Below are 72,089 nucleotides of genomic sequence, written 5' to 3'. Positions count from 1 at the left end.
TCAATGGCAAGTGGAAAGTGGTAGGTAATAGGTTGGTTGTAGAAATTTTGTGTTAGAGGATGTATCAATTAAGGATCCTGTGTGCAATTGAGAGAAACATACTTTGACTATTTTAAACATAAAATGATTTGCTTAAAGGATACTGAGTAGCTCACTGAATCTCCAGGAGAACCCAAGAATAAAGGTAGCAAGTGATGCACCCAAAAACGACACTGAAAATCATTCTAAATCCTTGATGAAGACATCTCTGCTGCCTCCTCTGGGCTGCTTCACTGCCCTTTGCTTCACAGATAATGAAAGCAACCACTGCAGCCACTGTAAATTCAGTATTTATGCTACAGAGACAGTCACTCTCATCAGGATACAGTCTGTGTGGTCTCAGCTTCATTTTAACACTAGTTCTATGTCAAAGTTGGAAATGAGTGCGTGTAATAGGTGGTACCTATGTAACTTGCTCCATCCCATCTACAAGGGAGATTAGAAAGTGTCTAAGTACCACATCTTCTTTATCCATTCATCTGTCAATGGACATTTAGGTTGCTTCCCTGTCCTGGCTATTGTAAATAGTGCTGCAATGAATACTGTGGTGCATGTGTCTGTTTGACTTATGGTTTTCTCAAAGTATATGAGTGGGATTGCTGGGTTATATGGTAGTTCTATTTTTAGTTTTTTAAGGAACCTCCATACCGTTCTCCATAGTGGCCAGCGGGAACTGGCTGTATAGCCCAGGGAACTCAGCTCAGTGCTCTGTGGTGACCTTGATGGGTGGAATGGGGGGTGGGGGGGAGGGAGATCCAAGAGGGAGGGGATATAGGTATACATATAGCTGATTCACTTCGTTGTATAGCAGAAACTAACACAACATTGTAAAGCAACTATTCCCCAATTTAAAAAAAAAGAAAAGAAAGAAAGAAAGTATCTAGCATTTTTAGCGTATACAATGGGAGGTGGGCTCTTTCTCAATGAGGGATGAAGTCCTGAAACTTAGGAAGGAGATTTCTGTACTGTTGACAAAAATGAGAACAAATGTCCACAGCAGTGATGTATCACTCAGGACTTATGAGGGAACAGCTCCATCATGGTGCCCTAGAGACCTAGCATGCATCCACAGAGGCAAAGGCTTGAACCACAGCTTATCTGAGTCTTGGCAGAAGAACATGTGATTCCCCAGGTACACGAGGGGATGAAAGGTCTCTAAGAAACAGCTACTAGGCCATCGACCATTTGCCTTCCCATCTCCCTCCATGCCTCCTGGGTTCCTAATGAAGTGTAGGACTTCTGCTCCACCCTCCTCAGAACTGAGATGCAGAATAGAAAACTCATTAGCTGTCACCTAGAACTGGCTCTTCAGCAACAGTGTATTTCACAATGCGAGTTTCTTTCATCTGCTCCTTTTGTTTTGATGTCATCCTTTTTGGTGTGTGGGACAAAGACCTGGGGAGCTGACACCTTTGGCTTACTCTTTTGATTGTTCTCTGTGTAACTAATAAACTGTCTAAATCTAAAAGTGGTTTACTCTATATTTACGTGTCATATCAGTTAGTCACCATCCTTGGCTTTCCCTTGTGTTATATGTGTGCCCAACCCAAACCTACTCAAAGAAGAGGAAATGAATTGACCCTTTTAACTGAAAACTGGATCCAAGTGTTCAAATTAAATTATGATGCATTCTCTCTCCTCATTACAGACTGTTTACCTCTGTTTGTTATTGCTTTTACACTAACTAGTGCCACAAGATGGTCCCAGGAACATCCAGGTTCACCAAATCTTTAGAGGTAATAATCCAGTGGAAACAGAATTTCTCTTTCCCAAACATTCCAATAGGGGCCACGAGATTGAACCTCACAGGACTGATTTGAATTGTGAATGAAATATGAAGATAGGCTAAGCCTCTGCCATGTTCTTACCCTTGTAGGCAAGAATGGTATTATCCCTGCCCAAGCTACATGGACTGAGATTGGGGAAGTATAGCTCATTAAAGGAAATGTAATTGCCTATTACCAGAGGGGAAAAGGGATGCTAAAGGGATCTAGGTGGCAAGCAGCACTATTTACAATAGACAAGATATGGAAACAACCTAAATGTCCATTGACAGCGGAATGGATAAAGAAGATGTGGTATATATATATATATATATATATATATATATATACAATGGAATATTACTCAGCCATAAAAAAGAATGAAATAATGCCATTTGCAGCAACATGGATGGACCTAGAGATTATCATACTAAGCGAAGTAAATCAGAAAGAGAAAGACAAATGCCATATGATATCCCTTATATGTGGAATCTGAAATACAAGGCAAATCAACATGTCTATGAAACAAAAACATACTCACAGTTATAGAGAACAGACTTGTAGTTGCCAAGGGGTGGGGGGGCAAGGGGAGGGAAGGATTGGGAGTTTGGGATTAGCAGAGGCAAGCTATTATATATAGGATGGATAAACAACAAGGTCCTACTGTATAGCACAGGGAACTATATTCAATATTCTGTGAAAAACAATAATGGAAAAGAATTTGAAGAAGAGTATGTGTGTATATATGTATAAATGAGTCACTTTGCTGTACAGAAGTTAACACAACACTGTAAATCAACTATACTTCAATAAAATTTTTTAAAAAAGTATCTAGGTGGGAGAAAATTATGATGGTCTAGTCATAGCTTCACTGATGATGGAAATCCAATTCTGCTTTTTGTTGCTGGTTTTGGTCTCTATGCCAGGGAGCGCATATCTGATTGGGCAATCGTGGATCACATGGTCATTCCTTAGCCAAGGAACATTAACCTTTGTATCAATGAGAGAAAGGCAGTTCCTGAAAAGCAAAATTAGGCTGCTGGTACCAGGAGGAGGGACAAAGGATGCTGAATGGTCCTGCAAAGACCTAGGTAGTAAGGTGCTCAGGTAGAATCTGTCTCTGCCACAGCTGTCTGGGATCCCCATACCTAGGGTGATGTATATAAAACAGTGCTGCACAACCTCTTCACAGCCTATTTTCAAACACTTCTGTTTGCATTGAAAGGATTAAAAGGCACAAACCAAGGTTAAAGTGTCCAGCAATCATTACAGCGCAAACACTACGACAGGATCAGAGGTACCACACACTTTCCTGGCCTGTCCCTCCGACCCCGGCCCCCATCTAGGTGAGACTGCTTACTTCCCCGAGAGAGTGCCCTTTTATTCTCACAAGATAAAGTTGACTTTTGTCCCAGTACAGAAACTTTCTGTGGGTTTAATCCTATGCTACACCTCCTCCCTCTTACTCACAGCTCTTCATCAAATCCCACGACCCTCTCAACCCAAGGTTCCATTTGGCAGAATTGCTAAGACAACAACATTAGGGAATGATTCCTTGTATTCTTTGTGTGTATTATGTGTAGGTGCCGCTCTAAGACTTCACGTGTATTATCTCATTTACTGCACAATGTGGGATTTTGTGCTGGTCAATTTTAGCTAAGCTGGAACTTCATTTCCTAGAGTCCTCTACTTATATAGTTCCAGGTCAAGACTGGCCACAAGAAAGATTTGGGTGAGATTTGGTGAGGTCCAAGTGAAGCGGCAGCCACTGTGCTCTGTCATCGTTGATTAGAGGTGAGGAAGGGCAGAGGCAGAGGTGCTGGTGGATTCCAGTCTATGCTTGATTTTTCCTCTTCCATGCCAGCTCTCCATCCCAACTGCTGGCCCTGCTGACCAAAAGAGACCACAGGCTAGGGTTGCCAGATTTAGCAGATAAAAATACAGGGAGGTTGAGCTAAATTTGGATTTCATATAAGCAGCAATTTTTTAAAAGGTTTAAGTATTGATATGTCTCATACAATATTGGGGACATACTTATACCAAAAAATTATTTGTTGCTTATCTGAAATTCAAATTTAACTGGGCATCCTGCAGTTTATCTGGTAAACTGTCACAGGCCTACCTCAAGGGTCATTCCTAGAACTCACAGAGGCTGCAGCCGCAAAGAGCCAGCAACCTCCCATAGGCTTTTACCAGCTGGAGCTGCCCAGTTTCTGGAAAACTCCTCCTCATTCACCCAGGCGAGGGAAGCTGGTTAACAACTTTTTTCTGATCTTTTCTGACCTTTATTCCCCTGATTCTTCCCACGGTGTGTAAGAGTTCCTACAATGCAGTCTTTACTCCATAGCACTCACTGGTATCTACTCCCTGATTAAACGCTAACACTCATTCTGACATTAGGAGGAAGGTGCTATTATCGTTCCTTTTCAACAGGAAGAGAAACTGTGACATGACATGACACAAAGAGGTAAAGGTACTTGCCCAAAGTCACACACCTGCTAAGCGGTGGAACTGGGATTTAAACCCAGGCGTTTTGATTGAATAGCTGCCTTAATTACCATCATTTATTGTCATAGCAGAATTTATATATAGAGAGAAGTATTATATAATTTCCTTAAAGGTATATATATAGACAGATACAATTTATATTATGAACATTTAGTATATATAATATATACATACAAAATATAGAATATATAGCCTATATGACAGATAGCATGCATTTCAAATATTATATTTCACATGCATACGAACTATGTAACTAATTAGATATAGATATAGATATTCAGCTTATATGTAGAATTTAGCACCAAAACTTCACAGAAACTGATTTTTCAACTCTTCTCACTGGTGGATATCAAAATGCCACCTGTGTGTAATTGAAAACATACACACACACGTACATACCGTCAACTGTATACATTTGGTATTTTGACATCCATTAGTAACAACAGTTGAAAAACCAGTTTCTATAAAATTGTAGAGCTACACTGTCATTTAAACAAAAAGGAATGAGTGAAACTGCTTTTTTGGGTAATACTGGTGACTACTGGTGACTCCAAAAAAGAAAGAAAAAGACTGAGCTCATTAATGTTCACATGAGGATGCACTGGAATTGAGGTTAATAAGTACTTGGCGTGGGAGGATCCCTGAGACAGTTTAAGGCTGTGAAACAAATTCAGTGTTTAGAAGAAAATGATAGATAATTCTACTTAATGAGTACACAGTAGACTAATTATTGTAACGAAATATGTTTAATTAAAAAGAAGTCTGCTTTCTAATAATTATACTGACTGTACATCTGTTTGGAAAGCCACAAAGATTGGTAAAGACAATACACATAAAGGTTGCAGGGAAAGTTTACACAAGGAGGGTAAATAAGTGTGTTTATAACTGTCGTTTAAAGTTAGCATTCTATATAGCACTCCCAGGCTCTTTTAATATATTTTAAGGCAATGCTCAGTTGAACAGAGAAAAGAGTACTTGGAAATAAAAGAAAGTTGTACAAATATCATTTTAATACACTTTAATATGACTTTGGAGAAAATACATTTTCATACACATTTGTAGAAAAGTGTGAAATTCTAAGACGTTTCATTCAGGATATCGGTGCTAAAATCCATTCATGGAATCGAAAGATCAATCAAGCCCTTATAGCTCCAATTTGTGGTGGGACTTAGGAATAAGGTATAAAGCACATTTTCATGCCTACTTCAGTCCCAGCACTACTGATGGCTCAGTGGACAGAGTGCACTTACCTAAAGCAGCTGGAGGAGAGTAGAACTGGGAGTTTTGATCCAGGGCTACAAAAATGTGACCCCTTCCGCCTCTGATTCCTATGAGTATATAATAGTGTGCATGTGAGTGTTGGAGTATGGGTAGTGTTATCAGACATAGCTTCAAGAAAATTTTAATCTGGAGGATAATCCATCATGATTCGTTTCCTGGGCATTTTCTGCCCTTGAACTACCCACTTCTCTTGCCTCTTCCTGAATGATGGGATAGAAGCAGTATTGTTCTGGAAGCAGTGGTGTGCTGGGGCCAGCCTATACCTGCTCATCAGAGCTGACTGCCAATTTTTAAAGAAACTTGCAGGCTGCTTATTACATATAGCCATAATTAAAATTTAACTTATATAAACTTACAGGTAGATAAATTATACTAGAAATACAGATAACAAATACTCAACAATTCCTAATTATTTTGCTATTTTTTATTATCTATGCTCTTGAGGTTACCTCCACCTATCATACCTGTACAGTGAATGTACAATCTGCTGCTGCACACCTCTTTATAACTCCACTTTCAGTGATTTCACACTAGTAATTTGAAATTGACCCCTGCAGAAATATTTGCACCATGGAAATCAGCATGTGCTACAAATCAGAGCTCCCCTCTGCCCTGGATGGTTGTTAAACACTTACCAGCACACTGGCTAGAGGCCATTCTGGGAACTAAGTCATGCTGAAAAAAGCCTGCGTTTGGAGGGTGGCACTTGAGCTCCGGTTGCTGTGTGGAGCAGAAGAAAGTGGTACCAGGTGAGTTTGCAGAAGAAACCAGATGTGATCTAAATAGGTTGTCATTCTGCGGAAGCTAGGCAGAGAGAAATCGGAATCCTGGCTAGGAGCTGTTGAGAAGAGAACTTAGAAAAGCAAAAAAAGCAAGAAGGTCTAAAGAACTGGGTGGGTGGTGAAACCACAGAAAAATGATTGAACTAAGTAGATTAGCAGGTTTTATAAGGTGGATCCTAGGCACAGACAGGGAAGAAGCATTAAAAGGCAGGGCACAGTATCTCCACATTTACCCTACATCATTTCGAACAAAACCCTATTTTTCTGAAATTCTCTCTTCTTTCTCTATTCAAAGCTCTTAAACCTTCGGTGTTTGATCTCACATTAAAAAAGAAAGAAGCCAGATTAAAACAATTTACATGAAGGTATAATTAACATCCTTTAATACTAGAGCAGATGTTACACACACACACTCATGCATACACACCTCTGTACTCACACACACCCCACATACAGGTCAGCTAGAAAGGATTCACTGGGAAAAACTATTGGATATAGAATTAGTGGCATATATGTAAGTTCCCAGTTGTTTATTCATTGCAACAAGCCCAGGTATGACTCAGACGACCCTAAACCTTGAGCCGTGAACTTGTAAGCTGCATGAATAGCACTGGCTTTTATACATTTTTAACTTTTAAGCACTGATTCTTCCCTGGTATGTTTCCCCGCTGCAATGGTGCAGAAACTTAGCTTCAACTGTATCCTGCCTGTTTAGTATTTATGGGGGGTGGGGAACAGTCTCTGCTGTTATAGGATACACCAAACTAGCAGTAGGAGTTTCAACATCAGGTTTATGCCTGGGAAAGCATCAGTCAGTCCTTCAACCAAAGGCTGAAGCCCAAGCCTTGCATTTGACTAGGATTGCTCACCCTAAGAACTGAGGTGTCACCAGCTAGTATGGAGTTTGCAGGGGGCCAGCTCCTTTCCTGGGAGGCAAGTCTGCAGAGTACTGTTCTTAGACTCATTTATCCTTATTTCTCATTGACATGTAGCCTGGAATGTAAGAGATTCTGGGGATGTAAAAGATGAGTTCATCAACACATTAATTAGTCTCTATTATATGGAAATTCAAGGATTTTTTTTTAAAGAAGAAAGGTCTTCTGCTGCCTATTTCTTAGTCATTTTAGAATATCTCATCCTCCTACCAGAACAATTATTAGCAAATTCATACCCTTTTATGAACACCTAGAACAAGAATAAAAGATTTTTTTCCCCAAGTGCCAACTTCTGATTTATCACTGATGTCTGTCATGGGTACTAGGTAGTAGGTAGTATAACACATGCCAAATATTTGTCATGTTACCTAACTTTTCTGTCAATTGTTTTTCCTCACTTCAAAAAAATGTATTTTTGTAGGCATCTGTTTGTCTCCTTAAAAACTGCAAGCTACAGATTTCTACTATGATCTTTCAAAGGGCTATGCTTTCATATGTGCAATAATTAGAGGAAAATTAACTTAACAGGCTATATCTACCCTCGGATAAGTTTTTAGTGAGGTCAGATCTGATTATGTCTAAGATTTGAAGAACATTGATGGTACAAATTCCCTGGGGAAAAATTTCTTTCCTACTTCAGGTGTGCTGAGGTGCTCAATGCAAAACTGGCCGTTCAAAATGGTTTTATTGGGTTTTTTTTCTCTAAAATATTGGCAACCCTGCTCTCTCTTGTCTTTGTAAACATTAACCCATTTCTCTACTTTATGGACTGTAAAGTCATTTTCTATTGGAGAAATTTAAACAATTACCAAAATGAAGAACCAGCATTATATATATACATATATTTCGGGAATAATTTCTATGATGCATACATTATTACTAATGATGTTTAGTACTTATTAGCGGCTTACTATGTGTCAAGTACTACAGTAAATGCTCTACGTATATCAGTCAATCTGCAGAATAATACTGCCTCCCTATAGAAGTGTAGTTAAAAACATAGAGACCAGGGACTAATGATAATAAATGACATTCTGTAAAATGTAAAATTAGAATATTTTCCCATAAGTTTAATAAATTTGTATACCCTCCACCATGCTTAGCAAAGTAATTGAGTGCTCACTAAATATTTATTGGAACATCATATTTGTGAGCATTCTACAATTAGAAATCATATCTTCTATTTCATTTTACCTCACAATAACCTCAAAAGTAGATAAATACAGGAAAATAACCCACATTTTATGGATGAGGAATGAGCCTCAGGAAAGTTAATTGATTTGTCCAAGATAAGCAAGTTTTTTCACTCCAAAGTTTTCTAATTTTACTTCCCCACCCCACTGCTTTCCCATTTATTGTTGGATGGTTTCAACATTTGAGTGTCAATTTACTCTTCACCTAGAACCCTGAGTTATTTCTTTAAAGCTTGTGCTTCATAAGTTTAGTCCTGTGCTCTAACCTTGCACTGTCCTTGTAGAGTTATTAGGATAAAGTTCATAGACTTAAGCATGGCCTAGAAGGCCCTGGAAAGAAACCAGACCTTTCCCTAACTCCCTGGCTTCATCTCAAAGTCTGTGGATTTCACTCAGTTTCTGAACCCCCAACTCCTTCTTGAAGGAGGGTCTTCACATATGCTCTTCCCTTTGTTTCTAACAACATTTTCCTCCTCCACCCTTAGGTCAAGCCAGCTTTTATTCATCTTTCAGGTTTATGATTAAGTCACTTACTCATCAAAGATTTCCCCAACTTCCCACATTAGAAGACTCTCTGTAATTTACTTGCATACACTCAACATATAAAGAAAACATTTGTCAAGGTCTTTTGGGCTGTGCTGTAGATGAACCAATGCCCTATTTGGTCAATTTCCTGAAGTATGAGTTATAGTGAGAGAGAGAACCCACCTCCCATGATGGAACCCTCACGATCTTAGATTTCCTTTCAGCTAGAGGGCAGATGAATGGACTAGCTTTAGCAAATTATATACACCTGCTTCCAGGTTCAGACGAGAAGCTAGTAACTCAAAGAAGCATAAACAAAAGAGGATTTATTCCAAAGTGGCGAGGGTCGCTATGCTGACATCCAGTTTTGAGGGATCACAGAGGCATCAATAGCATTGGTGCTGATGGTAGAATCCTTGATCCAGTTCTGCCAATGTAAGGCGTGCCAAGTCATGGATTCCAGCGATTAATGGAGTCGCAAGTAGTGCCCTCACTCGACTAGGTCTGTAGCTTAATTTGGGGCATGGCTTTGGCTATGCATCCACCTTTATTCCCATCCACTTTCTGAGCGTGGTTTCCCAAACTTCCTGCCAGATCTATAAACTATCACATCTTTTCAATAAATTATATTTCTGTTTAAGTCAGCCAGGTTCATTTTCTGCTGCTTGCAACTTAGGACCCTGAAGAAACATTCTTGTTCTTTATAGCCCTAAGATTTAAAATAAATACTTATTTCAGTGATGTCTGCCTCCTCCACTGAACTCTAAGTTTGAAGAAGACTTGTATTCCATCTATTGTATGTGCCACTGTATCTCTAGTGCCTAGCATGGGTTGGTCACATAGTAAATAGAAAATAAATTTGCTGAATGAAAGAGTGAATTAACATGTGCAAAGCACTGTGTCTAAATGATAGAGAGGGTAGGAGACAATAGGGCATACAAAGGAAAATGACAAACATGATCCTCAATAGGAAAGATGTATTTATAATGAATTAATGTGTGTGCATACACAGACATCTATCTATGAATGTGCATGTGTGCATATGTATATGTATATGAACTAATGAATGACGATTACATAAGATAGAACATGAAAGATGTTGGAAAGATAGGTCAAAAGGAGAACTGAAGACATTGTGAAAGAGCTGACTTTCAGGAAGAAGCTTGAAGCATAGATTCAAAGGTTGTAAGAGGAATTATTTAAGAGACCGGACAATCGGAGGTGTGAACAAAGGCACAGAGGTTGGAATATACAGAGTTATAAGCAATTTGCCATTTACCTAGAATTTGCATCACTTATTTTTAAAACTTTGTTATACAGTGCACAAATATTTAGGAGTTTTAAGTCCTCATGATAAATTGACCCTTCTATCATGATGAAATAACCCTCTTTAGTTCTGATAACTTTTTTGGCATTGAAATCTATTTAATCTGATATTAATATAGCCCCTCAGGTTTTCTTCTGATTACTCTTACTATGGTGTGCTTATTATACAATATTATTGAAAGGCATTTTTACTGCAAATAGAATTTTAGGTTGACAGTGTTGTTTTTTTTTTCTCCCTATCTCTTTTTTTTTCTTTTAGTAGCTTACGGGTGGTGTTCTACTCTCTTCTTGCTTGCATTGCTTCCAATGAGAAGTCTGTTTCCGTTCTTTGTTTCTCTGTACATCATGTGTCTTTTATGCTGGTTACTTTGAAGATTTTCTCTTTTTTAAAAAAATTTATTTATTTTTATTTCATTTATTTTTGGCTGCGTTGGGTCTTCGTTGTTGTGCTTGGGCTTTCTCTAGTTGCGGCAAACAGGGCTACTCTTCGTTGCAGTGCACGGGCTTCTTATTGCGGTGGCTTCTCTTGTTGCGGAGCACGGGCTCTAGGCACGCAAGCTTCAGTAGTTGTGACACGCGGGCTCAGTAGCTGTGGCTCTCGGGCTCTAGAGCGCAGGCTCAGTAGTTGTGGTGCATGGGCTTAGTTGCTCCGTGGCATGTGGGATCTTTCCAGACCAGGGCTCGAACCCGTGTCCCCTGCATTGGTAGGTGGATTCTTAACCACTGAGCCACTAGGGAAGCCCTGAAGATTTTCTCTTTATTATTGCTTTTAAGAAATTTGATTATTATTTTTTTTGTAGATTTTTTCATGTTTCTAATTCCTGGGGTTCACTGAATTTATTAGATTGAATTTATTAGATCTGAAACTAATTACGAATATATTAAAAAATTTGAGAATATCCCACTGCTCACTATGCTGTTCATTTTTTAGTCTTTTTTTTACTCAGTGTGTTTCATTTTATTTTCTATTTCTATGTCTTCATATTAACTGATGTTCCCTTCTGTGTCTAAACTGCTGCTAATCCTCTGCAAAGTATTTTTCATCTCAGATGAAACATCTGAGAACATCATTGTAGTTACCATATCTAGAAGTTCAGTTTGGGTCCTTTTTACATGACATGCTCAATCTCACTCTATTTTTTAAAATATGGAATACATTTATAATAACTGTTGTAATGTTCTTTCTACTAATGTAATCATCTGTATCATTTCTTGGTCTGTTTATCATGGTTGATTCTTATCCTTATTATGATTCATATTTCCTGCTTCTTTGCATGCCTGGTAATTTTTAATTGGATAATTGGATAAAAATTTTAACTGGATAAAAATTTTTAATTTTTAATTTTGAACCTTATCTTATTGGGTACTGGACATTTTGTATTCCTTAATATTCTTGATTGGGCTGTGATTCAGTTGAGTTAACTGGAAATGGTTTGAGCATTTTGAGGCATGTTTTTAAAGCTTTGTAAGGCAGGACCAAAGAAACCTCTGTCTAAGGGTGACTTTGCCCCAGTACTGAGGCAATACCTTTCTGAATACTCTATCCAGCACTCCATTAATTAGGTGATTTTACACTCTGGATTGTGTAAACATGAACTATTTCTGTTCCTGTGTGAATTCCGGGGATTATTCCTCTGCTCCTTTGGAATGTTTCTTCCCTCAGATAAATTACTTTCGTCTGCTGATAAAACACTTATCTGAAGATTTAAGGGCAATTTTGCTGACCTCCTAAGCTTTCTCTGCGTGCAACTCTTTCCTCTTTAGTACTCTGTGAACTCTAGTTCCCTTCGCCCCACTCAAATTCCCAGCTTTACCACCTCAACTCATAGAGATAGCTGCTCTTCACCAGGGTCTCCCTTCCTCCCTTGCTATTTTTGATGGTAAGGGAACTTGGATATGTTCATAGAGGGGGAAAGATCGAGTATAAATTGGAAATGGAAAATCAAAGAAAGAGAAGGGAAAATTAATGGATTAATTTCCTAAAGGAAGTACAAAGGGGAAATAATGAAAAGCTGAGATGGGGCTCAACTTTGGATAGAAATAGAAACACTGCTTATGAAACAGGAAGGTAAGAGGAGAGCAATGGTGATGAAGCAGAGAAATTTAGATGCAGAGTTCATTTGGTCAGCTGATATTACTTGAGCTCCTACTATGTAACGTGAATCAATCTCATCTACTTCCTGCGTTGTGGGAGAGGTGATGGAGGAGGGAGAGAGCAAAGTGTGATTCCCAGCCCGGCTCCCCCAAATCACTCTCTTTCCAAATCCTCATTCCTGAGCTTTCCGTATTCTTGATAGAAGTGAGCGGTGGGTGCCTCAACACTTGGTGTCTCCACTGAACTTTTCAATTTCGTACCCTGTTACACAACACTAGCTAAGGGATATGAGATAAGTGAAAGTATAATATCAATTTAGTGAAGCAAGTGTTCTACATGGAGTGAGCACATCAGGTTAGGGAAACACGTTGGGTGGGAGGGGACCCTACATAATCTTCAGTAGCCAGAGAAATGCTGGCATAATGAATTTGCCTTTAGGACCCAAAGGAATTATCCAGAAAACAGATATGGGGTAGGGCGGTAAGAAGAAAGCATGTTCCATTAGGGGGAAGACAATGTGTAAAGGTCTGGAGGCAGGAGAGTTATTGGAACTGTAGGTGGATTAATAGGTCTGGTGGAGGTCAGAGAGTGCATTAGAAGCTATACGCCAGAAATACCTTGAATGCATTCCAGGGTGTTTGAAATGGATCCTGAGACAGTAGGGAATCGTAGAGGAGTTTTAAGTAGAAGTGTGACTGCAATCAACTTTGTGTTTAGAAATCATTCTGATAGCAGTGTGGAAAATACAAGAGAGGGAAACAAGACTGCTAAAGTATTCATCATGAGAAGGAATAGCATCCTGAGATAGAGTGAGAACATGGGAATGGAGAGATCCCAATGGATATATCCTGGAGAATAAGATGGTAGGACTGCCAGACCTTACAACTGGTTAAATATGTGACTATCAAGGGAAACACCCAGACGTTTGTGTTGGATAACTGGATCGATGGTCCTGTTTTCAATGAAACAGGATTACTGTTAGATATCCTAAAACTCCTTGTAAAGTAAGAGAAAGTAGGGAAGGTTGGAATGGCTTAGATTTGTTTTCATACATTGAACATATTGTCTACTTGTGCCAAGCACAAAGACGGGCACAGTGAAAGAAGGTATGGGTTAATAAGTGAGAAAAATAGCGGGGAGGGGTGGTGGAGGAAATTGATACCTCAGAATCCCTAAGTCAAGATTAGATAACATGAATTAATAATGCAAACAAAAGTCTTCATTATGACATTTTTTCAGCACCCCTGGGCAGTGTGAGAGTAGAATCAAAGAGCAGATGCAGATGATGGATTGAATCCATGCTGCAGAATATGGGACATTGTGGATAAATTTATAGTAAAGTATAAAATGGGAGGCAATATCTGGGACTATTACAAGCATCTCTAAAATGCATTCTCATAAGCACAGGAATGGATAGAAACCAGAAAAGCCAGAATGGGGTCAGTGAGAGAATTAGGAGGGAATGAAAGGCTGGAGGCCAATGGACTGAGAAAGGAAGAAGAGTTAGATGGACAGAAGATGTCAGCATTCAAGGGAATAGTGCTGGTGAAGTTCCAAGCAATAAGGTGGGTCCAGATGTGATTTCAGCTCATTGAAGGTAGCAAGTGGTTGTAAGGCAAAATTGTTGAAAGTGTCGTGAATAGGAATGATGACATTCCAAAAAATGGGGTCCAAAGGGAAGTCTGTGAGCAAGGTAAAGGTCATGTTGAAAGTCAGTAAACCATGGAAACAGGATGGGGAAAGAGCAGAAAAGTGAAACTGTGAAGAGGAAGAGAGAGATATGGGATGAGTGCTTTTCTTTCTTTGATTCCAGAGCTGTTGCCCTCCATTAGAAGGAAATTGGTATCATCAAGAGTAAACAGGTTTTGGTAGTGGTCATGAGAGTGGAAAATCATTCTAGAGGAATACATTTTTATCATTGTAACATTTTTAAATAATATGTTACAATAATAGGAGAGGCCTCAGCGATATTTTTTTATTCCACTGGTCATCGTGGAAGCAGGTAGAAAGCAGGTAGAGTCGGGGATGGTGGGGGATGCACGATGCAGCAAGGAGGGTGCCGGAAGAGACACAGTGAAGTTTTCCCCTTGGTGGTAATTTTCAAGAACCAATTTTTCTGAGTCACTGAGCACTTCTGGGGACTTCAAAGTCATTGTAGGCTTATTCATTGAAATTCTGGGGGTCCATCACTATAGCTGCGCATCTTCAGGGTAAAGAACTTGAAGAGGTCTTCCTTTTGGATGTACTTTGTTTATTGAGAGCTGTTGGGCAGGAAATAAAATAAAATAAAACAATCACGAAAGATCATTCCCTGACAATCTGGATCTAAACACAGAGAGGGTTCATTGATCAACAAATGAAATTTCCTATTAAATAAATACCACACATAAAATGTCAAGAAGTAATGATTTTTAGAGGTGGGGAAGATCAGAGATTTACACAAAACGTTTCACTCACACCCTGTTTTGTGGTATCTACCCTGATGCTGCTACCACACCTATGAGTTTCGCTTATTAAAATAATAAAGAGGTAGAATGACTAAAATCTGATGACCAATGCATACAGCTAAACACAGTTCCTCAAAGGTTAAACCTGACAGACAAGATTAGTATTCAGTTTGGAGAATGTCTGGTGATGTTGCCTAATATTTTTTCCAACCTGCTCTACATGTGTATGCTGCTGTGTGTAGTTTTGCTTATTTTCAGCTGATCTTTGAGAAAATTAATCTCATCTCCTTTATTTCCCTTATTAAATGTTGACGTTAAAACCAAATATAAAAATGGGGATAAACTGGGGCAGGGAATCCAAACCATACACAGAATCCTTAAAAAAAAAAATCTGCTTTTTAAGCGTTTAAAAGACAACAGCAATTCATAGGTTTCAGACAGGTGAAATCAATAAGTAAAGTTTTATGTGGAAAATATAACCTATGCAACATCACGTGTACACAACAGTGTGATGTGTGCATGTGTAAAAATTAGAAAAATAGTAGTCATCATATCAGCTGCCATTTGAAGAGCACTTACTATGAGTTTACTCTTTTTATGTTATGTCATGTAATTCGGATAGCCATACGGAGTAGATAACCTCAGCCCCATTTCACAGATGAGCACACCCATGGCGCGCACAGCATTTGGCTACCCGCCCGGCATACACGGCCACTAGATGTTTGAGCTGACCCATCTGACTTCAGTAGGCGACACTGTTCTAGTGGTGTTTTTAAAATCCCACAAGAGTCCCATTTTAAGCTGATCCACTCCACTTTTTGGGTGTGACTGATGACCTTGATTTCACCTTCTGAGTCACAGCTCCAAGACCAGCCTTGCAGTTAAATTGAGGGCAGTGGGGTAGGGGAGCTGTGAGAGTTGGGGGTAGGACAGGTGGAAGAGAATAGGTGGAAACCAGGGGAGGGAAAGAAGGAACAAATAAAGAGCGGAGCGGTGGAGCCGGGCGTCGAGACGCTCCAGGAGCGCTGGCCGCTGGCCGGCAAAGGGGACCAGAAGAGCAGAACAGGAAGGACCGGGCCAGGTGGCCGCCGCACCTGTGCACGTGACCCGCGCGGGCGCCGGGGCGGAGGCGCGCTCACCTGGGCCCACGTGACGGGGCGGGGCCCCGCCTGGCCGAAGACAGCGCTGCCACGCCCCCCTCCCGGGCGGCGCTCCCGGAGCCCGCGGACCCGAGCAGCAGCGGAGGCGGCGGCGGCGGCGGGAGCCCGGGAGGCGGAGGCAGGCGGAGGCGGGCGGAGGGAGGTGGCGGCGGCGCGCGGAGACGCAGTAGTGACAGCGGCAGCATGTCGGCCGGCGGAGCGCCAGTCCCGCCGCCCCCGAATCCCGCCGTGTCCTTCCCGGCGCCACGGGTCACCCTGCCCGTCGGCACCGACATCCTGCGGACCTACTCGGGCGCCTTCGTCTGCCTGGAGATTGTAAGTGGGGCAGCCTGGGCGAGGGTCGCGCCCCGGGTGGCGAGAACTGGCAGCGGCATCCTGCCCCCGGGCTGTCTCCTGCTGCGCGGCCCCCAGCTCCCGTCCCCCCGGCGTGGCCTTCTCCTGCGCGCCCCCCCCGGGTCCTCCCGACGCCCAGCGCAGCCCGCACCTGGGCGACGGCGCCACCGCCACCGCCCTGGCCCTCTCGCCTGGCACCTGTTACGCTGGCACCTGCTCCTCCGCTGGCGACAGAAATGGTCCCGGGAGAGCGAGCAGGAGGCCCCGCGGGGCCGAGGACTGGGGACTTGGAGAGGAGAAGGCTCTTTGGAGTTGGGGTACTGTCAGAGACCCCCGGCGGTTTGGCCAGGGGCCGCGCTGGGCTGGAGCGGGAGCCGGCGCTCTCGGCCTCGCCTGATGCTACCTGCCATTTTGTTGGGTGGTGCAAGGTGGAGCCAACGACCGGGTGACCAGGAGGCCGCCAGGATGTGGAAAGAGGGGGCAGGAGGTACCAGGAAGAGGAGAAGGAGGGCTAAAAGACCTGGGCTGTTTGTTTTTTTTTTCCTTTTGCCATTATGAGCGCCCTTTGGATTGGGGAGAGGAGCAGGGCTCAGGAGGCAGGGCAGGGAAAAGGTGAAGCCCATACGGTGCCCTGGGCAGTGTCTAATCAAGTGGGCTGAGAATGGTAGGGTAAAAGTACAAACGTGGCTGTCAAGCTCCTCGCTGCCTGAGTTTGCGCCTTCTCCCTTCCTAGTCTACCTTTGCAACTCCAAACCCTCTCAGCGCACTTTGTTGGGCCTAGGTGACCGTCGGGTCACCCGGCCTGTCGTGCAGCCTTCTTGGGCTGCAGACTTGAACTTTTTAAAAGGCACTTTAATGGAGTTGGGAGGTTTTGAAGCTCGCTGGGGAAAATGTGCAAATATAAATTGGGCAACCTGAGGTTGCATCATGCCCTGAGAATGGCAAATACAGAGTGAAACGTTTGCCAGTCAGTGCCTTTCCTGCAGGCTGGCTTTGCTTGCTCGGTTTGGGGTTTTCATATCGTCCCCCTCACCCACACCTTTGAGTTTGCATAACCTGGATTTGGGTCGCTTCGGTTTCACTTTTGTGCTTGTGGGGCTGGAACGCCTTGTGAGCATTGGTTTTCCGCCCCATTATGCTAAGGCACCCTAAGTTAAGTTTAGCTCAGATTTGAATCTGAAAAAGGAGACAAGTGAGTTACAGGCTATGACATCAGTAATTGGATCGTGACTGCGAGGCTAGAAGAAACTGGTTTGAGTCTGAGCCCAGTTCGGAAGCATCTGAATGCTTGGGATGAGGTGGGGGCACCCAGGTGAGAAGAGCGGGGAGAGGGTGGCCTTGGGTGGGCAGCCCTACTGTGGGGAGGGAGACAGCCTGAGACCAGTGAAGCCTGGGAAGAAAGATTTTATAGGTTCTGGGCTACTTTACTTCCGTGTTCCTCAGACTCCAGTTGTTTGCATACCTCTGTTAGAAGTTTTTGCCGTATTCACCTGTTCTAGAATTTACAGATGGTGCACTTTAAATGCATTCACTTTCTGAGCTTCAGTACCTTACCTTAGCCTCAGCCTAAGCAATAAAAACATGAATTCTCAAATTTGATATGCTGATCATATTTTTCTAATATTTATTCAAATAGGTAGTTATATGTTTACATATGTATGTATATATGTAAAAAATGTGACATACATATATGTATATATATATGCAAAGAAGGCCTAGCCATGTGCTATCAAATCAAATGCCATCTCAAGAACCACCCGTGATCATGTGACACTTTTGGAAACTCCACCTAATTCTGAGGAAAAAAGTGGAAAGTGGTTTATTCTATTTCCTCCCTCCCACCCCCATATCTCTTTATTTATCTAGCCCATTGGTTAGTTCTCAACTCCTGCTATACTTAATTGCTTGGGCAGCTTTTTAAAATACTGTCGCTAGGCCAGACTAATTAAATCAGACTCTCTGGGGCAGCATCCGAGTTCATTAGGTTTTTTAAAAAGCTCCCGCGAGGTTCTAATGTACAGTCATGTCTGGGAACCACCAAGGGAGGCCTTTTCGGGGCTCTGTGGACGAGACAGCTCTCTCCTGCGAATGTGAACCCTCTCCCTCTGCTAGAACTTCTGCCACGCCCCATCCCAGGGGAAATCCCAGGCTCACAGAAGTATCCAGTCCCTTCCTCTTGTCTCTTCATTTCCTCTGGCTTCTTAGCCCCCACACACTTCTAGGATCCTTATCTAGATAGAACAGCATCACTTCTGAAAGCCATTTCCGTTTAATTTTCACTTTTTTTGGCCAAATATCTTGATAGGTTTCAATCATAGGCCTCCATTACCTTTTACTTGATATCAACCTCCTTCCTCCCCAACCCAACCTGCAAAAAATAAAAGGACCAGACTATTCCAGTGAAACTGGTGACCTTAGAGAAACAAGAGACCACACTAGAGCCAAACTATAGCTCCTTCTTGGCCCTCATCCTTCTGTGCCACTTAGAGCTGTTGGATCGTGTGCTTTAAGAGAGCAGAGGTGGAGGCCACCTTGGTCCCCTCTCTCTACCTAGAACATCCACACGGAGGAGATGCACAGATATAAGCAAAGTAGACACTTTTGAAGCACTTTGGTCCCGGATTTCTTAATATCCCTCTAATTTTCTGATCCCTTGAAATTGTTCAGTCTCCCATGGCTCCTCTTCAGAAATTTCTCTCTGTAAATTAAACGTGAGAATTCACCAGAAGCAGTTCTAAGCTCTGGGTGATGTGCTTTCTGGGGACCCCTTATTTTAGCCTCTGCCATTGTTTCTGAATATGCCCAAACTCCTTAATTTTGGCTTTCTATCGAATCCATTTGTCCTTGCAATTTCTTTATGTCCCATTGCTGTCTAAAACTGAACACCTGAAAACTGCATCTGACAAAGATGCTGGGCTATCTATAGTTGACTAAGCTAATGAAACCATGATCTTGGAGTTCACTTCTCGCACTAACCAGTAACTTTGCTCAATCATTTAATTTCAATTTGCCTTGTTGTACCACATTGACAATCTCTCAAGTGTCAGGCATTTGTTGGGGAGATGATTCAAAAGATACAGATATTGCCAGCCTCCAAACACCAGGTAAAGTAGTTTATAGCACTGGCTTTATAGGTGGAGATATTGCAACTTCACATGCATGGTGTGGTTTTCTTGAGATAGGTATGTTGTACTGCTAGACACCTAAGTTGTCTACCTGTGGGTTTTTGCCCTCAGCTATACTTATCAATGTGTGCTTGCTATGAAGAGTTTAATACTAAGTTAGTTTTGCAAAGTGAAGCCTTTTAGTTTAAGATGGAAAACGTTGCCTTCAAAAGTTATCATTTTCAAAATCTAATGTTTTGATTAAGTGTTTCCTGAATTAGTGTTTTGTAAATCATTCATCAGGTGTTTATTGAATACCTGTTGTGCGCCAGACACTATTCTGGGAACAAAGATATTTAAACTCTGCCTCACTTGAAAGAGCTTATAACCTAGTTGAGAGGATATGCCCCCCAAATAACTACCATTCAGGGAATAAAGACACAACAATGGAAAGTGAACTATAGCTAAAGCACTTTCCAGGCAGGTGTATTATAAGAAAATGACACTGGAACATCTGTACTATTGGGCTAAACAAGCTATCTCTGGTCCTTGTCCTCAATGAGTATTATGCACAAGAAGATTGGAAGTAACAGTATTAAACATGGAAAAGAATAAAGGTCATTATTGAATTCAGTGTGTTTCACAGTTTCAGTATTTAGGAAACTGTCTACATTCCCCATGATATTCCTGAACATTTCTCTTTATGGGAGATGGTCTAGGTCTCTTATTCACAGGCTTCTAACTGCAGTGTTTTGGATGCGACAGTAATTTTCATTTTTTCAACAAATAATTAATAACCTGGTATGCATCAGGCCTTATCTTATGCCCTGGAAATAGGATAATTAACATAACTCCTGCCCTTAAAAGAAAGTCCTATACGGTAAAGTATAAAGCCAAGAAAGAATTACAGTGCTGCATTTGAAGTGATAAAATTGGTTTACGAAAAGTACTATTGAAAAACAGGGTGGAGTACATCTGGCCACTGGGACGGCCAGGACAGGGCAGCTTTAATGGGATGGTGACATTTGAGTTTAGCCTGAAATGATGAGTAGGGGTTCAGTAGACAAAAGTGGGAAAGAGAATTCCAGGTAGAAACAAGGGCATGTGCAAACCCCAGAGACAAGAAAGACCATGGCATGAAGTTCTGGCAATGGTTGGTGTTTTTCTACATGACTTATGGGAAGGTGGCAGGAGGAGGAAAAAGAGCAGGTAGGGGTCAAGGTGTGGTTTGCTGAGAAATGATAGGCCAAGGCATAGCATTTGTTTTCGTCTGTGATGGGGAGCTGCTGAAGGACAGGGATAACTTGATCAGACTTGCAGAAATCTTTGAGTAATGAAGTCTGGTTATAAAGCAGAGAGATTGAAGGCAGGAAGGTCAGCTAAAGGGCTTATTGCAGTGGTTTGGATGAGGGGTGGTGAGAACTAGAAGTAGGACAAAGAAAAGAAGCAGAGAAGAGGCACAGATTTGATATTTAGAAGGTCAACCGCATATGTAAAGTTTTGACATGGCCTGAAATGATCGTAGACCAAACTTAAGTATAAGATGTAACACAGAGGACTTAACGCCAGAAAAACAAAATGTTAATGAAAGGATGATGGGGAAGGAGGGGCTGTGGAGCAGGCATGTGCCGTCATGCAGATAGTTCTACGGAAGGGATTTCAGGTTATTTTCAACCTGCAGCTTTGACTGTAGATGGACTAACACCTAAATGTTCAGCTGTATAGAGTTCTCTTTTCTCACCCAGAAAATAGATTTCGGTTGCAAAGGGACATTGTGTGTCTGCAGTGGTGAAGAGGGGCTGTCTGTGGGTATGTTTTCCCTGCTTCAAAGGGGTTTTAATTCTATAGGTAAAATTTTTACTTTGCGTCTGGGTTAAAAATCTCCACCCATGTGAAAAAAAAGTCTTTAAAACTTCATAAGAAAAAAATGTGCCCCTGCCAAAGATTATTTTCAGCAATCGTTTTCCCTGGCTGGCAGTTCCGTAAGAAATAGGAAGAACTGAAACATGGAAAACTTCAAACCAAGTTGCTGAAAACCTTGACCTTGAGCTCCAAAGGAAAAGGTTAAGGAGAGGAGATTTGTCTTGTGGCGCCTGATAGAAATGTCGTACCCGGTGGTAGGAGCCATGGATGTGGCATATCTGCATTGATATAGCTGAATAGGGAAGACTGTGTAATGACATGGGACAGGAGCGAGGCAGGTGTAGCCAACACCACGGACGTTCAGTACTTAGCAAATGCTGTGTGATTGTTCTGTAGGACAAACTGAACAGTGTGAAAATATTCTAGAGAAACTGGCTGGAGCGGGGAAGAGCAGCTTTGGAGTACGCCCTCTTAAGTCTTGCCCAACTTTTTCCTTTCTTCTAGCATTTTATTTTATTTTTTAACTTTTTATTGAAATATAGTTGATTTGCAATGTTGTGTTAGTTTCACATGTACAGCAGAGTGATTCAATTATACATATATATGTATATATATGTATTCTTTTTTTTACATTCTCTTCCATTATACGTTATTACATGATACTGAGTATAGTTCCCTGTGCTATACAGTAGGTCCTTGCTGGTTCTCTATTTTATATATAGTAGTGTATATATTTTAATCCCAAACTCCTAATTTATCCCTCTGCCCTTTCCCCTTTGGTAACCATAAGTTTATATTCTATTTCTGTGAGTCTATTTCTGTTTTGTAAATAAGTTCATTTGTATCATTTTTTAGATTAGACATATAAGCTGTATCATATAATATTTGTCTTTGTCTGGCTTACCTCACTTAGTATGATAGTCTCTGGGTCCATCCATGTTGCTGCAGATGGCATTATTTCATTCTTTTTTATGGCTGAGTAATATTCCATGTGTGTATCTACTACATCTTCTTTATCCATTCGTCTGTCAGTGGACACAGGTGGCTTCCATGTCTTAGCTATTGTAAATAGTGCTGGTATGAACATTGGGGTGCATATATCTTTTTGAATTATGCATTATGTATTATGTATCTTTTCTCTGGATATATGCCCAGGAGTGGGATTGCTGGATTATATTGTAGCTCTATTTTTAGTTTTTTAAAGAGTTTTTTGAGAGGCCCGCACACCACGATGAAGAGTGGCCCCCACTCGCCGCAACTAGAGAAAGCCCTCGCACAGAAACGAAGACCCAACACAGCCAAAAATAAATATAAAAATAAATAAATAAAAATTTTAAAAAAAGACCTAAAGAAGAAATACATAGAGAATATCTTTAAAAAAAAAAAAAGAACCTCCATATTGTTCTCCATAGTGGTTATACCAATTTACGTTCCCACCAACAGTGTAGGAGGGTTCCTTTTTCTCCACACCCTCTCCAGCATTTATTATTGCCCAACTTTTAAAATGTCATGACTCCTCTCCAGGAGTTTAAAGTTTGACCTGAATTTCCTGTGTCCTGTTTTATAGGAAAAGGGCCATGCCCTTTCATAGTCGCCATAGATGACATTCCTAACTTTTGTATAATAGCGTTCAGAAGAAGTAAGGTAAAAAGAAAGAAAAGAGGCAATGACTTGTACAGTCCTTGTTGATACTGAAGCACGGGCATGCGTGAACATTTTTAACCTAGGTGATAACTAGTTACCTATAAACATGAAAAGAGGATTTTAAAAATCAAGGGAAATTATAAATGAGAATAAAAGAGGGCCAGAGCGTACTTCTCCCCTATAATATGGGCTTTCCATTTTAAGATTAGTATCAGTTTGGTAGCCATGGAAGCACCAAGAGATGGCATCCAGCCAGGGAAGTCTTTCTGGAGGATATAGTACTAGAGTTTAGTTATCCAGCGAAAATTCTGATGGCAGCGTGCTGAGCAGAAGCATGGCCCAGTGTGACAGACGCTTTGTGTGCAGGGGGTGAGGGACAGAGGCTGCAGGGCAGAGATGCGGTGGCAGGGGAAGGAGCATTGCAGGGGAGAGGGTGAGCTTGGAGAGGCAGGCAGGAGTATTCACCAGTGCTGTAACCACCGGACTGCAGTCACATCATGAGTGACTTTACACTTTTATGGGCTGCCTTGTAAACACATCTATTCAGCTATTGTATCTGTTGACTGAAGTATGTTCCCACTTAAAAACATTCTTTGGAATACAAGTTGTGTGTAAAATGGAGTTATAGGTAATCTAGTCCCTAGAAGATAAATAGTCTGAACATGTTTAACATCCTTTAATCCTATTGTTTCATTTGTAGCACCCATTGAAATAGGAGGGGTGATCAAGAAGATAAGGTATTCTGAACTTTTGGAGGGCCACAAACCCCTTTGTGATTCGGATGAACATTGTAGACTGTGCCCTCAGAAAAATGTATATGCACTTGTCTACCCAATTGGATATGATTTTGGAGAATCAGCCCTGCCCCTGCCCCAAGCCAATCCATGGCAAAAGTATAGAAACCCTGCTCTAGAATAAACACGAAACTTTGATGGGGACGAACTAACATAATGTTAAGAGCGTAAGCTCTGGTAGCCAGTTGCCGGGTTCAAATCCCAGGTCTAACATTTATTAACTGTATAACTTAGAGCAATTTATTAATGGCTCTCTACCTTGATTAACTCCTGTATAAAATGGTAATAATAATAATAGTACTTAGCTCTCAGTGTTTAATCTCTCAGTGTTAATCTCAGAGGATTAAATTGGTACAAATAAAACCCTTAGAATAGTGCTTGAACACAAGACCTAGATAAATGCTAGCTCGTATTTCTGTTACCCTCACCAGCTTCGACCTCTTACTCAGATTAACTCTGTAAGCCAGATTGGGAGACATTTTTTCCTCTAGTCTTTCTGATTTGTTCGTCCTCACTGATATAAAGTGATGAAAAGCCCAATATGTAAGCAGTAGGAGAATTGGAAAGAGAGGTCATATGTTATACACAGAAAGTTCTAAGTATTGAAATGTTTCTCCTTAGGGCAGTCTAACCAGTCCTTTATACCTTCAGCTTCACTTACCTTTCCCTGGTTTCATTCCAAACACTGACTGAAAATAGGTCAGAGTAGGAATTGGCCTGTTTACTTAGTGAATAATAAGAGTATACTAAGATGAAGGTGTCAAAGTGGTTTGAAAATTATTAGCCAAGATGTCGGAGGGCATGTTTTAAAAGCACGCTATTAGGAAATAAGTGACAGTTGAAAAGAAAAAGGGTGTTTGCAAAAGGAATCCTTTGGGGACATAGGAAGACCATCCAAATAGGACTCAATTTGAGCAGTCTGTAATCCACGCAGCCAGAATTGCTGCTTGCTCAAGACCGTGGTTTCCCGTGGGGTTACATATTTTTGCCAGTCCGCAGTTTCTAGTGAAAACATGTTTTAGCTCCAGCTCTGAGGGTTCAGTTCGGTGTGATGTGTGGATGAATAATACTTCCATGGTGTTCTTATGGGAAGGCGTCAGCCAAGGTACACCCCTTCTGCCCTGCAGGAGCCAAGCTGAAGGGATGAGCATATGCTACAGTAAGCCACCAAGGAGAGCCGTGGCCTTAGGAATGGGTAGCAACTTAATCACGGCAACTCGGGATGTATCTGAGCGCTTGAGGTGTGTGCCAGGTACACCTAAATTTGAGCTCAGGAGGAGAGGGGGTCACAGGGGAAGACTGATATCTACTTGAAGACATGTTTGCCTTTGCATTACCTGGAAGTCGGGTTGTCTTTTTGTCAGAGCTTGAGATTCAGTCATGAGCCCTGACTTGGTTCCTCACAGAAATTTCAAAAAGTGGTGCATTTGGGAGTTTTGTGTGTTATTATCAGACTTTTTAGGACACCAGAGAGTGGTGGAAGGCCGTGATAGACAAGGGGTCAGAATGTGGATTCAGATCACCATGGGTGAACAGGGATTCCAGCCTTCTTCAGGGTGCGTGCACTCTGCGGTTGCTACGAAACGTTATCAACTAGTCTTCCTCAGATTTTAACCATTTTTGTGCTCTGCGTTTCACTTCTAAAAACAGGCTACCTCCAGAGCCACCTCTACTGAACAGGGATGCTGATAATTAACATGAGGGGTAAATACTCTGAGCTTCGTAATGTGCAGAATTAGGTCAAGGGAATATACTAAGCATTGGTAATGTTATTAAAAGCTCAATTTTTAAAGTTGGAGCCAGATTGGGAAGCTCGGGAGAAAAGGTAGCTTTTGGCCAAAAGAAAAGGTAGCTTATCGTGAAGTAGGGAGAAATAACTGTGTCAAGGCCCTAGGGACCCATTCACCAGTGTGACCGTCTTGCAACGAGGAAGGTGGATCTCCAGAGTGGGATTATTTCTCTTCTCTGGGCCATCCTCTATGTTCCAAAGCTCCTGTGGTAAGGACGACTTAAATCTGTATTTCACGGAATCTCTGATCTAGGGATGTAGCGTGTGTGTGTGTGTGTGTGTGTATTTGGGGCGGGGGAGGCATCCATACACCTTGCTGCCTCCCCTACCCCCTTTCCAGCCACACACACACCACAAATGGGGAGGCAAGTCTGTTCTCTTTTCATGTACACACTTAGTTCCCTTTCCAAGCCTTTGAGGTTTGGGAGGGGCTGTAGTTTTGAGTCCGACAAGAAGAGTTCATCTCTACTGTTTCACATTAGCATCCTCTGTGACAGCCCTCGTCTGCCTTGAAAGCCTGCTTCAAAACCTGCCTCCCCTGCCTACCGTCTAGATTCCTGCCGTTCTGTTTCTTCTTCCCTCTCTCAGTCTCTCGGAGCACACGGTGTTGAGCCCTTTTTATAGCACTCGCCACAATCTGCTCCTGAATCAGATTTGATGGTGTCTATTTCTCCCTTATTAGAGCTCCTGGAGATAGAACCTTGCCTTTTTTTTTTTTTTTCTCAGTGTCCTTCTGCAGTGCCTGGCAGCAGATTTGAGGCTGACCAGTTTGAGGTCCAGTTCAGGTTTATTACATGTTATGTTTAATTCCAAGGGATCATATAGCCTCTTCTTCAGAGGTGTGAAATTATCATAATCTTCGATATCATATAATTATGCTTATCTATCTGAGTCTGCCTGTCCCTAATAAACAGTGGCCAATTGTTCTTTATTATTCTTTATACTGGCACCTAGAGTTTCAATAAATGATTCTTGAATTAATAGATGTGTAATAATGATGTATATTTCTTAAACAGTATTTAATGTAGCTTATTTGTGATGGGAGAGTAAGAAAAGTCTACCAAGAAGAGGCTGAGAAAAAAAGAAAAAGTGGAAGATCTTATCACCTTCAAATATTTATTAACCAGTATGAAAGAGTATAGACTCTTTTAACAGGGACATTGTTTCTTTCATAGCTACTAATAAGGTTGTGGTTACATTTTTTTAATATGCATTATTACCCATGACTTAGATTTACTTCATAAAACTTTCGGCGTTGATTGTTCATATTTGATTTGGAATAAGGACTTGAGATATACCACCACTATTATCAATTTATTAGATTGGTGCTTCTGTTATCATTGCTCAAGTGATAATTTATTAGGCTTTCCAAAATGTTTTTCAAAGTACTAATGAATTGTATGGGCCTTTTTTTAAGAAACAAATTAATACTTGTATTTTTAACTTTTAGTGCCTTACGTAGTTTGGATATTATCTAGCAAGATTCACACGATTATTGGTTTTTAATATTTGGTGCTCCAGCTGTTCTCATATGGGAACTAGGAGTTTGTTCACTCAGCAAATATCTGAGAGCCTTCCATATGCCAGGCGTACCTGCTATATTGTGTGGGGGGATGGGGGCTGGGGGGGAGGATTGATTCCCACTTGCCTGTCGGTGTCTCCAGGCAGGTGTACCATAGCCTAAGGTTTTTGTGTTGCCAAATGTAGCACAGTGCCGGACTGAGAGTTAGGAAAGAATTATTATGTAGATTAATAAATGACATGGGATGCAAGCCATTATAAGGCAGCATGCTGCCAAGAAGATCGAAGAGTACAGTTGGACTGAAAGCCAGGGGCATCAGTTACAATGTTTCCCATCGACGTCACAAATCCCTAGTAGGGAGCTTGCCCAGAGGGCAGAGGGGGGCCTGAGCATGGGGTGGAACTCAGGAAGGACCTTTAGGTTGATGTGCTCTTCAGGGTGAGCCGTGCATGGGAGTTTCTCAAATACACATGGGGAAGGAACGACGTTCTGGGCCAGCATATGTCAGGCCACTCAGATGTGAAAGAGCTTTGTCTCTGGACTGTTCATTTCTTTTTCTATCATGTGAGATGTGAGGGGTTTAACCACCCTCGCATCTACTTCTCAGTTTCTCTCTGAGCCACTCACTTCTGTCTGTGCTCAGCTCCTGGAGTCTACTTTACGCTCTGTTATCGTAACAGTCTCCGCTGTGGTCCCTCAGCCCTCCACCTGTTCCCCTCCAATCCATTGTCACACTCCAGCCAGAGAGAAACTCCGAAACACAAACCGGATCATGGCCATTCCTGCTCAAGGTGATCTGAGGCTTCCCATTGCCCTTGGGTGAAGTTCGTCTCCTTGACCTGACCTTCAGGACCCTCCAGCTCTGTCTCCAGCTCGCACCTCTGGCCGTTCTGCACGTGGTGCCCGCTGCTCCTGCCACCCTGAGCTCTGCCCTTCAGCTCTGCCAGCCTGTTTCTCAGCTTCCCCAGACCATCTCAGGACGCAGCCCCTGCCCTGGAACAGCCTTCTCTGCCCGCTGCTATTCTCCCTGGCCCTGTCCTTTGGGTTGTTGCTTCTAGGGACTGTTTCCTGACTTTTCAGATCTGGATTTAGAGCCCTCATCGTGTGGACTTGCAGTGCCCAGTGTTTGCCCAGTTGTGACTTGTGTGAAGCAGCATTTTAGCGACTTGCTTAATTTTCTCTTTCCTGTAAGAGACTGTGAATTATGTGATGGTGGAGACCATTGTTTACCGTTTTATTCCTAGCACCTGGCACAATGCCTGACAGTAGGTATTTATTGAATATTAGATCTGTGAATATCTCAAGTACCTATTCTCATGCCCAGCACATGGAAGAGTGTCAGTAAATGATGGAAGATTTTATTGTTTACTGTCGTGTACAATAGCTGCTATTCTGTATATAGGCCATAATCTCACCTGTACAAGTAGGTCATGATGAGGACTGAAACATGGCCATTAGAAGCGACAAGTTAGGACGTTATGGCTGATCTTTGTTAATAGCCCCTCTGAGAAATGGTGAAAGCAGAAGCCAGTGGACAGTGGTTTGAAGAGTAACAGCAAGGAGAGGAGGCGGAGGCCTAGCAAAGATGAATTGGTAAAAATGGTGAACTGAAAAGGGAAACCCTTAGAGAGGGCAGTAGTTAGAGAGGCAGCGGGGTCAATGGAAAATACTTTATTTATTTTTTTAAATTTTTATTTTCTATTAGAGCATAATTGATTAACAATGTTGTGTTAGTTTCAGGTGTACAGCAAAGTGATGCAGTTATACATATACATGTATCTATTCTTTTTCAAGTTCTTTTAAAGGGAAATGCTTTTAGATGGTGAAAGAATACTGAGCCTGGCCGTGGGCTGAGGATGAGAGTCCAACAGGAAGGCAGGTGTGCAGAAATAGGCGTGGAGTCAGATCAGGTCCCAGAGTAGCAGTGCTGGCCTACACCTGAGAGAAGAAAGCTCTCCAGTAACCATAGAGACAAGTCGCTGGCGGGGTTGCAGGAACACGTGCAGGGGTCTGGGGAGGAGCAAAGGCAGTGGTAAGCCCGATGCAAGCATGTTCAGTTCTGTGGCCCAAACCTATTACCGTGTTTCGTTTTCCCTTTAGGTGTTCGGGGGACTCGTGTGGATCCTGGTCGCCTCCTCCAACGTTCCTCTACCTCTGCTGCAAGGATGGGTCATGTTCGTGTCTGTGACGGCTTTCATCTGTTCCCTCCTCTTCCTGGGCGTGTTCCTGTCTGGCGTGGTGACTCAGATTAATGCCAATTGGAACTTCCTGGTAAGGGATATTTAAGTCTCTTTCAGGAAAATGTGAGAAATTTATATATATCTCATTCTGTCCTGAAATGCTGGATGCCCTGTTCTATCTGTTGCCTCTAGTGGGAGAGAAAAGGTCAGAGCACAGAGGCCGCTGTGCTGCCATGTGGCCGGCCTTGCTGGACAGCAGGGTCCCAGTTCGTTCAGATCCTGTGGTGACGGAGCCGAGCCATCTCTCTCTTATTCCTTTATGAGTTAGATGACCTTTCCGCAAAGACTGTTTTTATTTCATACAACAAATGAATCACATTACAGTTATTGAACTATTGAACAGATGCCTTTGGGAGATGGATACTGTGCCATATATCTTAAAATTTTCCATTGATTCCTGCTTCAGATACTAAATACATATATTCTTTTCAGAAAACAAGTAGCTCTATATTTTACTCTCCAAATACTTAGAAAAGGAAAGAGGATATTTTATATTTATTTTCAATGCCTGTCCTAGACTAGCAAGAATTGCTACGTTTTAAGAAATGAATTTCCGATCGACACCATTTTAAAAATTATGACACCATTAAATTGGGTCAACTTACTTTCCCTTTTTCTCGTATAATATAGGGAGCCTCTTTCACGTTTGTGGTTATTCATTCTCTGGGACTGTCTCAAAATGGTCCCCAGTGGAGCATGAATTCCAATGCATGGTGGACAGTGCTTTAATGAAGTTCATGAAGAACCACCATTAGGTTTCCTTCACACTTTGGTGGTTAGGAACTTAAATCAGACCTTCAGTCGGGCTTTATGTATGTTCCTTTCCGGTGTGGTAGTATTTTATTCAGCAGCAAGGATGATATTTGTTCTTGTCTTATTTATAGACCATAAAGAGAACCATCATCCCAAATGTTATCAGCAGTGAAGTCTAAGCAAACGTGGCTGTCCATTCAATCGGCCCGGGGCAGATGGCATGGGTTAGTGTAGAGCTGAGGAGGAAGAGTGTAGTGTGGTGGTTATACTGATGCACAGGCTTTGAGGTTAGTCTGGTTTGCTTACTAACCATGTAGCCTTGGGCAAAATATTGAACCTCATTTCTTCCTCTGTAAAAACAGTAATAATAATACCAACCTCACCAGATACTGTCAAGGAATAATGGAATTCATGTAGGATAAAGTGCTCAGCTTTGTGTCTGATTTATCGTAAGTGATCAGTAATCATCATAAGTCCTTAAACACGCTGAGGCTTGGAGTTTGAAACTTCGAAAGTCCTATTTCTTAGGTTGCTGATACAATGTATTTCTGCATTTTTGCCTTGATTTCTCATTAACGATGAGAAAATATTTCTAATAATTACTCAAGTGACGAAGATCAAAAATCCCAATTTAAGTTACAAATAGATGCTTAATCTCCTTTTTCTAAATGCCTGGCTTTCCTAAAATAATGCATGAATGAATCAGTCAATCCCTAATGTTGGTGAGTGCCACCAGGCTCTTTTAATATCAGGCTTGAAGATGGTATTTGGCCAGGATGTACCAGTAGTATAGCCCTACTGGTACTTTGCTACTGGTTAATACGTAGCCATTTCCCCAGTCTACTGCCTCTTCCTAAGTGCTTTGCTCCCTCTCACCCTGGCCCTTTCTTTGAGACTTTCCTGGACCTCCTAATAGCCCAGCAACAAAAGAGTTAATATCTGGAAAAGTAGTGAGTCTCCAGGATCCTGCAGTGCTCAACGTTCTGTCTAACTGGTTGATGCACACGCCTTACCAATGTTTAAATATTTTTCCAATATCACTCCTGGTTTTATTAGACATATGTCCATACCCTCTTCTTTCCTTTTGCTTATATTGAGTCTTATCTTCGGTATTGAGTACAAGCATTAATACTAGGTTTCCTAAATTTATTAGGTTTAATTAGGTTTTCCACATTTGTATTTCTTTCCAATTTGTAGCATTGTATCTGATGTTCAGACAATAAAACGTTGGGTTTTTTTTTTTTTTTTTTTAATTAAACCACTTTATGAAAGGGACAATTGAAACTGCCAATCTGTTCCATAGGTCACCTGCAAAGTTTATCTTACGGCTTTCTAGCTGGAGTAGTCCACTCTTACTGAGGGAAGAATGGGGACAGCGACACACAGGACACAGTACAGTGGTTGTTAGTACACAATCTTGTCATATGGTGGACATACTTTCAAAGAGCCAACTCTGGCCTTCAAGGAATTTGCTTATACGCTAACATTGTATTTAGAAAGGGCTCCCTTGTTTTCCCTATTCTTTTGTGATTTTCTGCATACTTAGTCATTTTTGACCGCATGGCTGCTTTTGATAGATTTTAAAATTTATCTTGTGTACTCTCAGCCAGGTAAATTTTTGAGCCATGCATATCATGGAGTTGTCACCAGATGGTAACAAGTTTTAATTGCTGCATTCTGGAATTGTTAGACATTAATTGCTCAAAAAATTATTGCTTCCCACCCACCCCGTGATAACAGTTTAATGTCGCCTGTATGCCATGCGTGAAGGAAGAATGCGTGTTGAATTTATTTTCTAGAAGTATTCATTGTGAGATTACCTACAGTATGTATAGCTTCTAGTTTTTGTTGATCATGAGATTAAATTAGTATTCATGGTTGATGTCCTCAGTATTTTTTCCCAAGCTTTCTAGTGTTGGTGTAAATGGTGAAATAAAAATATGATATGTAATAACACATATTAAGTGCTAAAAACTTGCCCCCTTCTAATTTGAGGAAAGCAGCAGATTTTAATTTTGAGATGCTTTTTCTTCATTGTTTTTATATGGACCGGCAATAATACCATTTCACCTAACTTTAAACAGATGTCATATTTATTTTTCCCTTTTTGGAAGATGGAGTGTTAAGGAGAGATATATGTTAGAGAAATAAAAGATACCAAAAAAAAAAAGGCCTTGTACAATTAAACATGTTTCTTCCCTTTCTTCCCCAAAAGTGTAGCTGGCACACGTGACCATCTGCCTAGTGTGGAAATCACTTAATATTTTTAAAATGTCCTGAGCTATGTTTTCTGTCCCCACATTCATTTACCTATTTGACCTTACGGAAAACGATGGTTGTCCTCATTTTTACAAATCGGAAGACTACAGCTCAGAGGGACTATTATCCCTTTTTCATGTTGCCATTGTGTAAAACAGGATCCCCCTATATACAGCGTGGCTTTTTTTTTTTTTTTTTTTTTTAATAGTGAAAGTTTGACCTTGAGCTGAGAAGCAGAACATGGGCTGGAGATAAGAATGTGGGAAAGAGTTACCTGCTGCTGAAAATATTCAAGGCATGCTTGAGGCTGAGTTTACTTGAGGTGACGACAGGTGGGCTGCACTCGGGGGTGCGTGAGTGTTGGGAAGATTGGCAGAAAAGCAAGAGCATGTGACGGAGACTCAGAAAGGGGAAGGGGTCCTCTGCTAACGGGGGAGGGCCAAGGGCTTCGGACAGGTGGTCCACAAAGGGTGGTCCCTGCCCTGCAGCACCAGCATCGCAGGGGAACTTGTTAAGAATGCAGATTCTCAGATTCCACCCAGACACATAGAGTCAGAAACTCTGGGGTTGGTGCCCAGTAGTCTGTGTTTTAACAAGCTCTTCAGGTGCTTCTGATACACACTAACCTTTGAGAACCTCTGGCTTAGAGCAAATAATCTGCATTGTCCAAAACAATGAGTGAAATTGTGAGTGAGGAAGACCTTTGTGCACACATCCCACACATAGCAGGAATTAGAATAAGATGTCCAGGGTAGCCAAATGTAAATGTGGGTGTAGCTCTCCAGTGATGGGGGATATTTAATGAGCACCTAGTATATGCTTGATCCTATGTTAAGACCTAGAAATACAATGGTGTACAAGACAGGCATGGTAGTGGCTCTCAAAGAGTTTGTTGGAGTAGACAGTGGCAGTGAGGAAACGATTACACAACTGACAGAACAATTATAATTATGTTAATGGCCAAGAAGGGAATAAGAAGAGCGTACGTATCCTCTCTGGGCCACTGGGAGGCAGACTCTAAGATGGATTTAGAAGTATAAGAGATTTTTTTTTTTTTTTGAGGGAAAGGGGAGGAAATAACACCTTCAAAAGAGGGAGGATGTAGGATAAAGCAAAAAAGTCTTAGAGAGTGATAAAGTCTTGGCCAAATTAGTGAGAAGCTCCAGAGCACAGCCTTCCCTTTAAGACTCTTGTGTTGGGGGAAAGTGGCCAAGCACCAGTAACCGCACTGGGCCATCACTGGCTGAGGGCGGCCCAGGAAGAATGTGACCTTAGTTCAAACACAGCAGCAGATCTCAAATCCACTGAAGCCAAAGCTGTCAGCTAACTCTGCTCCCCACAGCAGAATGTCAGGTTCTTTCTGGAAGGGACACGTGTGCAGCGCGTGCCGTGGATGCTCTAGGCCTCTTCTTGCACCACGTGGTTCCACTTCGCCATACGTGTTTGCGGCCTCGCTCCTCCGGGGTTCCAGGGTGCCTCTCTTCCTGAAGCAGAAATTAAAAGAGAGAGGCTAGAGGGACAAACTGCAGCCCCTCTGACAGGAGTTGGTCTCAGAGCCACAGCTGGTCTTGGTCACCGCCCTCCTCCACTGACCATTTTAAACTCCTCTTGTTCAGCACTCATGTCTGCTGGTCTCCGAGGTTTACCTGGTGGTGTCATGCAAACCCTCCCTCGTGAGAGAGTGTAAGCCCCCTGGTAACTTTATCCTTTCAGGCCAGTATTGCTGCAGTTCTCCATTTTAGTCACAGTTGGGCAAGAGAGTTCTAACAGGGCCCCAAGTAGATCACCCGAGTTCCACATTGACTCCTTCCTGCCCTCCTGTGTGTCAGCAACCCTACCTTCTCTTGTCAAGATGGTGACTCCTCCTCTTGCCTTTTGATCCCTGAGCACAAAGAATCCAAAGTACACAGGCAGCAGCCATAGCTCATAGTTCAAGGGGATGCTTACTGTATCCTCTAGCAAGAGTACATGCCCCGGGGACCAGGACCTCTGATCATGCAGAGCCCAGAGTTGTGGGGACAGCAGTCACAGTCTTTCATCAGGTCAGTGGGAGTGATGACAGTAAGAGGAGAAACTCCTTCCCCCCCTGGTTCTCACTCTTGCAATGAGGACACAACACCATACTGAAAACTCGTTTTCACTGTGTGTATCGCATCCCGAAAGATGGCCACACATCCTCACAGGGTGGTGCCTCCAGGGGTGCCTTCAGCCAGCCATGCTGTCGTGCTGTCAGGCCAGCGGGTTCTAGATGGTGCAGCATACAAGGCAACTCATGGTCGTGGGCCCATTCCCACTCCTCCTCTGCTGAGAAGTTGGTCCCTTGGTCAGGTGCTGTGTTGAGTAGATGCCTATAAATCAGGCATTCTGTAAGTCCCTGGATAGTCTTGGAGGCTGAGGTTCTGCAGGGAAGAAAAGCAAATCCATACTCAGAATGAGTGTCTGTTTTGTGAGAATGAACCATTATGTCTCCCAGGGAGGTAGGAACTGAGTTCCGTCAATTTGGTACCAGGTGCGAATAGTGCCATATCAGGATCTCAGAGTCAGTCTCTGTTGCTGGCAGGTTCAGCATTAAGAAAAGGTGGTAGCTAGGTCAGCTTTGGCAATTGGGAGTCCGTGCTATTGGGCCTCGACATAGCCTCCTCCTCCCAGCCATGACCACTCTGTTCTTGTACCCATAATGCCACTGACCGGGTAGCTGGTGACAAAGGCTGGTTGCATCAGCTGGCCAGGTCATTTTCTCTACGTGCCATCCCATGGTGGATGCTTCTGGTGGGCGTGACCATGTAACAGAAAGGTCACACTTCACACTGTATGCTTAATCCCATATGTCCATCTCCCTGCTCCATACTTCCTTGTCTCTAAACTTGTAGCCTCTTATTCTCCACGGCCCTGACTAGCCTGCCAGACCATTCACCACTGACCACAAGTCTCTGTATGTTCTTACCTTGGGCCGCTTTGCTTTCTTAACAAAGTGTATGACATGCTGCACCACTCGTCGTTCCATCCACTGGGAAAATATCCCCTAACCTCTGTCTTTCAAAGCCAGCCCTGAATGTGGCTATAATGCACGTGTAATGCAGCTGCTGTCCCTTTTCACCTTGCAACAGCATAGCGTGCCATCAGAAACAAGTACAGGTGTTTCCTTTCTCCTTCATCTGGACCTAAGGGCTCCCCTCCCCCATGTGGCCATAGGTGTGGGCTGAGGAAGGAGGGCAGTCCCATCCTGGTGGGTGACACGGGGGCCTGCGCTACCTGCTCGCGCAGCAGACCTGTGCCCTCTAGCCCAGCTCAGCTTGGTCGCTGCTGTGCCCTTCCCATCTGAAGAAGCGTTGCTATGACTTTATGAGTTGGTGGCTTTGATAGAACTCCATTCATAATGAGCAGTTCCAGATACTTAGTCACTTGGTGTCTCAAGATCAAGTGTTTCTTCTCTCCAAGGGCCCAGGAGGACACCGGGAGCTGCTTTTCCAAGATGTGTAATTCCCCAGTACAACTTACATGCCTGACTTTAGAACCCCAGGAGCCTACATAGTGATTTTGTCACCACCATTGCCATGAGTTCCTTACTACGTCTTTTCCTCCATCACTCTAGAGCGCATAGGACCCTAAGGCTAGTACGGATAGCTGGATAGTATCCATACAGAGCTGGACGTGTAAGAAGTTGATTGGATGGTAACACCTATGAAAGCTGAAGGGGGAGGAAACAGGACTGGACAGGGAAAGCCTTCAGCACAACTCAGTTCTGATACTCCTGTAAAGGAGGAAGGAGGCAAAATTAGGCAGGAATAGAAAGGTGGTATTATTGGGGGGGGATGGTGTGGAGGGCTGGGGGACAGGTAATTGGTTGTGGGAAGACTCTTTCCGGTCAGAGACGCTACCATGCGTAAAGAGTATCAGCCCTGAGGTATAGAGTGATTCCTGGGGACCAAGATGAGACCAGAGTGGCTGACGTTCAAAGGGGAAAAAAGAGGGTGGCATCAGCTGAGGCTGGTGAAGAAGGCACATCATACCGAGAGTCGCAGGCCATGTCACCAGACATTTCCCGTTCCTTTTAAGATGACAACTTCAAATGGAAATAACAAATGGTGATTGTAAGGTGTATAATAATAAATGGTAAGTACCTGCTGTAGGAACTGTTAACAAAAATACACAGCGGTGTGTTGATGGTATATTAACTCACGTAAGACGATGTGAATTTTGAGTTGTGTGTCACATCCGTGCAGCGAGAGATAAATAACTTAATCACAACTGAGTTTTGTATGAAAATTTCCTCTGCTTTTTGTAGAAGTATATGTTTGTTTTGTTTTTTAGACTATCGGGAGATATGGTATTGAATTCAGTGATTTCATAGGCCCGTAGTGTATGGGCTGACAATCTAATGGATAAAAATAATAATTGCTCAAAAATAAAATGATTATAGAATGTGTATATAATTATATAACTATATAATATACAATAATAAAATAGATATTACAACTCTAACAAGATGTAATTTAAATGCTATTTTACTTGAATTTTAAGGGCAGGAATTCTATGGTACCTTAGTCTAAACTGAAATTATATATTTTATTCTAAAATTCAGTGGATCTGAAGGTTTGCCACTGTGCCAATTACAACGGGTCAGTTGATTTTCACTGGTATTCTAACAGCTTGACATTGCTGAGGGAGCCAAGAGAAATGGCAAATGCAGTTAAAGACTGTTGAAGTGTTCTAATTTTCCTGAACGTAAACTTCATTTCAAATAAGGAACGGAAGAAAAATCTCTTCTTTTTCACTGTAGCTGTCTCCCTTTTCCGCCCTCTTTCAGGATCTCGCTTACCATTTTACAGTGTTCGTCTTCTACTTTGGAGCCTTTTTGCTGCAAGCAGCTGCCACATCGCTGCACGATCTACGTTGCAATCGAACCATGGCTGTGCAGCCGCTCTTGAACGATGACAAGTATAACATCAACGTGGCGGCCACAGTAAGTGTTTGATGAACACAGTTTACCAGCGCTTCCCCTCCCCTGTCAAGGTCTCCAAGAAAGTCCTCCGGCAACAATAGTTTTCTTTAATAATAGCCATCAGCATTAGACATATAATAGCTGATTATCCGTACAATAACCTTATGAGCCAAGTTGTTACCCCCAGTGCTGTGGATGATGAAACTGAAGCACCAGGAGGCTGACATTCATGTAAGATCATACCTGTCAGCGGTAGTAGTTGACCTTGCACAACAAAGTCTACTTTGTGAAAAGAATTAATTGTGCTTTCTACTTGGTGTAACTTCAGACATGGTTAGGGAGATTTGTCCTTCCCTTTCTCTGTCTAAGTGAAGCTGCCCTAGTAAACCTCTACATGCTTCAAGTTCTACATTAATCCCCATTTCATCCATACACTCCAGTAGAAGTAAATCTTTAGTTTCTGAGTTTTAATGACAGAAACTAAATGCATGAGCCATTCATTTGTGACATTCCATTGAGTCCCTCACTTTTCTTTTTATTTCAGTATACCTTAGAAGAGAGGAAAACTCCTTTTCCCTAGTAATAGGTATCAAAAGTGGTCATTCATGCAGGGGCCAGGCCAGCCCAGTGTGGGTGAGTGAAATCAGCTGAGCTGACTCACAACAGGGGAACAACCTCGCTGATCAGATCATCGGATGAACAAAAGCATAAGCGAATTCCTAGTCAAAACAGAAACTCTCTCCTTTCGGGTGTATACTCAACATATAATTACAAATGCACCAGGCTTTTTTTTTTTCTTTTTTTGATGGGAGTCATTCGAGATGGAATTTATCAGAATTCCTGTGCTGATAAGGCACAAACTAGAGCAGTACTATAAACAGAACTAGGGGGGAGCCACGTGTATGCAGCCCCCCAGGATTCCGATATCACGGAGGGTAACATAAATTCATAATCTGCCACTGCAGAGAAGACATGAAGGACAATTGTAACTACCTATGAGCAACTCAGAGTGTAGTTAAGATTTACACTTCGAGATTTATCATTTAAGGGTATCATTGCTCAAGAAATTTTGAAATGTCCTGAAATTTTATAAATCGTGTATGAAATGTGATAGAGGGTTTCCCCAAATTTGACAGACCTACACAGTTTGCATGTCATTACAAATACGGTATAAAACTGAAATAAACTTTTCTAAGTTATTGAAATAAAACAAATTTTGATCAACCATGGAAGAAGAAATACTAGATTTTCTCCAAGATTACGAAATCTCTCTAATGCCGTTGTCTCATGAAGAGCACACTGTCTTGTGAAAAGGATATTGAAGAAAGTGGGTTTCCAAAACTAAGATGTATCAGGCAGGTCATAAAACAAAAATATTGTTGTTTTAGATTTGGGAATATTTGTGACATTTGTCAGCTTTTCAGAATTCGTGGTTGTTGTGATTTCTTGTTCTAATTAAATATTCACATTTGTACTTTAAAGTGGTCATTCTCATTCAACAGAAAATGCCTAGATCAGAGATGTATCAGAGAGACAACCAGGAGAAGAAGGGTGGGGAAAATAGCAGAATGGTAATTATGCTGTAAAAATGTTCTGTAGGTGGATCTGATATTCCTTCTCAGAGCTCTGGTTTCCTTGTAAAGGATTCCTGTACTACATCATAATGTTTTAACATATTTAACTGCTTTGGTAGTTTTCTATGAATCATAAACCCCAAAAGGGTGAGGACAATACCTATTATTTGTTTATATGTACCAAATGTACCGATGTATGCATAGTTGGTGCTAAAGAAATCCTTATTGAATATAAAGGACAGTGATTCAGAGCTAAGTACAGACTTGAGGACTGTCTCCCACGCCAATCTGATGATTCATTTCTGTGGATTTTCTCTCTTCAGCTCTAAGGTCACTTTCCATTGTCACAGAAATGATTTGTTACATCCTCAAGTCCTGACAGCTGCACTTTGCTTGGCTGTGAGATCACTGTGCAAATAGACGTCTCATCGTGAAGTTTTGAATATGTACCATGTTAGGGGTTTCACCACTGCTTAACAAGCGAGTCCAGTATGGGAAAAAAGGCTCAACCTAAGGCTGTCCACAAATGAGAAAATTATTAGGGGCTAGAACGTTTAAAAGAAAGGTTAATGGTGTGAGGGGATAAAATCATCAAGAAAAGAGAGGAATATAAACGATTTTCATTAGCGTTGAAGTATCTTTAAGTAGGCTGGTCAGTCTTCAGACAGTTGTTCCTTTGGACGAATGTTTTCTTAAAGTCAGGGTTATAAATCTGATGTGAATTCTTGTTTCTTTTTTCTTAGATTTTTGCCTTTGTGACGACAGCTTGTTACGGTTGCAGTTTGGGTCTGGCTTTACGACGATGGCGACCGTAACACCCCTTACAAACTCACTGCCTGTGTGTTAGTTTCATTTGTGTACTCTTTATGTCTGATCAATTTGGATACCATTTTGTCCAGATATAACAGCATCCGCAAGGTAATTTGTTTAGTATATGGAGAGAATTTAAGTATAAGTTTTGGTTCATTTCATGGATGGAATTTTAATTTTAGTATGATGTTAAACAGAGAAATAGCCTTTAGTTTTACATCTGTCTCTTTCTCTTTTTTTTTTCTTCTTATTTTAAAGAAAATTTCCCTTCACATCCATAAAATACACAGATATCGTTCGTGAAAAAAGGGGTATCTCTTGTGTTTAGTTACTGAGTTACCTGAACCTTAATTTTAATAGGTAACTCAGACTCCTGAAGAAAAACACATTTCAAATAAACTTCCCACTGAACTCTGTTTTAGTGTAAAACGGAGATCGACACTCTTTAAAGGTCCAGGTAGTAAATATTTTAGGCTTTGTGGGCCATTCAGTCTCTGTCACAACTACTCACCTCTGCTGTTACTACATGAAAGCAGCCATAGACAGTAAGTAAACGAGTGAGTGTAGCTGTGTTCCAATAAATTTTTATTTACAAAACCCGGCAGCAGGCTGGATTTGGCCTGTGGGCTGCAGGGTATCGTTTGCTGACCTCTGGTGTAAAACCTTGGTTATGGGTTCTGCATTTTATTGAACTGATCCTGAAAGGTAGAAAGCGAATTAGACAAGCCACATAGTATTTAGTCTTATGCAGTAATCACATTGCCTTTAGGTTAATGGTCACATACCCTTGAAGGGGCTATAGTTTCTCAAGCTAATTCAAGCAGAGTCTTGGGTACAGGAAAAAGTAATTTATGAAGTGAACCCTAGTTGCTTAATCCACCTAAGTGTTTCCTAACAACTGAGCAAAATGCTCATCTGGCATCCTTAAAATGAGAGCCCCGGAGACCACTAACCACTCCTGGAACTGGTATCTAGCTCCTGATGTCTTACTTTGGGTTTATTTATGCTTCAAATACAGCTGTTTACCCTGTGCGTGAATATACAAATATTTACGTGTGGATATGTGAGGCTTTACCCAGTAGAGCTCCCCAAAGGGTGAACTTTTTACTTCTAATTCTTTTACATGACTCTGAGTTAAATTTGAATAGAGTATGAAATATAACTTAAAGTTGTAGATCCTCACATGTTTAGAGAACAGTCCTGACATCTATTGAATATGAATAGCACAGAAAAGTATTTTAACCCACCTCAGAGACCCTGGTCGTGGTAACATGCCAAAATGGCTTGAAGGGGAGAACAAGTTAGAGTTAGGCCCCCAGCTCACACCACCCGTCCAAACAAGATACTTATCTCTTGCCTCAAGAGGGCTACCTCTGGGAAAAGAGGGCTTTTGAATATTTTATACTTTCAACCGTTTGCTTTTTGTCTGAATCATCCACTACAAGTGCCATGTAGAAGCTGGGCTGTTAGATTTCATGGAACATAGAACAATCTTGAAGGAGTAGCATAATCAATGATCAATGATCAAATCCTGTTTATGTGATAATCCCTTAGAAAGAAGAATCTGATTAGGGTTTGGTTTGTGATGTAATTACAGAGATAAAAGGTATATTTACTATGTGGCAAGAGGATATCAGTCTTGTGACTTTATACTGATGTCATAGCTTTTCTATAATATCCAACTTCCCTGGTTTTTCTAGCTCCATGCCACACTCTTAACCCTGAATTATGAATTGTATATTACAGAGTCATATATGTGCCATAAGGATATATTGTCCATTCCGGCTGGAATTGTTAAAAGTTAGTCTGCTAGATTTAGTTGTGAGATAGTATTTTTGTTTCCAAGGTATAACAGGTCCATGCTTGGTGGCATTAAATTAAATGATTTCATGAATCTGCTTTGGTGACACTTTTCTAAATGGATTGCTTCTAGAACATTAAGAACCAAGCCTAAAACTCATCTAACTGTGAATACTTAGAATTGTAAATTAATCACGATCTAGATTTGTGAGTTGACTGACAAAGCACTTGAACAAAAATTATGGCATTTGAGAATTTCTTTATATATCTTAGCTGTAAAAATGAGGAAGTGTTGGTTGGTTTTAAGATCTGGTAACTCCATGATGAAAAGAAATTTATTTTATAAGTGTTATGACTCTAATAAAGTATTCATTTGATAATCTTTTGGGGTCATCTATTTTTTATACAATTTACTTTGAAATTCAGTTAAAGGTTTGATATAAACTTGACAGATTTGGAGCTTCTAGACTCATAATATATAAGAGTTCTGCTTTAAACATTTCTATGTAAAAGACAGTCTCTCAGGAAATGCCAGTAAATCTTTTTTCTTTGGTGAAGGTTCAGGAGGTGAGTCTTTGGAGGTAATATTATAAAAGAAGTTTAAATGTACTCTATTTTATTTAAAAAGCATTTACATAGGCATAATATATGCCAGGCAGTGTTCTAAGCATTTTTTCAAATATTAACTCATTTAATCGTCATCGTGACAACTGTATGGAATAGATATTATTGTTGCATTTTAAAGACGAGGGAACCAAAACACAGACCTTAAGAACACCCAGGGTCACGTACCTAGCAAGTAGGAAAGCTGGGATTTAGACCTCAGCAGTCTGGCTGCAAAGTCCAGGCTCTTCACGGTTGTGCATCACTCAGTTCTCCCAGATTTTACATATTTTATATATCCAAAAATATGACCCTTTTCTCCCAAAGAAGTTTTTAGAAGAATGTTGAATACACAAAACTGTTGATGACAGATGTCATCTTTTAGAACTTCTTTTTTGTCACAACCAAGGGCTCATGAGTTTAGCTGTAAGAACTTAGGCGAAACCTGCATGATAGGGAAAAAGTTAGGTCGCTTTGGTCTGCAAAGTTCTCCAGAGCGCTTAGCTGCCTGAATTATTTCTCTGGTCCATTAATTCTGGTTATGGACCATGCGGCTTCAGTCTGCTCCATTGCCTTGCATCAGGTCAGTCCTTTCCTGAATGGGCTTGGCTTTCTGATCACCCCCTGGAACTGACATCAGAAGGGTTCTCTAGTCGGAGATATACCATTAGACCTTTTCACATAGAGTATGAATTTACACCTCTGCATATGTCAGAATCTGGAATTCTGGGTCATAATCACAAAGGTTCTATCCTCAACATCATGTTTCAAGTTTGTGACTAAGTGGACCAGTGTCTTAGGTGGCAACTTAATGTATTCATGGGGGAGGGGTCCAGGGTTTTGGAGAGAGGTGATCATCTTTAGAACATACGTGTGTGTGTGTGTGCGTGTGTGTGTGTGTATTTTAATGTTCGGAAAGCTCAGCTTTTTAGAGTGAGCGTGTATTAAGCTGTGCCCCGGGCAATAGGTCAATACAAGTTCCTCTCTCCAGAGCCCTGTTTTCTCGAGTCTTTCATGGCTTGTTTCCTCACCCTGTTTGGGTCTCAAGTCAGTTGTTGCCATTGCAGGGAGGCCCTCCCTGAGAACTGAGTTTAAACTTGAACCTCACACCAGCACTCCCTGTTCTTATTTTCTGCATTTTCTCCATGGCACTTATGACATATATTTTCAATATAGCATATATAACATATATATTTTGTTTATCCTCTTCTCCACTGGAGTGTAAGACTTATAGAAAGGAATTATTTGTTTGGTTTACAGCTTTATCCTCAGTGCCTAGAATAGAGCATGGCAAATAGCAGGTACTCAGTAATTATATATTGAATTAGAGAATGAATGAATATTAATGACAGTACCTTACTCTTGTGTTCCAATCAATATATTCTATAAAAATTGATCTTATCAGCACTTGAAAATTTCTAGTATAAAATGGCTAGGTGTTTTTCACCTAGCTCTGAATCTATTTCAAGTGAATCTTAACCTTACATGTTGTCTACTAATTAAATGTATGTATCAATATATTACAAAAAATGTTATATAATCAGTCTTCTGTAGCAGAGAAAATAATACATATAAAAATTAAACATTCCATGTAAACTCATTAGGTCTTTATTCAAACATTTTCAAAGATGTCACTGTGCACTCAACTGACTTAGATAATCCTGAAAGCATCATGAGAACTAAGAACTAATTGTCAAAGACTGTCATTTTTCTATAATTATGATGGGAGTGGAGGGCTATGGCTAGTAGTTTTGGCCAGAAATTATGAGTTACTGTTGTAAACCTAACAAGAGGTGGAGGTATCTATATAATGTGGCATTTTGATTTTTCATGTCTCCCAACCCCAAGCTTTATCCTTGGATATGTATGTATGAGAGATATTCTAGATGAAGGCTATTGTTGAATTCCCTGTATATAGTTTAATGTGCCATTCTAAATAGCCCTGATGTCCTGAGTCAATGTACAGTTTAGCTGAAGCAATGACATTCTGATGCATCAGTATACTGGGCCGCATTGCTTTTTCATGAAATTATGCATGTTATTGATCGTTAACTATGCCATCTTGCTGAATACATTAAAACTTCTGTGTGGAAATTTTTTGAAGTGTGAGTAAATTCATTTATTTATATACATAAGCATATAAAATATTTAACAGTGGTTGAATAAAGATTTGTTACTTTTAGGCAATTTATTTTAACAGTTGTCTCAATTTTTGAACTTAATACCCTATTTATGTGTATGAAATGTATGAACTAGTGTTAACCTATACTAAATATTAGTAAAGCATTTTAAGTTTAAATCATAAAACATAGTTAAAATATTTTCTTTCATCATTCTGTGTAAGATGTTATCTTCAATATTTCTTAAGGTGCAGATGCTCATTTAAGAGGCCACAGAAATGGATCATTGATTTGGAGGTCAGGAAAGTGGATTTATCTCCTTTCCTAGTTTGACAGACGTGTTAAATAAATGTCTTATTTAGACACTTATTTAGATAAGAGAGAGAAGGTGTCTGTTTTAGGGTCTGGCAGCCATAGGCATTGACTTTTCTCAATACCTTTGCTTTGGTTTCCTGGTGAGATGATAGCTACTCCATTTCTTTTGAGTGGAAAAGTTGTCTAAATCTCAAAAATTAACTCTTGGCCAAATAAACTTTTATGGGACAAATAAGTTCTCAGCACGTGGATATGCTACGTTCTCTCCCAATGCTAGATGAGTATGAGTTGTTGCAGACTGTTTTTTTTACAGTTATGCTTTCAGTGTTGATTAGGAAAGTATAATTGGCACATCAAAGGCATAGTTTCATGGATATTATTCAGCATGAAACTAAATAAACATTCAAATCGGAAGATATATTCCATTAAGAGCTGTGTATGGTTTGAGGTGAGTCCATTTATCCAAGCCTATATCCTCATCGATCAATGGGGAGCATATTTACAGACCTGTGGCAGTAGGTCCTTTGGGAAGAAGAACCCAAGAGAGAGTCAAAACTACAAGCAATTTGTTGGAAGTAATGCCTATGAAAGATAAAGAGGAAAGGGAAAAGGAAGTGATAGTAGGCAGGAAGAGTTCCAGACTGGGTTCCAGCTCTGAGAAAGTCTCAACCAAACGCACCACGGAGCTCTAGCACCAAGGTTGCGCATAGAGGAATCCCACACTAGCTAGAAGAGATGAGCCCTTGTACCTACTCCAGGCATTGGCTGTGCATTGCCCAGAAGGAGTAGGACCTCAGCTCACTGGCTTAAAAGCTAAAGGAAGATTGAAGGCACCTGCAACTGGAGGCTGTCAGATACCTGCACTCCTTGTGGTTGGCTCTTTGTTGGAATTCTGAACAGCACTCTTGGTGACTGCCACTTTCCACTCCTTGTGCCAAATAAATCCACTTCTCCATGCATGTCACAGGAGCCACTTCTCCAGGGTTCCTGTGGGCCTCTTGTCCTAAGGGAAGAATTAGAACAAGGAAGTCAGACAAACTACTAACCCCAGCACTGCAGGTGGTCTTGGGACCATAACCGATGCTCATAATCTCTCTGTGATTATCCACCTTGAATTCCCCCAGCAGCTATCACCTTCCTCTCCAGGTCTTGGTCATCTCTCCAGTATTGGAACCCAAATCCTCATCCCTGAGGGGTCTGCACCATCCCCTGGGGTTAAGGGATTCTTTCTTATCCAGTCTTATGTTCTTCTTTTCTTGATCAAGCATCCTTCAAATCCAATGCCATTGGTACTCCCCTGGCTCCTGCTAACACGTGCTAGTTAATTTTTGCAACTGCTTTGGGGTATAATCTCTTTATTCTTTATCAGACCCAACATGAATTCAGCTGGGCTACCCTGAGGGAGATGTCCAGGAGAAAGGTGGGGACGTGTCCTCGGGCAGAGGTCTCTGCAGGGGAAAGTACTAACTCTAAATAAGGAGGGATGAGCCACCTCTGCAGCTCCAAGTATTTCAGGGAATTCCAGAGGGCCACAGTGTTTGACAGTATCTGTTCAAACATCCGCATCCCATGTTGCAGAGTCCCAGGCTTTCCTCACCAGGATGCTGACCTCAGTGTTACAGATTTGCCCTAGTGGAGCCTCCTTTGAAGTTCAGTAAACCTGTCAGATCTTGAGTGTGTGCTTTTAGCTGCGTTTTTCTCCCACTGTTTCATTCCATGTGTTATTTCCTCTGTGTTTTCAAAGGCCTGAATTATCATATCGCCCAGAGTATTCCTCTCCATTGGGACATTCTCCTATGTTAGGGAGATTATATTTACCCAATAAGATATTTGTGATTTTTATTTTATCAGCACCACTGAGTTCTTACAGAATTCAATATAAATGTATAATTGTGCTTGCTACTAATCCAAAAAAGCACTGTTTCACTCTAGGGTATCATTGCTAAATTTGCTAAGATTCCAATAACTAACCATAACATGTTTTTAGTCCAGAGATTTGAGTAGATTTGGTTTCCAAACATAGAAAAGAAATCCAGATGACTCGCTAAAACAAAGTTGAGGAAAGATGTAAGGGCTTCCCCAAATTAGCATCAATCTCCTTCAGACAATTCTATGTCACCTGAAACCATTCACTTTTAAATCTACTTACGGTATTTGTTCATTTTGTTTTGATAGTGAGAACTCTCATCTTGATAAATTATAAAAGGTCTCCTCCTGCCTCTTTCTTCTCTCTTTTCTTTCTCCTCTTCCACTTTTGAATCTATTGGTTATTTCAGGTAAGTCTGACAAGGGTATTTAAATTGTCTAAATATTTTATGGTGGTTAATTCAGGGGAATGCAAATAAATTGTTAGTATATTGAATGCATTCACTAGCTTTTTAAAAGCTAACCTAGTTTGGTCATTTATGTCATTGACACTGGATTTCTTTTTTGTCATCTGTGTCAGTGGAAAAAGTAGCAGACTGATTTAAGAGACTATTCATTCATCCACTTATTCAACACATATTTATTGCATTCCTTTACATGTTACCTATGGTTCTAGATGCTACAGAGACAGGGAAGAAGGCAATGTCCCTGTCCTCATAGGGTTTACATTTTATTTATTTATTTATTTTCTTTCTTTTTAAAAATTTTTTTAATTTTATTTATTTTTTTTATACAGCACATTTTAATATGAGGAGAGAGACAATAAACAAATGCAAAGCACATATATGAAATGTTAAGATATTCATGAGTGCTACGGAGATAAACAAAGCAAGGTAAAGAGTATAGGAGGGTCAGAGGAAGCAGAGTTATCGTTTTAAATAAGTTGGGTAGGGAAAGCCTAGCTTAGAGGCAATGAGCAGAATCCTGAAGCTAGGGGAGGGATACAAGCAGGTGTCTAAGGGAAAAGCCCTTAGAGATTTGAACAATCCCTCCAAAGGACTGAGTTCAGAGCATGTCTGGTGTGATCCAGACTCAGCAAGGAGGGTAGTGGGTCCAGAGAGAAGTGAATAGGAGTAGTGGGGTGAGATGAGGCAGGAAGCAGTGCTGGCGGATGCAGCTTATATAGGGTCTTGTATTCAAATGAAAGGACTCTACCTTTTTCTGTGTTGGTTGCGAAGCCATTGAAGGGTCATGAGCAGAAGGGTGGCATGATCTGACTTAAGTTTTAACAGGATCATGCTGGCTGCTGGCCTGAGAACGGGCTGTATAGGAACAAGGGTGGAAACAGGGACACTCGTTAAGGGACTATTGCAATAAACCAGGTGAGAGAGATGCTGATGGTCAGATCAGAGTGGCAGCAGTGGAGGTGGTGATAAGTGGTTGGACTTAGGCACACTGTGAAGGTAAAGGCAGCAGAGTGTGTTGATGGATTGGGTTTGGAGTGTGAACAAGAGAGGAAACAAAACTGAGATCAAGGATGAAGTTGCCATCTTCTACTTTACAAGAGACTATGGGAGCAGTGGTTTGGAAGAGAATGAAATGTTAGGTTTGGGCCACTGTATTAGTTTCCTAAGGCTGCTGTAACAGAGTACCACAGACTGGTGGCTTAAAACAGCAGAAATGTATTCACTCACATTCTGGAGTCTAGAAGCTTGAAATCAAGGTGTTGGCAGGACCCTGCCCTCTCTCAGACTCCGATAGAGTTCTTTCTTGCCTCTTCCTAGCTTCTGGTGGTGACTGGCAATCTTGAGTTTCCTTGGCTTGCAATTGCATCACTCCGATCTCTGCCTCTGTCATCTAAAGGCACTCTCTGTATGTTTGTCTCTTCTTCTTAAAAAGACACAGTCACATATATACACAACCAAATGTAAAATAGATCCCTAGTGGGAAGCAGCCACATAGCACAGGGAGATAAGCTCCGTGTTTTGTGACCACCTAGAGGGGTGGGATAGGGAGGGTGGGAGGGAGATGCAAGAGGGAGGGGATATGGGGATATATGTATACGCATAGCTGATTCAGTTTGTTATACAGCAGAAACTAACACAACATTGTAAAGCAATTATACTCAAAGATGTTAAAAAAAAAAGACACAGTCACATTGGATTAGGACCCACTTTAATGACCTTGCTTCACTTGATTGCATCTGCAAAGACTCTGTTTCCAAATAAGGTCACATTCACAGGTATACTGGAGGTTAGAACTTCAGCATAATTTTTTTCAGGGGGAGGGACACAATTTAACCCATACAGACATGTCAAGTTTGTTTTTAAGTTTGAGATTCCTTAGGCATCCATTGTTGAGAAGTGGTTGCATATACACGTCTGGAGTTCAGATGCAAGATCCAAGTTAGAAATGGTAAGGGTTGTCAACTCTGGCACCCACTCGTTTACTGAATAAGCCTGGGAAAACTATAAAACAATCATGATTTCCTCCTCTATAAGATTGGAAAATACAATCCCTGCCTGTAACGGGCTATTGTGAGAGTCTAATAAGACAGTGAATGTGAAGCCCTCTAAGACATTTCAAGTACCACCGAGCAAATGAATCAAAGCCCCTCATATTTTGCATGTAGCTCTGCATGCAGCTATCATTAGTTGGAACAAGTATTTTCAGAGTATAACATGCTTTAGTGTATCACTGGTTGTATTTAAAGCTAAAATGTCAGCTTGCTTCAGGGCAGCTGTTATATACAAATAATGATAAATTGTACATTGGTGGAGATTCTTAAAAATAGAAGAAGAATTCTAGAGCAGTTGTTGACTTCAGGGCTTTTAAAGTGTTGACATTTCCTTAAGCAATGCCCACAGGGTGACCTCACCACTGAGGTAAAATCAACCACCAAGTGAACCTGTCAAGTAGAAATTCTGGATTATTCCTAGGGAAAGTAAGAGAGTCTTTTCAACCATTCAAGATATACATGGAGAACCTATTTTAGGACAGGCATTGTACAAGAGATGAAACTATGATGATGAATAAGACCCAGCAACTGTCCATAAGGAGAGGGAGTCTATAAATAAATGTGCAATAAAGATAGAAAAAGCTAATTTTAGAGATAAGCACAGGATGCTATGGGAGCACGAGAGAAGGCTAACTAACCTGGTTGTAAAGGGGAGAGGTGTTAGAATGCTTCTTGCTGGAAGTGATATACAAGGGATCTGAAGAATGAATTAAGAGTTAGTCGAGAAAGTATCAAGACAATAAGGAGAAGGGCATTCCAGGCAGAAGGCCCTGAAGCCAAATCTGGCTTCTGTACCCTGACACCAAATTAAATCTTGGAGACAGAGTTTTGGGTGAAGTAGAAAAAGAATAGCTTTAATTGCTTTGCCAGGCAAAGGGGGCCACAGCAGGCTAATGCCCTCAAAAACTGTGTGTCCCAACCTGGAGGGCGTAGTGAGGAGTTTTATAATAAGGGTTCAAAGAGGGCGTGGTCAGCTCGTGGACATTCTTCTGATCGGTTGATGGTGAGGTAAGTGGGAGTCAGCATCATCAACCTTCTGGTTCCACCAGGTCTGGGGTCTACATGCTGTTGAGCACCATACCCTTAACTTCTCCCGCCTGGTGGGGTTTCAGTACCTGCAAAAGAGCTCAAAGATATCGCTATGTATATCCCTTGAGGGGGAACCAGGACCCTGACCCAAGGCTGCACTATTGTTTCTTTTGACTGTTCCTCCCCTTTTTTCTGCGTCTTCTCCCTTCCCTAGTTAGTGTCTGTTTGAACCTGCCCTTGGAACTCATGGAAAGTCACGGAGGCTGAATGAAGCCTATTTCCTGTAATCAAGAAATGGGGGATGGAGAAAGGCTTTTGTGCCCTGGAGCCCCACAGGGTCCTGCTCGGTATCAGACTCACTGGTGTAGAGGTCCAACAGAAAAAGAGATGCTGTGTTCAGGAAGCAAAGTGGTTCGGTGTGGAGGCAGCTTGGAATGTGAGATAGTGACAGATGCAGGGATGATGCTGGAGCCGTTAGCTGGCTCCCATTAGGAAGGTCCTGCCGTGTCATGCTAAGGAGTTTGGGCTTTGCCCCAAGAGGCTTAAGCCCACTCTAAACCAAATTGCACCTGCCCAGCTAACTTGTCGTAAAATTCTCTTTCTTCACACATAGAACTTTTTTCTGCTCCAAGTGAGTATAGAAATTTTCCCGGTTGCCCTGGAAGAGTTTGTCCAAAAGTCTTGGCTGTACCACGTTAGTCTGAGAATTTTAGTGCTTCATTTCGGAAACGTACAGCAGTGCATCCTCTGGCAATCAGAGATAGCAGGTCCTATTTTTGAAGTCCATCTTCCTTTCTCTTTCTACTAACTCACTCTCCTAATCTCCTGATCGGCTGCCAGCTGTGCGGTGTCCTGGTATTCTAACATGGCAACCTCACCTAGCACACAGCTATCCTTTTTTTTTGTTTCTGAAATGAAGAATGGCCAGAAATCCCTCTCCCTTTTCAATTTTTGCTAACAGGTTCGAGAGCAAAGGTGCACACCTGATATGTGGTATAGTCACGTGCCAAGTCTTCTTTAGTTTAAACTATTGGAATGATGCTAAGACAAAAGGCAAGCACACATGGGGCCACCTTCCTGTCCATGTGTATAAGTGAAGCCCTTGAGTGGTACTTATCGTTGCCTGGCCATTTTTCTTTTTTAACGTTTTATTTTATATTGGCGTATGGCCAATGAACAATGTTGTGATAGGTTCAGGTGTACAGCAAAGGGACTCAGCCATACATATACATGTATCCATTCTCCCCCAAACTCCCCTCCCATCCAGGCAGCCACATAACATTGAACAGAGTTCCCTGTGCTCTACAGTAGGTCCTTGTTGGTTATCCATTTAAAATATAGCAGTGTGTACATGTCGATCCCTAACTCCCTAACTATCCCTTCCTCCCATCCTTCCCCTCTGGTAACCATAAGTTCGTTCTCTAAGTCTGTGAGTCTGTTTCTGTTTTGTCAATAAGTTCATTTGTATCATTTCTTTTTTAGATTCTGCATATAAGGGCTATCATACAATATTTCTCTTTGACTTACTTCACTCAGTATGACAATCTCTAGGTCCATCCATGTTGCTGCAAATGGCATTATTTCATTCTTTTTAATGGGTGAGTAATATTCCATTATATATATACACCACATCTTCTTTATCCATTCCTCTGTTGATGAACATTTAGATTGTTTCCATGTCTTGGCTATTGTAAACAGTGCTGCAATGAACACTGGGGTGCATGTATCCTTTCGGACCATGTTTTTCTCCAGATATATGCCCAGGAGTGGGATTACAGGGTCATATGGTAGCTCTATTTTTAGTTTTTTAAGGAACCTCCATACTGTTCTTCATAGTGGCGGTACCAATTTGAATGTGCATTTTTCTTTTTTTTGCTCTCTGAATATTAGACACGTTAATGTCAGGGAATGATTTTATGGCTCCTCTGTGAATGAAGCTTTTAACATAAGTTCCCTCTCTTTTGACTGTAGAATAATATTAGCAGCTAACATTTATTGAACATTTACTATGTGCTAGTCACTGATCCTAGAATATTGGATGTATCATACTTAACCCTCCAAAGAACCCAAGACATACCCTTATGATCACCATTTTCCAGATGTGGAAACTGAGGTCGCTGAAATTTGGGGACTTGTGTAAAGGCATGCAGTCAGGAGCACAGCCACACTTCCAACCCAAGCGATATGGTCCAAGAAGCCAGGAAGTGCTGGTACCTAAGACAGTTTACAATTCTGAATCTAGTGCAATGAGTTGAGTAAATTTATACTTTTTAGATTTTATCATGGCCATGAATTTGGTAGATAAACACTGGAGAAATGCTAGAGCATTTTACAGTGAAACACAGAACTCCAGCCCGATACCAATCTTTTTTTGCACTCCAGCCCGATACCAATCTTTTCATCTGCCATCAGGGTTCAACAAAGGGCACCAGGCTATGACGTGAACAAATGAATGAAAACAAATGCAACATTGGCGTCCCAAGGCTCCATTGCGTCCTGTCCTACAGTTTAGGGGACCTGAGACAAATCTACTCAGAACTCAGATGAGCTCTGGTCACTCACAGTCGATAGCTGGGGGACAACCTTACCGATCCAATGACCCTAAAGCAAGACTTCAGTCCAACACTGGGATGCTTTTTCATGCAATTTGTTGAGTCTGGGTTTATATTTACACTGCAAAGTGACAAGTGAGAATTCTTTTTCTGTCCCATTGTTTTTCTCTCTTGACCACTTGGTAGTTTCCATTTCTATTAAATTCAGATTAATCAAAGAGCATTCAAGGCTGAAACCAATGTTCATCACTTTTCTTTTCGCTGTTCTCCCATCCAACCAGGAGAGGGCAGTCCGAGTACATTTTAGAGACGATAGGCAGCTGTTCAACGGTGGGAAACTTCAGAAAGATTTTCCATTTTAATATGACACACTCTTGAGTCCCTTGCCTCAAGGTAACGTGTAAACCCACAGTTTCAGGCCATAGGTAACATGCTGTTCTAAGTAAGGGCTGAGAGTTACGGCTCCTTTTGAGTCATTAAGCCAAAACTTAATAATTAAAAACATAGATAGCAATAAATGTCATCATAATGCCTGTTTCCACTGGGTGGGGGTAGGAGTGTGAGGGGAAACACTGAAAACATGCCTTTCATGTCCTTGAGACACTCACTATTACAATTACAAATCATCTTTTTCAACACCTTTCAATATTTTTCGCGGTTAATCAAAATACGATTTGGGAACATATCGAAAAATATGATTTGGGCTCCCCCTTTGCAAATCTTGGTCATTCCTTCTACTGAGGATGGGCACTGCTCTGTCAGCCTTCACTTACAGCCTTAGCGGTGATTGAATTATTAATAACACACATTTAAGGCCAGCACGCATGCTATGTAATAAGCAAAGTAAAAAGAAAAAGTGCTGCATCTTGTCGTAACCTTCTACTTTTGTCTTTGTCCTCTTGATTGAAGTCACAGTTATTTTCACGACTAGCTTGGTTGGATGGTGCCATGGAAGGAGCACAGAGCTGAGAGCCAGGTAGAACTTGTTTCATATTTTGGCTCAGTCGTGAGATTTGGGGCCAGTCTCGTAATTTCTGGGTCAGTTTTTTCTGCAGTCTGGAAGATGAGCAGTGCTCTGATTTTACTGAGCAGTAAGAATTGAAGCAGGAGCTCCTGCTGCTGTTTTTGCCACTGTTATTCAACCAAACTAGCCGGGTAGAGACCTGCGACGTCCCTCCAAGGGGTAGTGCAGCCTTTGCATTGTTCTAGTAATACAGACATTAGCCCAAATAAATCTGGCTTTTATCAAATAAGTCGGTTTTCAATATGAAGGAGAAAAATTCAAATTTGTTTTCATGCACCCCAAAATAGTCATATTTCTCAAATTACCTCTTCTCTATAAAATCCCTTTCTTCCGTATGCCTTCTTTCCCTTTAGGAATACCAACAGCAAAAGCAACAAGAAATAATAATGAAAAACCTCTGTACTTACTTGTAGTTGACTCTGAGTGTAATGGTTACTTACATCTTAGAAAGGAACCTAATTTGGTCTTGAAGAAACAATGTTTTCAGCAAATACCACAAATATAAAGAAAATCTTTCTAACATGCTTTGCATATTACACTGTGTTTTATATATGCAAATTGCAGACAGAAATAAAACTATCAATTTAAACAAGACATTTTCACAAGTGTAATTTATTTACAATAGTCTTCTAAGAAGACAGGTATTATTCACATTCTACCAAGAAATAAACGGATGCTAAGGGATCACACCATTAGCTCTAAATAGGTCTCAGAAGACAGATTTTCAGATTCCTAGTCCAGTAGTCTTGCTTCAGTACAGCATTGTTTTTATAGCCTGATTTCAGGCAATTTAAGTAAAGGTACATTTATAAACAATCAACAAGCATCCCACCCCTGTTCTCAGCAAGTGCACCAGTGTGACATCCTTGATCACCTTAATACTACACAGCATATTCAGCAATCCCACTCCTAGGCATATACCTGGAAAAGACAAAAACTCTAACTTGCAAAGATACATGTTCATAGCAGCAATATTTACAATAGCCAAGACACAGAAGCAACCTAAATGTGCATCGACAGATGAATGGATAAAGAAGATGTGGTACAACTTCCCTGGTGGTCCAGTGGTTAAGACTCCAAGCTTCCACTACAGGGAGCACGGGTTTGATCCCTGGTCAGGAAACTAAGATCCGCATGCCGAGAGGCAATAAAAAAATAATTATGATATCGCTTATATGTGGAATCTATAAAAAGGGTACAAATGAACTTATCTACAACAAGAAATAGAGTTACAGATGTAGAAAACAAACTTATGGTTACCAGGAGGTAAGGGGGGGATAAATTGGGAGATTGGGATTGACATATACATACTACTATATATAAAATAGATAACTAATAAGGACCTACTGTATACCACAGGGAACTCTACTCAACACTCTGTAATGGTCTATATAGGAAAAGAATCTAAAAAAGAGTGGATATATGTATATGTATATGTATAACTGATTCACTTTGCCGTACACCTGAAACTAACATAACATTGTAAATCAACTATACTCCAATAAAAATTTTTAAAAATGTGCAGCTGCAGGTATGAAATAAATTTTAGCCATCCACCAAAAAAAAAGAATATGTGGTTTTATATATAAATATATATACACATATATATGGATGTGTGTGTGTGTATATATATATATATATATATATATATAAACTTATACAACGGAATATTACTCAGCCATAAAAAAGAATGAAATAATGCTATTTGCAGCAACATGGGTGGACCTAGAGATGATCATACTAAGTGAAGTAAGTCAGACAAAGACAAATATCATATGATATCACTTATATGTGGAGTCTAATAAAATGATACAAATGAACTAATTTACAAAACAGAAATAGACCTACAGACATAGAAAACAGACTTATGGTTACCAAAGTGGGAAGGGGGGTAGGGATAAATTAGGAGTTTTGTATTAACAGATAAATACCCTATATATAAAATAGATAAACAACAAGGTCCTACTGTATAGCACAGGGAACTATGTTCAATATCCTGTAATAACCTATAATGGATAAGAATCTAAAAAAGAATATATATGTGTATATATATATACATATATGTATGTATAACTGAATCACTTTTCTGTACACCTGAAACATTGTAAATCAACTATACTTCTATTAAAAAAAAATACTACACACCATAGTGGATTTATAACACTCCATCCCTGGTACCTAAAAACGGCAAATTCTTTGATCTTCAAAATAATAGTAACTCTGAGTGGCTGTTTAACTGTTGGCAGTCACAGCGAAGCTCCACAGGACTGAGGACTATACCCTGCATGCCATCATCTGAAAGATGAGAACTCGAATTATTACCACAAAGAACTAAGTTAGAACTATTTAGTTTTTCAATATGATTGATGGGCACGTGTGTGTTTGTTACAATGTTCTTTACACTCAGGGTATCCTAATGAGTGAGGGATGCCACTGGCACACTACACAGGCACTGATAATTAAAAAGAGATTGCTAATGAGAGTGTCATAAAGGTGTCATATGTATTTTTAACCATGTGCCACAATAACATCAAGAGCCCAACCGTATGTCAGGGCAGTGTGCTAGGGGCTTTTCATATATTGTTTCATTCAATCTTAATGACAACCCTAAGAGATAAGGACTATCATTATTAAACCAGGACAGATAAGACACAGAAGACTCAAGGAGGACCCCTTGGCATGAGCCAAAGGCTTTCACAGGGAGATAATGAGAAAATGAGGTCACAGTGGAGGTCAGGGACAAATGATAACAGGTCTTGGATACTAAGCTTTAATATTTTATTCTGTAAACTCTGGAGAAACACTGACATGCAAAAGAGCATTTTAACAGGATTATTCTAGCTGTAATGTGTAGAGACGGATTGAAGGAGGAGACACGGGATAGACAGCAAGCTAGTGCTGTAATCCAGACACACGGAGGTGATGGTTAGGGTGATAGGAGCAGGGAGAGGAAGGAAGGAAGGATTCAGATGATGGGGTATGTGGTGGTCCCGGAAGGGATAGATTGGGAGTCTGGGATCGACATGTACACACTGCTATATATAAAATAGATAACCAACAGGGACCTACTGTATAGTACAGGGAACTCTGCTCAATATTCTGTAATAACCTAAGTGGGAAAAGAATTTGAAAAAGAGATATATGTATATGTATAACCGAATCACTTTGCTGTACACCCAAAACTAACACAACATTGTTAATCAACTATACTCCAATATAAAATAAAAATTAAAATACAAAAACAAAACAAAACAAAAAGATGTAAAAGCTGAGAGAATCAGGGCTTCTGATGCTGATGTAGAAGAAGTTGAATAAAATAAACTTATATTGATCTAGAAGTTGCTTTTTTTTAAATCAACATGTGATATTAAACTGTGTGCTTTTACTCATAAATCTGAAGTTCTAAGTGTGGAAAAACAAACTAAATGTCTTCATATCTAAAATTCTGCTGGTCCTCCCATACTCCAGATGTTTCACGATTTGGGCATATGGTGGGCTTGTGCTGCTTAAGGCCCAGGTGGCCTCAAAGATTCCAGATTGCTTTTTACTGCAGAATAACCCCACCTACCCTGAATGATATACTAGTCATTTGAGTCATGAAAAATCAAAAAACCATTTCCTAGATTTAATGGGCCAATATTTTACATTTTAGGAAAGTAAAAGGACATATTGAATGCCTTATAGGAGGCTTAATATGTGGGGTGTGAGTGTGTGTGTGTATATGTGTGTGTATATGTGTTCATTCATTCCTTCATTCAACAAAAATTTATTGAGGGATATTATGGGTCAGGCATTTTTCTACGTAATAGGATATGAACTTCTTAGCCTCTGCTCACAAAAACCTAACAATCCCATGAAAAACTATAGACATTATAAAGTATGTTGTAATAAGGTCATAAACAGAAGGCTATAGGTGTGCAGAGGAGGACCCTGATCCCAGCTGGGCATGATCAGAACAGCTTCCTGGAGGAACTGCTGTCTGAACTGAGTCTGAATCACAAATGTAAGTTAATCAGGCATTTGAGGGGATGAGCGACATAGAAAGTGAGGATATTGTGGACAAAGGAACAAGGCAAGATGGCTTGAGCATGTTGGAAGAACTATAAACAGTTCCTAGGATTGGGGCAAAATGTAGGAAACAGAAGTGAGTCTAGATATTAGAGGCTAGTTCATTTGGAGTATTTTCCATATAAAGAAGTTTGGGCTTACTATGGAGAACAGTATGGAGATTCCTTAAAAAACTAAAAATAGAACTACCATATGACCCAGCAATCCCACTACTGGGCATATACCCTGAGAAAACCATAATTCAAAAAGAGATATGTACCATAATGTTCATTGCAGCTCTATTTACAATAGCCAGGACTTGGAAGCAATCTAAATGTCCATCAATAGATGAATGGATACAGAAGATGTGGCGCATATGTACGATTGAATATTACTCAGCCATAAAAAGGAACGAAATTGAATTATTTGTAATGAGGTGGATGGACCTAGAGTCTGTCATACAGAGTGAAGTAAGTCAGAAAGAGAAAAACAAATACAGTATGCTAACACATATATATGGAATCTAAGGAAAAAAAAAAAGGTCATGAAGAACCTAGTGGCAAGACAGGAATAAAGACACAGACTTACTAGAGAATGGACTTGAGGATATGGGGAGGGGGAAGGGGAAGCTGGGACAAAGTGAGAGAGTGGCATGGACATATATATACTACCAAATGTAAAATAGATAGTTAGTGGGAAGCAGCCGCATAGCACAGGGAGGTCAGGTCCATGCTTTGTGACCACCTAGAGGTGTGGGATAGGGAGGGTGGGAGGGAGACGCAAGAGGGAGGACATATGGGGATATATGTATATGTATAGCTGATTCACTTTGTTATACAGCAGAAACTAACACACCATTGTAAAGCAATTATACTCCAATAAAGATGTTAAAAAAAAAAGTTTGGGCTTGATCTTGAGGGTGAGGAAAGCCACATGATTTGAAACAAGAGTCGTGGCTTGATCAGATTTTTGCTTGAGAAGGATTTCTCTGATACTGATGGAAGTGGTAACTGGAAACAGGGAAGTGAGTTTAGAGACCCCTGAGTCATCTAGGCAAGAGACGATGAAATTCAGAATTAAGACAGTGGCAGAGTAAATGACGGAGAAAAAGAAATATATAGGGAAGATATGAACTAGGTACACTTGATAACTTAATAGCTCTCAGGATTCTGTCTCGAGTACTTGAATGGATGGTGGTACCTTCCACTAAAGCAAGTTGCGTGCATGGAGGATAAGGGGAGGCAAGGCTCCTGCTGAAACGCATCCGCGCATTTGAATTTGGAAATGCCTTCTCGACTACTGGTTCTGATCTCAGAAGAACCACAGGAACTAGAGACACAGCTTTGGAGATGTGAGCATCCAAGCGGTGGGCGATGCCTTGGGTAGGTGATCTATTAGCTCACCGTTGAGAAATGCTCAGAAGAAAAAGAAAGAGAAACACCAGTACATAAGGGTGGGTGGAAGAAAAATAGCCCAAGAAAGAAATCAAGGAGGATGAACCAGAGATTTAGATACAGTGTGGCTTGACACAAGTCAGTGAAAGATAGAGCCAGGAAAAGTGATCAGCTTGTCAAATGCCGTAAGGGCATGAACCTGATGTGGTCCATTCAGCGGAGAAGTTGAGGTAATGGTAAGAACACAGCCAGTGAATGGAAAGTATTCATTTCACACAGAGTTACTGAACACCTACGAGAGAGTAGGCACAGATGAAAAAGACAAGGATGTAAATTCTATGTCCCTTGATCTTAATAAGGGAAACCAATTCAATTTACTCACTAATACTCCAGATTCCATCTCTTTTCTTTATCTTTTCCAAAATGATCTCAATCAACTCCAGTACTTATAGGTCCATAATTAGCCATAACTCCAAAATCCAAAAAACTCTGAAAACAGGTTTTGTTTCTTTTTTCAAAAATCTGACCTGACCTATTAAGAGACTATTTTTAGTCTTTACTTATCTCTCAATGTGAATATTGATGTGTTTTACTGTAGAAATATTGATATAGATGATTACAGAGTGCTACACTATATCCCTCTTTTGGTAATATATGGTACATGTACTGTATTTGTTTTTTTTTTTTTTTTAAATTGGATTCCAAAACACATATGACTTCAAGGATTTTATATGAGAAATTGTGAACATCTAGAATCATAGCACTTTATTAAAACACCTCCAAAACTATACATTTTTTTCCTTTCCGGTTAGGAACTGCTGATGGGAGCCATATATAATATTTATTCGGAGTGTGAAACTTTCTGGCGGAAACCGAGTTATTGCACCAAACAACAGTCTATTTATCCCTTTCTATGGCAACTATCACCGCTGCTCCAGTGCACTCACCCCCAGAGTACTCAGCAGAGACTGGAGGGCGCTCCTCAGCTTGCAGAGACATGTCCTGTCCCACAGTTGACCCTGCTCCCCCGGGCATTCTCTTTGCTTCATTCACTCTACGGCCCAGGGTCTGCTGGCTTTCTTCTGCCCTGCACCTGGGCCTGCTTCCGTTTTCTTTTCCATGAAATCGTAGGCCAGAAGAATCTTCCCATTCTCATTTGGCAAGTTTGGGATCATTACCATTTCAGAGCTGGAAGAAAACTCAGAGAGAACATCAAGTTCAATCCCTTCCTTTTAGAAACGAGGAAACTGAGGTGCAGAGAAGTGAAGGGACTTGGCGTCATCAGCAAGGTAATTTATGACAAAGCTAGGACTTTGATCCAGGCTGCTATTCCACTTTCCCAGTTCAAGGGATTCAAACATCAGATGAATGGGTGCAGAAGGTTCTAGGGTGGACATTTTTGTTTGGCTTTGTTTGTTGGAGTATTTGTTTTATGATCCAATTTTCCTCTGGAATATCACCTCCCCATCTCTATCTCTGTGGTTCAAGCAAAATTCACTCAAATCCCTAGTTCCACATAACTGGAGCCAGGCCAATCAGAGAATCACACCCTTCAAGCACAGTGATTGGCTCAGAAATGAACTCCTGACCCAATCAGAGATCTGGGGAGTCTGGAAACTATTGCCAAAAAGTTCGTTAGGGTTTTTCCATAAGGTGTTACTGAAAAACCCAAACGAATGTTTTGGCCAACCCAATATAACTGAGAAAGGGGCATGTGTGTGTCTCTTTAATCCCCCATTGGACTTCAGTGGAACCTAGGAACACGTGGCTTCAAGCTACTTAAAGCCACCTCGCTATCACAAGAAGCCAAGAGAGGAAGCCAAAGCTTAGAGGTGGAAGGACACAGAGTTCTGATGACATTGCTTGTCTCTAAATTCTCCCCTGCCTGAAACTCCCTTTACCTCTGACTTTTTCAGTTGTATAAGCTAATTAATTTCTTCTTTTGTTTAAGCCCAGTCTGGGTGGATTATCTGTCACTTGCAACGCAGAATGCCTTAACCAATAAAATGACCTTTTACAAAGTCTCTCCAAACACTGTCCGTTTATGATTTGATAATTTTTTTCTAAAGGTCTGGTATTTCTGCAATCTCTGAAATTCAATAACTCACTGAACTGAGGTGAAGTGAGAAAATATGCAGAGTGAAACTCTTGCATCTCGATAACATGTTATAGTTTTCTACTCTATGTAAAAGACACCATTGCTCATTTTACCAAAGTCTGATTTTCTCATTAAACCATGAATGTGTGAATCTATTTGCCTAATTTGAAACTTACACAAGCACCATCACTTTTAATGTTGCAAACTGAACTCTAGCAACAGGCTTTTCTGTTTGTGTTTATAAAAATCGTAATTTCCTGTTCTTAAGAACAAAGAGAGCTAAAAGGGCTTTTAAAAGTTAAATAGTTGTTTTTCAAAATAAATGTCTCAAGAGGTTTCTTAAACTTCAAACCACTGTAAAAGAATGCTATGCTAAATGTAAATGAATCAGAACCTTCCAGATTAAATTTGCCTTCAACTCCATATGAGTTTATAAACCAAAGGGAAACATTTTGATTTCTAAGAAACCCCATGGGAAGATGGATAAAATTTAACTTGTTTGTCTACACTACATTAGGACATTTTTATTGAATAATTATCTTAATTGCATATGGAAAGTCTCCCCAGGGCCTCCCAAACAGGAGTTTTCCTGAGTAAAATCAAGAGAGGAAGGTCTGAATTAGAGAAGACAACTCATATATCACTGCTCAGATGGGGTGAGCCAAAGGTCATAAGGCAGTTTCAGGTTTAGGAGAAAAGGACATGGGTTACTTAAAGACATCAATAGTAACTGAAGAAAAGGGACTTCACCTGTCTCATTCAGTTGCCTGCTCATTTCTATTGTCACTCCTGGTTTTGGCCACTTGCTTCTCCAACTTTACTCCATGCCACTCTCTGATTTTCACTCCTATTTAACTATATATTATCCCCCTTTCTGTATTTTGAACTTGTCAAGCTCTTTCATACCTCAGGGCTTTGCATTAGCCATTCCTGCTGCCCAAAAGACTCTTTCCATGGCTCTTTGCAAATTTGTCCATATGCTATTCTCAGAATGACCTCTGCTCATCCCATCTCACAAAGCCCATACCCCGTTATTCTCTCTTATATCATCCTGTTAACATTCTATGTAGCTGTTATAACGATTATATGTATCTTATTTATTTATTTGTTGTACTGTCTCTACTTTTAGAGTATGAACACCTAAAATGCAGACATAATTTTCTTTTTGTTCACTTCTGTATCTCCAAAGCCTTGAATAGTGCCTGCCACGTAATGTACAAACAGTAAATATTTGTGGAGCAAATAACAGGGTAAAGGAATGAAGGATGAAACTGAACAAATATGCCTCTTTTCCATCTTTCTCCAACAACATTTCCCGTTCACCTAAAGAATTGTTGGTAGAGGGGAAAGGTTACTGTACTTAAATATTAGCTAACATAGATAGGGTAGAAGGAAGAAGACTTTTCTTTACCTGTTTAGCTTCCATTAAGTTCCATTAAGAAACGCAGCATGTGCCATGATCTCTTGTCTCACAGCCTAATCTAAAAAGATTAAAACATCATAGTGAATTCTTCCACCAATGACCATGTACTGTTCAATTACCTCTACAAATTAGGAAAAATCAAATATCTAGAGTTCTAGACTACTAGACCGAGTTCTGTGATTTTCCCCCTGGACTTTCACTTAGGGATGAACAAGTTGTAAGTTTACCCCTAGGTTTGAGGACAAATAATAGTTGCCCAGAGGAACAGCGACTCAGTAGCAATGGGAAACAGGAAAGGTGTCATGCCGGATATTGTCCATGATGAGGTCAATCATTTCAAAATCATATTAACTGACTTTCCCATCTATGTGCACTCACAAAATAAATTCAGCATAAACCACAATACATTGTTTCATTTGACTTTGTGATAACTCGAAGGACAAATGTCATAGTATTTCATATGCCCATTTTCCATGGGAGAAACTAACCTCTCCCAGGGTTCCAAGCCAGGAATCCTGATGACTTACAACAAGGTTCCTACTAAGAGACCAGAACACTAATGATATCTGGAAGCCAAATGAAAAGAAAAGCCTAAAAGAAAGAGATAATAAGGAGCTATTCTTTCTATTTCTCATATAATTAAAAATCTATAACTTACTGTGCGTAAAGTTTATGCCAGCTTTGGTGGGTGATATAAGAGCATGTAAGACAAAAATTTCCTGACCAGGAGCTGTCAGCCTAGTTGGTAAGATCAGGCAGGCATGCATGCATAAAAAATTTTATAACACTACAGAGCATAATTGTATACTGTAGAAAGAGAGTCAGATCATCCGTGTTAAAGGAATTGGGAGGAGGTGAGAAAGAAGGGCACCAACTCCAGACTAGAGTAGAAAATGAAAGCACTTCATGGAGAAGGAGGATATTCAGCTCAGCAGAATCAACTCAGACACAAAACTTTGATGGGTAAAGTCTCAGCATAAACAAACACAGTGACAAGGGGAAATTGTGCCATGCTTCAGGAAAGGAACTGACTTGGACAAAAGTCCACCTTGGTGGAGAGGAACTGGGTTATAAAGGACATTGAAGCCAAACGACAGAGGTCAAGGTTCCCGGGGGGGGGGGGGGTGAGCTTAGAGGAAAACGTGTATACAGCAGAGGAAGGGGAAAGTGAGAAAAAGGAAAAACCATTGACAAGAAATGAAGGAAGGAGAGAAGAAGGGGTGGAAAAAAGGAGAAGGTAAAAGGAAGGCAGGTTTATGATGGAAGGTGAAGCTGATTTTTAGAAACCGCCATCTTTTTTCCAAGACACCATGTTTTCTAAACCAAAAACATGGGGACAGGTGACTGAACTGTTTTAGGAAACCCTGAGTACACAGCTACCATGTTCATAGGTCACACTTCTTAAGTGTGTAGGCTTCAAGGCATATGATTTTAGGTTAGAGCCTGGTGGAGTTTTTGTTGTTGTCATTGTTCTAATCGATACATGCATTCTTCAAGCAACTATAAATTTTAAACATATTTTCCAGTAAATCAGGCTGTTCTTGGAGACATCTACTTGTATGTATCTCGGCATTAAAGGAATGTGAAGTGGGGGTAGAGGCACCAGCAAACTGGGAATAGGATTAGGACCGCCTAATTTGGAAAAATGGAGAGCTGACCATGGGAGGTGGACCTGGGCAGTGTGCTCTGGAGATGAAGGGATTGGTTGCCAGGGAAAGGGAAGTCAGTTATTGAGGGCCTCATAGGATGAGTGCTGGGTGAACTTGTTCAAGATCACATGTGAAGTGGTAAGTCCAGTCTAAGTCTTAGTATTTGAGGAATCCTTTCCTTCCTGCTCACCCCCACCGCCATTATCTTGTTCAACTCACTATCAGCTCTTGCCAGGATTTCTACAACTTTTCACCAAACAGTAGTCCTGACTTCAGTCCTGTCCCTCTTCAATCTGTTCTCTATTCTGCAGCCAGAGTGAAATTGTTAAACCAGAAATCAGATCACTTCACTGTTCTTCTGAAACCCTTTAAGGACAACATGTCTTTCTCTGACCAAAAGGGCAGACTTCTTGGCATTAGCTATAAGTGGGCCAATCATACAATGTATTACCCAACCATAAAATATATCATTTTTGAGAGTGAAAGGAGAGTCTATTAAAATTCATCTGGGGCAACAGGCATGAGCCAGGTTTGCCCCAGGTAAATTGTCACATGGAGTCACTCCACTATAGAGCTTTTTGTGACATATTCTTAACTCTCCAGTCTTACCCTTCACCAATTTCCTCATGGCCTTCTTGTATTCCTGCTGTATTAAGCTACTGGAAATCGCTCCATCATGTTCTTTTTACTTCTGGGGTCTTGGCATACACTTTTTCATCATCTCATCCCTCTTTACCAATTTTTCTTCACCCATTTAATTGCTACTGTCCTTTAAAACCCAAGTCAGAATTTACTTCCTCTGAGCAATTTTCCCCAACTCCTCAAGGCTGGATTCAGTACTGTTTTTTATGGGTTCCATTTCACCATGTGCATGCCTCTAACATTACATTTAATAGACTACAGCAAAATTGCCTATTTTCTTGTACATCTTCTCTAATTGGATGCCCTTTTAGATCGTGATTATATATTACTGTAATTATACACCTGGCACATAGTTCTATTCCTAACATACAGTAGGTGTTTATATAGGGAGATTTAATAAACATACATTGAATGGACAGATGGGTAGATGGATAAATGAAAGGATGAATAAATAAAAGATATTTTCCAAACTTATAAACCTCTAGTATGATTCGGTCTTTGTATCCTTCAAGGCAATGCTTTCCTAGCCTGGCTATGCATCACTTAATTGGGGTATCAAATATTGGGGCTAAAGGATCTGTATTTTTAGCAAGATTGCTGGGTGATTCTTATGCAACCTTAGTCCAGTTGGTCTGGATTTAAGAAACTACATCTCTGCAATGAGCAGCTCATAGATTTTATTCATTCCTAAACACTTTGCTTTGATGGAAGGAAATTTTAACCTTTAATTTGAAAATTAGAAGGAATTTGCCTTAAAGTTATTAGGTTGCAACATCTGTAGTCTCAGAGTCCTTGGTACACTAATGTAGTTTTCTTAGAAGAGTTTGGTATACCCAATTGACATAAAATGAACAAAGGTAGGTCTATTCAGATACATATCCTAGGGTTCCCACTCTGAATATTCATCTCTTCAATCTGGAGCTAGGTCCTACTGGCTCACTCCTAAGGTCAACATTTGTTAAGATAAGAAAGAGTCCTTAGAATAAGTCAGCAGCTAAGAGTGGGAAGAAGGTAAGGGTTCTCCTTGGGGAATACACTAGCTGAATTTTTAAAAATCGCCATATTTCCTATCTTTAGCATTTGAAAAATATTGACTGTACTAAAAAGTTTTAAATTTATGGCAGGTTACTAGGGATTTCTCAGTGTAGCCTGATCCAACTGTTCCCTTTGAAGTAGTGCCTATAATATAGTGCACTTCACCAAAGAAAAGAAAAATAGCCTGTCTCCTTGAGAACAAGAACAAACAGCTTCAAACATGAATGGAAAGCCTACTTTCTGAGTAGAGGTACTGAGCTGTACAGAGCAAGTGACCAGCAAATCCATAACCTACCTCCGTCCCTCATTCAACTGCAGCTGGGAGACAAGGTGGGCCAAGACGTCTCTGTTGACTCCTCAGAATCATGAGTCTCTGGTCTATCAACCTGCAGATAAGAAATCTCAAAAAAGGGAGAGTGGGTGGAACTCTTAATGACGGCAGAAAAATGAAGGTCAGAGGACAGACTACACCACCTCTCCGGCTGCCAGTTTGTTGTAAGTGTAGAATGAAACACTTGAGTTCTGGGCTCAGTATTTTATCCCTTCATAGAAATAAGCCTTACAATACTTGCCCAACATGCCAGGCCTAATTACCAGAATTCAATGCCATAAAATAGTTTGCATTCCTTGGTGAAAGCTGCTATATCAAAGGTCAAGATACCAGCCTGGGCTTGTTTTGTTCTTTGGATTCAAATTTTGAGATTAAGAATCTGACATGATTATTTTTTAAAAACCTCTCATACAAGGCTAAAGATAGAGAAATAACCATCTGAGGCTTTGGTGATTTCACCCTTAAGCGCTTGGGTGTATCATGAGCAAGTATAATGACAGGCTTTTTGTCTCCATGTAGCAGGAAATTGGTTGTGTATAAATCAAAAGGGTCTCTCTGTAGAGTATAAATTAGAGGGCAATTGAAACATGAGAAGCTGTACATCAGAGGAAGAAGCATGGGTGGAATTTAGAAAAAGCAGATGAGTGCATTTAAGTGGAAATTCTAGGCTAGAAAAGGGAAAAACTCTGATGTAGAGAATCTGAAAGAGATTATAGATATTTAAAGATGTTAGGCAAAAAGATCTTATTCATCGGTCTAATTAAAAAGACTTACTAAGCAGGTATCTTTTTCTTTCTCTTTTGAAACAATTTTAGATTTACAGAATATTTACAAAAATAGTAGAGCAAATTCTCATATACCTATCACCCAGCTTCCTCTAATGCTAATATCTTTCATAACTATAGTACAATTATTGAAACCAGGAAACTAACACCGCTACCATACTATTAACTAACCTACAGACTTTATTTAAATGTCCTTGGTTTTCCCACAGTGTCCTTTTTCTGCTGTAGGATCCAATTTAGGATCTTATATTGAAATTCACTGTCAATCTCCTTCTCTAAATCTATGACAGTCTTTCTTTCCTTTCATTACCTTGTCACCTTCAAAGAGTACTGGTCATTTATTTTGTAGAATACTCTTCAATTTGAGTTTGTCTAATATTTCACCATGTTAGACATGAAAGATAGAGAGTATTCATTTTGGGCAAGGATGTCACAGAAGTGAAGCTGTGTCCTTCTCAATGCATCAGATGGGGTACATTATATTGATATGTCTGACTACTGGTGATATATAAACTTTGATGAATTGGTTACCATGGTGTCTTTCAGGTCTGTAAAGTTACTCTTTTCCCCATTGTAATTAATGAATAGATTATGAAGAAAGACTGTGAGATAACGCAAATATCCTTTTCTTAAAAAAAAAAAAACTTTATGTTTTTAGAGCTGCTTTAGGCTCACAGCAAAACAGAGATTTCCCATCTATCCCCCCACCCCACACATGCATAGTCTCTCCCATTGTCAACATCTCCACCACAGTGGGACTTTTGTTACAGTCAATGAACCTACATTGACACATCTTAATCACCCAAAGTCCATTAGGGTTCACTCTTGGTGTTGTACATTCAGTGGGTTTGGACAAACATATAATGGCATGTATCTAACACTGTAGTATTACACAGACTATTTTCACTGCCCTAAAAATCCACCATGCTCCACCTATTCATCCTTCCTCCATCTAACCCCTGACAACCACTGATCTTTTTACTGTCTCCGTAGTTTTGCCTCTTGCAGAATGTAGTTGGAATCATATAGTGTGTAACCTTTTCAGACTGGCTTCTTTCACTTATTAATATGCATTTAATGTTCCTCCTTGTCTTTTCATGGCTTGATAGCTTATTTCTTCTTAGTACTGAATAATATTACACTGTCTTGATATACCACAGATTATTTATCTAGTCACCTACTGAAGGACATCTTGGTTGTTTCCAAGTGTTGGCAATTGTGAATAAAGCTGCTATAAACATTAGCGTGTAAGGTTTTGTGTGGACATAAGTTTTCAACTTCTTTGGGTAAATACCAAGGAGGGTGGTTACTGGATCATACGGTAATAATATGTTTAGTTTCGTAAGAAACTTCAGGACTGTCTTCCAAAATGGCTCTACCATTTTGCATTCCTGCCAGCAGTGAATGAGAGTTTCTGTCGCTCAACATCATCACCAGCATTTGGAGTTGTTAGTGTTCCAGATTTGGGGCATTTTAATAGATATGCAGAGATATCTCATTGTTGTTTTAATATACATTTTCCTGATGACATATGTTGTGGACTATCTTTTCATACAAATATCTTTTTCATTATATACTTTTGCCTACTAATTTTAGCATTTATCAAGGGTTCTTATCTGGAAAATTATTGCTATTATTGTCTAAAGATAATTTTTCTATTTCCCTCATTTCTTCTACTTTAATAATTGGTATCATACTCTGAGGAAGAGTATACTATTATTTCAGTGAAGCTTAATGAAATGACTTTCTGAGACAAAGACCTTGTATTTTACAGCAAGAGCCTTATTCTGCCCCATGGTAAGAAGCTTCACATTCTTATTTGAGTTCTTTTCACCAAAAATGGAATTTTCAAACTCTCCTAATGCTTGGAATAAATAGGATTCACTATGCCCACTGAGAAGTTAAATGGAATTTTCATTTAAATGGGCACATGGCAGACTGCCTGAAATAGCAACTTGAGGATAAAATTTAAATTCTCATAATTTTAGGCCCTTCTTTATTTAAAAATTCAGCAGTTAATCTTGAATTCCATAGTTAGTGCTAGGTACTATACAGAGCACTGGAGATACAATAAAGACTAAGACAGACATGCTCTGAAACTTCATGGAGTTTTCAGTCTAGCAGAAAAGGCAATTAATATAATTAATTGAAATTACAATCAGTTCATAAATAGAGAAGAGAAGAACACTCTTTAGATCAATCAAAACTACCTAACCTAGTCTGAATTGGGTAACTGGTCTGATCTATAACGGTGTCTCAGGCAAGAAAGAGTTGAAAGAGCTGAAATGATGCTAGTATATAAAGATGAATCAGGGTGTCAGGAACTGAGAAATCATGAAGAGGAAAATCTTACAGGTCACTTGGGACATATTAGAACTGTCCAGAGAAGCAACACAAAGTCACTTCAGGGCTTTTAACAGGGTGTAACACATTCATATTTGTAATTTCTAGAGACTACAATGGCAGGTTGTGCACAGACTGGGTTACAATTGGGGCAATAGAGACTATGAAAGACTATTTGGGAAATTATTGAAGCAGGTCAGGCAAAAGATGAAAGTATTTTTGATTTGAATAATTGTAGTAAAACTGGAGAAAAGAGAAGCTTGGGAGATACTACAAGGTAGAATCAATCTGGACTTGGCCATTGATTGGATGTGAAAGGTGAGAGAAACAGATGTGTAAAAGATCCTTCCCAGGATTCTTGCTTGGACAACTGAGTACACGATGGAGCATTCACTGAGACAGAGCAAGTAGAGAAGGACTTCTGTGAAGGAAGCTCGTGACTTTCATTTTATTCATAAACAATTTGGGAAAAAGCAAGTGTAAGGGTTAAATGGGGACTTGGATATACTGTCTGCAGATCAGGAAAAAGTTGATGCTGAAGTTGTGAATTATTATAAACATATAGGTTCTGTTTCAAAGCCTGGAAGAGGTGGGGCTGCCTATCATGAGAGTGTAGGCAAAAAAGAAGAGACAGTGATCTGTGCCCGGTGGAGTGTCTCCTGGCAATGTTAGGGGAAGATGGGAGCAAAGGACAATGAGACAGAGTGTTGGAAGTAGGGACAGAAACAAGAGAAGGTGATTCTTAGGAAAGAGAGTGTTTCATTCTTCTCTCCCACCAGTGTAGTTCTTGTTCCCACTGTTCTTTCCCCACTTGTCTACTTCTGCTTCTCCATTTCTTTATGTTATGTAGTAAAATTGAATGAGCACTTCTTGTCAGTCTCCATCTAAAATGGATTTTCAGCAGCCTTTTATAAAATTAGCATCTCCCTCATTTCCAGTTATTGATTGCTATGTAACAAACTACCCCAAAACGTACTGACATAAGTTATTGTCAACAACTTATTGTCTCTCATCGTTCTGGATTGACTGGACTTAGCTAGCTGTTTCTTGCTTACAGTCTCTTATGCAGATGCCATCAGAAGTCTGCTGGGGCTGCAATCATCTGAAGGCTTGAATGGGATGAACAAACAGGATGGATCGTTTCCATGGTTGGCAGTGTATGCTGTCTGTCAGCTGGGAGTTCAGCTGGGGTTATCTACTGGAGGGTCTACATGGGGCCTCTTATGCCAGGTATCGATTTGCTGTCACTCAGCTCCAGATCTACCCTTCTCTGCCTGGCTTTGGGACACTACAACTGGAACCTGTGAACAATTCTCCATTGCCAGCTGGTGAAATGCTGGGCTTTTCATAGATGGCATTAGGGTGACATTGGTACCACTGGGGTGACAGCAGCAGGAATACATTTTCTTTCAGGGTTGTGATCCTCCATTGCTAACATTCATCATGGGATGTCCACCTGGTGACCCTTGTGGACAAGCTCCAGCTGCACCCTCAGACCACATTCTGCCCGCTGGCGACCACTTGAGTACCTGCCACAGGCAGCATCTGCCATAGCTCTGGCTGTACCCCCAGACCACACACTCCCCACCAAGGCCTATTCTGAGCAGTCCCAGCATCCTCCCACCCCTCCTCCATCACCTGTTCGCTACTTGCAGGCTCTATTTTCCTGTAGTGGTTTCAACCTCTTCAAAAAGGTCTAAATCTCAGCACTGGGAGAAGGGACCCTCTCCTAGCTCTAAATTCCTTCTTTTAGCCTACAGGTGGTAGTTTGCACCTGCTACTTCTGGAACTCTTAAAATCTTCTTTCCCCCATTTTAGTGGCTAACCACCTCTACTAGATAACAATTATATATAATTATTATATATATATAAAATATAGTACGTTTTCCCTGTTCAAATATCTGATGTGGTTTCTGTCTCCTGACTAGACTAGTTGATTTACCTCTGCACGTGGTGTGGCCCAGACTTCTCGCAAGATGGGTTCCTAGAGAGAATGACTCAGGATTCATTCCTAGCTTAGTTTGTCTTCCCTGTATACGTCTATCCTTCAGTTATCTCATCCAGGACCGTGGTTTAAAATGCCATCCATATGCTCATTCCCAAATTGCACCCCGGACTCATGCCCTACTGATCTTCAACTCGTCATCTCCATCTAATAGATTTTTCAAACAAAGCTCTTCGTATCCCACATCCAAAAATAAATTATTTAAAGAAGGCACCACTAGTTGTTGAAGCTGAAGGAAGAGAAGTCATTCCTCATTGTTCTCTTTTCCTTCATTTGCCCTCCCCTGATTCCAACTCATAAACAAATTGGTTCCCTTTTCCCTCCAAAGTGCATTGCAAAGCCACCCACTTTTCTCCATTTCAAGTGCCACCACCCTAATCTAAGTGCTAATCATCTCTCATCTGACACCCCAGTACTCTTGACCACCTCTAATGTTTTCTTTATATACCAGTCAGAATAAACATTTAAAAACCTAAATCAGATCATGGCACACCCTGCTTAAAACCCCTCAACGATGTTCTATTGCAACTAAAATAATTCCAAATCCCTTAGCCCAGGCTTCAAGATCCCAAACCATCCGATTCATAGCTACTCCTTTAAACTTGTCTGATGCTTCTTCTCATCACTCTGCTCCAAGCACACCACCCCTCTTTTAAATTCCTAAAACACCTAAAGTCCTTTCTTTCCTCTGGATTTCCAGAGGCTGTTCCCTGCCTGTGATGTTCTTTCTCTGCCAGAGCACATGGTTCAGGTCTCCTTCAGATATCACTCCCTCCAGTCTCCCTAAATACGTTTTCACTTTACTCTGTGTTTCCTCCTAAGCAGGATC

The 72,089-nt window shown here is 40.7% G+C and overlaps 1 protein-coding gene and 1 long non-coding RNA gene across 2 annotated transcripts; one reads left to right on the top strand and one right to left on the bottom strand.

The window, feature by feature from the left end:
* Positions 1-14,403: 14,403 nt before the first annotated feature.
* On the bottom strand, positions 14,404-16,797 carry LOC132351777 (uncharacterized). The gene is made up of 2 exons (XR_009498464.1): positions 16,586-16,797; positions 14,404-14,708 (listed from the first exon to the last, which is right to left on the bottom strand). It is a non-coding gene; the product is annotated as an uncharacterized LOC132351777 (long non-coding RNA).
* MAL2 (mal, T cell differentiation protein 2) lies at positions 16,133-44,187 on the top strand. Its single transcript, XM_059901767.1, has 4 exons — positions 16,133-16,369; positions 29,204-29,374; positions 37,163-37,318; positions 39,615-44,187. The coding sequence occupies exons 1-4, from the start codon at positions 16,238-16,240 to the stop codon at positions 39,684-39,686; spliced, it is 531 nt and encodes a 176-aa protein (XP_059757750.1). The 5' UTR covers positions 16,133-16,237; the 3' UTR covers positions 39,687-44,187.
* The last annotated feature ends 27,902 nt before the right edge of the window (positions 44,188-72,089 follow it).

The sequence above is a fragment of the Balaenoptera ricei genome, chromosome 17 (assembly GCF_028023285.1).
Source record: "Balaenoptera ricei isolate mBalRic1 chromosome 17, mBalRic1.hap2, whole genome shotgun sequence".
In the NCBI taxonomy this organism is placed as follows: domain Eukaryota; kingdom Metazoa; phylum Chordata; class Mammalia; order Artiodactyla; family Balaenopteridae; genus Balaenoptera; species Balaenoptera ricei.
This window is presented reverse-complemented; position numbering and strand designations above follow the sequence as displayed.

Excerpts from the sequence above, each read along its gene's own strand:
- MAL2 (XM_059901767.1), top strand. The coding sequence starts at position 16,238 with ATGTCGGCCGGCGGAGCGCCAGTCCCGCCGCCCCCGAATCCCGCCGTG. Across the intron at positions 16,370-29,203 it reads CCTTCGTCTGCCTGGAGATT|GTGTTCGGGGGACTCGTGTG; the intron begins GTAAGTGGGGCA and ends TTTTCCCTTTAG. Across the intron at positions 37,319-39,614 it reads ACATCAACGTGGCGGCCACA|ATTTTTGCCTTTGTGACGAC; the intron begins GTAAGTGTTTGA and ends CTTTTTTCTTAG.